This window comes from Python bivittatus, unplaced genomic scaffold (assembly GCF_059951505.1).
Source record: "Python bivittatus isolate LINGU-HERP-01145 unplaced genomic scaffold, Pbiv_v1 ctg000220_np1212, whole genome shotgun sequence".
Taxonomy (NCBI): Eukaryota; Metazoa; Chordata; class Lepidosauria; order Squamata; family Pythonidae; genus Python; species Python bivittatus.
Genome location: NW_028277048.1, coordinates 5,055,053 through 5,127,141, shown reverse-complemented (window position 1 = coordinate 5,127,141; position 72,089 = coordinate 5,055,053). Strand labels below are relative to the sequence as shown.

Sequence of the window (72,089 nt, the reverse complement as noted above, 5' to 3'; positions counted from 1 at the left end):
AGTCTCACATATTCATTGCTAGTGCCAGACCACCTCCATCCCTCATTCTCAGAATCTAGAGAGATCCTTGCAATTTGTATGAATGCCTCCAATACTGCTCAGGTGGTGTAAGATTAAGGAGTAACAGACCTATTGTGGCTGAATCTGCCTGAATAGCAGTCTTTTATTCACTACTTGCAGCAGATAGATAAATAGATCTGTAAGGTCTTCCATTAGCTTAGGATCTTCACAAAGCCATTACATTACAAAGCGGATATTGATTTCATTTGCTGGCTCCTTTGTCTACCAGATGGTGCATTGGATGGGGGTGGAGATGGGGGAGAGGGAGAGAATTTAAACAACTCACAAGGACTGAATACCTGGCTCAGGAGCAAAGGCTGCTCTTAATGAGAAATTGACCCTGGGCAAGGATTGGGGCAGCTTTTGAGGCTTTAGTGAATCTGGTTTCTTCCCTGTTTTTTTTTTTAATTTGCTTTTTGTTTCCTTCTATTTTTTTGGTGGATATACCTGGGAAAAACTGCCCAGTATCTAGGTGGTTTGGGCTGATCTTAGAAGCTAAGCATGGTAGCCCTGGTTAGTACTTAGATAGATCTCCAGGAGATACCAGGACTGTAGGCTAGATGAGGATCTTGAAAGAGCTTTTTTAGAAGAAGGAGATTGGAAACCTCTTCCATATTATTGCCAAAAAACCCCACATGAGTCTGTCCCTGAAGTCCAGGAGCTGGGTTTGTCTCAAGAAGGCTTTGCCTTATACCTAGGGAAATTGAATTTGGGAGGGAAAACTTGGTAGAAGACAGGCAATCATTGCCAGGCTGTAGCACTTGCACCATAAGTAACTTTTCTGCAAATTGTAAGTGATAGCCCAGAGCTGGATCTATGTTCAGCAGATATAAGGCTGTTGTACCTTACTATTTTTTTGCATGAGTTCCATTTTCATGAAGCTTCATGGCACCTAAGCTATATATCTGACTTGAGAAAGAAATTCATAATGCATTTCACTGACTCATGGCATAACACTCTCTTCTACGTGGAGAGCTATCTCCAAGTTAGAAATTGTGATTAACAAAATGACCCTTGTTCTGTCCTGCCCCAACTGCAGCTGAAGTGATAACATGAGAAATGGATTTTTATGTAACTTTGGCAAGGTAGATATTTTTCTTGAAAGAACTATGAATAGGAAATAGATTTTCCTTTTTCTCCTCCCCAGTTCTGTTCAGCTGCATTGCTTCTGATGGCTGATGCTTCTTCCTAAAGTAGTTGTCTTTTTCTTCAACCATCATTCAGATGTCCTCTCTTTGACTATCTCAGGTTCTGGAAAACTGTTTCAAGAATTGTCCATCTGATCCTTTCTGGTTTTCTAAACTGTCTCTAGGATCTAAAGTTTTTCCCCTCCTTCAGAGCACCTCATCTTTACAAAGCAGAAGCAGCGTCTGGTGCTCCCCATTTCCTGCATGGAAGATGTAGAATACAATTATATATGCATAGGACAAAGGTGAAGGTAAAGAATTAATCAAACTTAATTCCTGGTGACTGCAAGAACACCTCCACATAATTTAATTTTCTTGGCAGTGATGGCTTATTTCAGTTTTTTTTTTTTTTTAATTTTCCAGTGTAGCCTACAGCTCTTGGTTTACTGATGATCTCCCATCCAAAAATTAACCAGTAATAACCAGCCTGGCTTAATTATTTTAGGATCAGCTAAGGTCGGCTAGGCACTGTCACCTGTTGTGCCCATAAGAGCAAAGATACTATACCAATCCAGTGATACAGTTGGTAACACTTTTTCTTCAGAAACTTTTCTCTACCAGTCCAATTTTGTGCTAGAAACACTACCCTAGGAACATCTTAAGAAGAGTGCCTGTTAATGTTCTTAGCAGAAAACTTACTTTCTTTGACAAACATTTTCAGCGGTGCTAAAAAACCACCTGCTTTTGATATTCTTTTTGCATCCCTTGCAGAAAATGTTTTTTTGCTTATTTAAATTGCCCTCATAGGCCTTCATTTCTCTTTAATTATTTTAAATTGCTCTCACTGGCCCTCATTTCTGTCTAATTATTTTACCATGTGGCCGAGTCTGATTGGGTTGTGTTCCTGGTGTTTTTACGTATAGATTCACTGGCATTAACGTGAATGTTATGTGATTCTAAATTAGAGAATAGTGGCTAATTCAGGAAGGAATCAGAAATAATGATGCAGAACAGTGTAGAAAAAAAGTAGGTGAGTATTCACACACGCTTACAAGCCAAGTACTTGTCAATCATCTCAGTGTCTTTATAGACATTGTTCACAGCAATGGAAGGCAGCAATAAGTTTAGAACCTGCACATTTCCTTTTGTAACTCAAAGTGGCAAACTGACTTTTAAGAAAAATCTAAAGCTGGTAGATAAAGGATGAGATTTAGAATACCTTTGAAAGTCCTGTTTGTCTTCATCCCTCTTTTCTAACACCTTGGTATTACCGCATGAAGGAAATTGTAGTATTGGAGGCCACACCTGCCTGGAGTCCATTCTCTCCCCCCCCCCACGCCCCCAGAGCTGTGCAGGCTGGCTGCAGTTCTGCTGGACAGTGGAGACAGCACTCTGAACATGCTCAGTGGCAGTCTCATTGTTTACAGATTCTAGAGGTGCCCTGAAAAACAGAGGCAGACGCTGCATCTGACTCTGAACCCTGAACGTTTCATGACTGGAATATGATCAGTCATGAAAAATCCTCGTGTCCCCATTTCAGGCTCTCTGCCCTCTCCCCTGATGGGAACACAATATTATTAAATCCTGTTATTATTTATTTATTCATTCTTAGGCAGGTGATGTCTGAACCACGGCTGCCAGAGTGACTCATTTATAAGGAGAGAAGCTCTATTAAACTGTGCAAATATTAGATGCATTCAGTAGAGATACCTCCCTCCCATGTATTGAAACCAGTGGCATGTAGGCCTAAAGCTTTCTTTCTCCCTTTGGTTTTCTAGGTACCATCCAAGATTGGGCTGCCTTCATCAAATGGCTGCCTGGTTTCTAATATTTTCAATTCAGCCTCCCACATCTGGCTCAGTGGCAGTTTGCAAAGGCCCTGGGGCTATCAGGCTGCCAGAGCTGTATTCAGAGCAATGACCCTTGCTCTTGCAGAAAGCAGTGCTTCTCTGACATGCCTGTTTTAAGGACAAGGCAAGATTAAGGCAAGATAATTTAGAAATGAATGTCACTTCCCACATCACTGGCTTTGCTAGAAGCGGCTGTTAGGAGTACAGTGACATCTAGAGTCCCCCAATTGGTCACACCTGGTTTAAGAGCAAATTAATATAGATTGTCAGTATACAAAGTAGGGCAACCATAATTGGGCCACAGAAATCCAGACACCCACTAGATGGTGACAAATGTGTACAGAAAACACTAAAGAATCTTTCAGGCGTAGTGGAGTGATTTTTTTTCAATGATTCTGGGATCTTCTGTATATGCCGCATCCCTCTGCTACGACCGTTCCTTCCCTGACCTCTGAGGAACCCTCCATCTTTCTAAAATAATGGAACATGTATCACACAATAAACCACAACTATTTATTTATTTATACATACAGGCATACCTGAATGCCCTTGTCCTACAGCCAGGAACTCAGTTAAATCTCTGTGCTAGTGGTTGTGGCAGCATGCAATCACTGCCAATCTTATGGGGGCTGAGTCACCAGATGAGAAACAGAGGCACTTTCTTCATAAGCTCTTGTAGCAGTAGAGTGCTCAGAAGGCTTCCTATCCCATTGGCCAGACAGGTACTGATAGGCATGGCTTGGTTACTGCAGGTAATGAATGGTGTGCTGCTCTGCCTCAGTGATGAATTCAGTAATGGAAAGCCTTGCTTTGTCCACTACTTCTTCTCTCCATCTCTTTTTCTTGGAGGAATAGGTAAGCGAAACAGGCCAATGGACTGCATTAAGATGTTCCTATGGCATGACTGAGTGAAGTTAGTTTAACCCTCAGCATGACTCTGTTTTGGGTTACATCTAACTCCCAGAGGTTAGATGATGAATGGAATAATTAACTTCTTTTGCGGGTTCCCACAACACATTAATACTGCTAGTTAAGAACGTTGTGGGAACAGGCAACTGTGTCATTTAAATCAAGATTATAATTAAGGTTGAGTATGTGGCTAAGGATGAGTATTTATCACTCATCGGCCTAATTAATCAGATTATAGTTGATAGATAATTAGTGTGGCATGTTAAGCAGCCTTTAGTCTTTCAGGAAATGCTGTGTAGCACAGGAGCATCTGCAGAGATGTTGTTGTTGTTGTTTTTTCTCCCCTTTGGGTGTGCAGGGACTTTGTTCTGAAAAGGTTGGGAGAAAGATTAGCCTTTCCCCCAGCTGACACACAGACCACTGCATGCTTCTTGGAATTATGTTTGTCTTATCATTGTCCAGCAGAAAGTGTTCTCCAGTGCAATTTGCTGAGATTCTTACCAAAAAAAAAGAGGCGCCAATAAGCTAAAGTTGGCTGTGGTTTACCCATGTCATTGGGGGTCTTGCTTAAGGCATTTACTTGGTGAGTGCCTTATCCAAGGTTAATGCTAAGCCAAGCTTAGTTTGTCATGCAAATGCAGTTTTATAGTTAACAGTCTCCCCTCATGACAGGAATATATGTGTTGTTCAAGAGCAGAACCTTCTATCACACTAGCCATTGCAGACCTGCTCTATATCTTTCTGAAGCCAAAGCCAGATCCAGTTTCTTGGCTTCTTATGGTTATAGAATAAGATATGTAAATCAGATCAGCATAACAAAAGAAGGAATGCTCAAGATCAATCCATGCAGCAGTTTCTGAAATCTTTGTAGCTGTTGGCAATAGAAGTTCTGTGTTTCATAGATTGAAATGAATTTCCTTAGCACTGGCTCAAATGCTATGTTGCTGCTGAATATATATTCCAACCTCTTCAAAAAGTTTATTAAATAAACTACCCTTATACAAGGCCATAATGTGGTTTGGAATTTTTTTCAGCTTATCATATGAGGAAACCTATGACTGTTGCAAATTTTCAAAGGGTGTAATTCGGGTGAAGTTTGTTCCCCATTGTGGTATTGTCCTTCAAAATTAATAGAATCCATTGTGGAAACCCATTCTATGCCTGCATGATCTTCAGGTACAAAGGCACAGCAAAGTAGAAGATCTTTGCTGTTTAAGAATATCTCAAAATTGGTAAATGTGCATCGTGGTTTTGGAGAGCTGCCTTGATGATTAATCCTTTCAAAAAATGCTGTTTGTCCTGCATTTCCACTCTTACTTGGCTTCTATCCTGGCCAGCTGCAACTTGTTCCATCCTCTGTGATGTATCAAAGAGACCTCCTTTTATTTTTCTCCTGTCCAGGAAATTTTTTTAGTTAAAAATCAGTACCCACCAGCAGCTGTTTTTGTTCAACGCTGCCTGTTTATTAAAATGGATCCATGGAGACCACTTGATGGTCAACATCTTCCAGTCATATAAACCTTGATACAGATTTTGCATTTTACCATGGAAAACTAAAGCTGAGAGGCAAAAACGCTTCTGCGTGAAGCCAAGGAAGCCTTGAGAAATACATGTTTTGAGAGTGAAACTTGCTGGAGTCCTTAGATCCAGTGGAGGTTGCTGTTTGGGGCAAGGGGAGGAGAGGATTGTCCAAGGAACACCTGCAGAAAAAAATGCCCTTTCCCAAAACAAACTCTGTTTTCATTTTTTCATGTCTTGTTTTTATGGACTGTTGGTTTATTGCTGATAGTTCTAGTTAGGAGCTTTATTGTTATTTCTAAATTTCTCTGGGCCCCGATACAACCGTATAGAAACAAAATAAATAACAAGCCATGCTTTACAAACCATAAAACCCAGGTTCATTCTAAGCCATAAACCAACCAACCATGTCATGACTTAATACAATGGATCTGAAAGCATGTGGACAATATCTGCTGGAGTGACCGCTGAGAGAACAAGATCTCCAACATTTGGAGTAGCATTCCAGGTTAGACTGGCCTAAAAGCTTTAGTTGCTTGAGGAAGAGGAGAAGATAGCCCTCCTCTCAGAACCCCACTGGACTGGCAGATGAATTTTACTTCCACGCTGGAAGCACAAAAGGCCAGTTGGCAATGGCTGAAGAAAGGTTGTCTTCTCCAAGACAAGCAGTGGCTGAACAGAACAAGCAGGGGCCATGCAGGGTCTACTAACAGAAGTGGTTGCCTTACTTGAGCAAATCTTTTATGCATGTATGTATTTATTTAAATGTATGCAACCACCCATCTTGCATAAGCAGCTTTGGGTGATGAACAATGAACACCCGAAATGTAAGTATAACAGTAAAAATGTGTATGTATAATAATAAAGATATATGTGGATTTGCTTGCAGCAATTCCTTCATTGCTAACCAAGGGTTATTCCCTACTGCTGAATTGTAAGCGCCATCCATCCTCATGTTGGCAGCATGAAATTTGCCGCCTCTGTTCCCTGTCCAGCCTTTATTTGTCTGTTCCAAGTCACCACCAAACAGAGCTGTTCTGTGCAGTCTGTGTGACAGGCCAAGTGATTGGTTGAGTCCTCTGGCTTTGCTGCTGCTGCTGCTCCTTCTCCCTTCTCCTCATCCTCCCGCAGGACAAACCACCACCAATCTCACTGCTGCAAAAAGAACAGGAAATATTTCTGCCCGTTATCTCCTATCTCCTTCCTGTGCCCCCTTCTCCTTCACTCCATTCTGTCATATCTCAGTTGCACAAAGTTATTTAAAAAAAGAACAAGAAGAAAACAGATGGGGATCATGAAGGGAACTGAGTCACAATCAGTATTTCTGCTTAAGATTTCCCTTCCCCTTCTTTATAGGGGCAACAAATGCCAGTAGTCAGGAGGCTCTGTGAGTGTGTGTGTGAGTGTATGGTGGGGTTGTTGGTTCTGTGATTTCAGTATCACACTATTTCTGCCTGTTACACTATTTCACTTACACCGTTTCATTGTGACTCCATTCCATTTCATCCTTATGCTAAATGGTATTGCAGTTAAAGTGCTTATAGTATTGCCAGCTGAGCAGTCTTAGCATTATTCTGTACTTCTGAAAGTGCACCAGCCCAGCACTGTTGTATCCAGTTTGTTCTGCTCTCCAAAGCAGATTGGAGGCAGATGAGGCTGACCAGGAACCAGACAGGAAGAGTTGTGCCCACACCAGCCGCAATAGCCAATAAGCCGCCTTCTATCCCTATTACTGGTCACCTGACTTTGCCTGTGATGTAATGGGTGGTGAAACATAACACCTTGCAGCTGACACTGGATGCTGTCAGGAGAAAATGCTATTTGAACACCAGTGTCATTAAGACTGGCTTACGCCTGGCTTTCTCATGGGCTGGAGATAAGATGAAGGCAAGATCATGAGGACCAAGCAGAAAAAAGATGTTGCCGGGGCATTTTGTACCATGGTTAGGTGCAAATGGAGAAGGGCCCTAACACAGGCCATTTTCCCAGATGTGATTCATGACATCATCTTGAGTTATTCAACCACTGTTGTGCTGTGCTAACAGTAATGAGGGCAGATTATCATCTCAACAATGGCTGGGTGGTGCTAGAAGATGCTGTACTGTAAATTACTCTTTGGGAAATAGCCACAGTCAAAATAAATTTTGCAAAATAAGAGAAAGTATTTATCTTCTGTGGTTGATAGAATTTTTAAAATTGTTTCTCAAGTAAAAATTTCCTATTGAAACACTGTTTAGGTCCACACAGGCTGTTTTCCCGTGACCTATATTCATGGTTGACTTAACCATGACCTACTGAATAAGCCATGGCTTATTACAGGCTGAATTAGATTAAGCTAAAATGCTGGCTAGTTTGCATTTCAGGGTAATAAGGTTTGTTTATGATTCAGTGTGTGGTGTGAACTCTGTCAGTTGCCTTAATTCAGTAAGCCAACAGCTGTGTGCACACAAGCATTATACTCTGTTACTTAGCGGATGTGTGAATCCAGCTAAGTGTCTGTCAACAAAACCCCAGGCAAGGAGAATCCACCCCACTGATTGTACCTTGATTCAAATTGTTGCCATGCAAATTCTCACAGCTATTATTGCTGCCACCTTTGGCTCCATTTCCCTCCGCAAAGATCTTTGCTGGAAGCTTTTTGGCATCATGAAACCTGGTTAAACATTCAAATAGCATGTCTTCATTTGTGAGGTGTTGAGTTCTGTTATTTATTACTTGCATGTATAAGACGCCTACAAAAACAAATTCTCAAGGTATCAAATAATTAAAAGTAAAGCAACAATTCCATGCAAAAAAGGTAAAACTACAGTGGTGAAGCAATGTGGGAGAAATACAAAGACTAAATCACTCTGATAGAATACAATATAAAACCAATCCAAAAAGAACAAGAGTAAAAGCTACCAACATATGAGAAGCATTTGGATTCCAAAAGTTACATAACTTTATTTAAAGACCTGGGGGACCAAAAAACTGTCTCAACTTGGTGATAGAAAAACATTGATGCTGGCCTAATGAGAGAGTCCCCACTGAAAAGGACCTCTCTAGTAGTCATCTTTTGGCTTCTTTGAAAATGATTTCTGAAGAACACATGATGGGGATGTCCGCTATAAGTAGTCCTTGCTTAATTACCTTAATTGGGACCAGCAACTCCATCAGTAAGTGAAGTGGTCGCTAAGCAAAACACGTGCTGTCGCCCAGTTAGCGATGGCAGTTACAGCAGTCCTGGCTGCAGTCGTCAAGCGAGATATCCCATGATCGTGACTTGCAACCTCCTGCCAGCTTCCCCATTGACTTTGCTTGTCAGAAGCTGGCTGGGAAGGTCGCAAATAACAATCACGTGATCGTGGGGATGCTGCGATGGTTGTAAGTGTGAGCTCACCTCCTATCAGTGGGCCCAGTGAGTGTGATGGTTATAGTTGATTAATGGGGTAGTCCAACTCATCTGCAAGATTCCAGATTAGGAAACGCTGATTTAGGACAATAAAAAGCACGTCACAAACACTACAGGTTCTTGACTAAACAGTAGATTTTCTCTAGTGAGAAAATTTAATGAGATAAATGAAGGCAGACTGCTTCCACTTGAAAGATTTCAGAATAGAGCTCTTCCAGAGGAAGAGTTTTTGGGAGCTTGCAGCCAAGCCATGCAAGAAGCAAATTTAAGTTTTGCATGGGACACTGGCAAGGGAGTGTGCAAGGGAGATTCCAAACAACATAGACCACAAAGGAAGCTTTGAGGTAATCTGGAACACATGTATAATATTTTGTCCTCCTGCCTGAAGAGAGCCTACAAGCTTGTGTCCTTATTGGAAGAGAAGGTAAAAGAATTGAGGAGAGAGTGTCTATACTGCAACACACCAGGGAAGGTAAGAAGTTCCCAAACAAGACAGATGAAGCTCCTCAGGAGGTGCAGAGAAGGGAACATCAGTGAACATGAAAAAAACAAGTAGGAGCACATGACCCTGAGAAGCAAAAGGATCAGGAGGTGCTGATGGAGCTTAGCAAGTGGTATCAGACTGTCATTCTGGAAGACAATTCATGGCCACCTAAACGAGTCTCCCAAACTCCAGCTTCACAAAACAGAGCTGAAGATACTTAGACCCCCATGGACTGAAGGAACCCAAGAACCATTTTGAGGAAGTAGAGACAGGGTGTGATGGATGATTCCCTATTGAGTGAAACTGAGGCTGCAGTATGGAGACTTAATGTGATATTGCAGGTCTTTCAGGTATCCATTTCCAGGATGTGATGGACAGGCTTCTGAGATTCTTCAAACCTAACCAGCCCTTCCTATAGATTCATGTATGCAACACTACCCAAAGACACAATGAGGTTTTGGGCAGAAAAGGAACTGAGAGCATGATTTTTTTTTTTTTCACCAGTTCTTCCAGATGGTGGTCCCAGCATAAGGAAAGAGAATGGGGCCCTAGAAGTGAACAACTGGCTATGTAGACGCTAGCATTGCAGAGTTTGGATTCTCGGACTGCACTGTATCTATATGAAGGACTTCTGGCAAGCGGTGGGCTATATCTCACAAAGACTGGGAAGCATGTGTTTAGCAGGTACCTTGCCAATTTTATCAGTGCAAAAAGGAAAAGGTGGCAAAAGCCCAGAATTGAATTTACTGCCAAAAACTGGGAGCCAACAACACAGGAGATGAAAGGAGCCTGAGGGCTAAGGAGGGATTTGGAGATTGGCAGGAAACCACAACTTCAAATCAGTGCTTGGTACCACTCACAATCTCAGATGTTTCTACACCAATGCAGAGAATATGAGGGAAAACTTGAAATCCTAATTACAAAAATACAAATACAATGTCGTAGGTATCTCTGAAACTTGGTGAAATGATACAGATATTCAAATACAGCTCTGGAAGCTACAGTTTATTCAAAAAGAATGCACTCCCCAGAAAGGAATGGGGTGCTGAAGTGTACATAAAGAAAACATATGCTTGCACAGAAATTAATGAATCAGAGCATGGAAATCTTGTTGAGAGAGACTGGATAAGAATAAAAGGACAAAGAAACAAAAGGAATATTGTTATGGAAGTTTATTATAGGCTGCTTGGATAAGTAAAACATATGGATGATATTTTTCTGGGTCAGATGGCAAGCTTTTAAAGACACACACGATAGTGGGAGATTTCAACTAACCTGACATGTACTGAAAGTCCAAGGTCCAACTAAAGTTGCCCTCTCTTGCCAACAACTTACTTTGTCAGAAGCTGGAAGAAAGAACAAAGCAGTCTGCTACCCTGGACGTAATCTTCACCAACAAGGAAAACTTAATTTAAGTGCAGGTAACTGGAATTTTCCTGGCAAATAGAAGGGGTAGAAATGGAAGCAGCAACAGACTTCATTTATTTGGGCTCCAAGATCACCGCAGACGGAGACTGCAGCCATGAAATTAAAAGACGCTTGCTCCTTGGGAGGAAAGCTATGGCAAACCTAGATAGCATATTAAAAAGCAGAGACGTCACCTTGTCGACAAAGATCCGCATAGTCAAAGCTATGGTTTTTCCGGTAGTAATATATGGCTGTGAGAGCTGGACCATAAAGAAGGCTGAGCACCGAAGAATTGATGCCTTTGAACTGTGGTGCTGGAGAAGACTCTTGAGAGTCCCCTGGACTGCTAGGAGGTCAAACCAGTCAATCTTAAAGGAAATCAACCCTGATTGCTCATTGGAAGGATTGATAATGAAGCTCAAGCTCAGATACTTTGGTCACCTAATGCGAAGAGAGGAGTCTTTGGAAAAGACCCTGATGCTGGGAAAGATTGAAGGCAAAAGGAGAAGAGGACAGCAGAGGATGAGATGGTTAGATAGCATCACTGAAGCAATGAGCATGAAACTGAGCAAACTCAGGGAGGCAGTGAAGGACAGGAAGGCCTGGTGCAATATGGTTCATGGGGTCACGAAGAGTCGGACACGACTTAACAACTGAACAACAACAACTGGAATTTTGGGAGAAAGTGAGAAAATGTTATCCTTCAAGTTCATGATATCAAGATGAGGAGGTATAAAGAAAAGTCAGATTTGTGTACTTTATTTCAGAAGACCAGATTTTGATGAATTCAGATGGAAGATAGGTCAGACCTTTGAAATCACGAGGAAGGAAAGGAAACCCTGTGAAACCAAACAGAAGAAAAATGTGGACATCTAAAGAGAGAAGTGTGGGTACAAATAGAGCCTTTTAAAATGCTGAAAAGAGACGTGAGAAATGTTCAAAACAACAACAAAAGGCTTTTTCAGGTACATCACAAATTGAAGGAAAGCAAAGAGGCTGTGGGTCAATTGCAAAAAAGGAGGAGGTGAACTAGTTGATCAGGGATGGTGAGAAAGCAGAATTCTTGACTCATACTTTATGTCTGTCTTCTCTCTAAAGGAAACAAAGCCCTAGCTGGTTATCATTGTGCCACTAATAGAAGGAGGGAGCTGGAGCTTAGAGAAGGTGAGGATAAAAGATACTTTACTAATTTAAATGATTCAGGTCTCCAGGGCCAGATGAATGACGTCTTAGGGCACTGAAAAAAACTAGCAGAGGTGAATACAGAACTAGCAGAGGTGATCACACAATCTTTGAAAATTCCTGGAGAATTAGACTGGAGGAGAGCAAATGACATCTCCATCCTTAAAAAAGAGGAGGAGGAGAAACTGGGAAATTACAGGCTTGTCAGCTTGACGTCTGTATTGGTCAAGGTCCTTGAGCAGATTATTAAATAGAATGTTTGTTTGCACTTGGATAGCAGTGCAACAATTAATAAGAACTAGCACAAGTTTGTTACAAATAAGTCATGCCAGACTAACCTTATCTCCTTTGGCAGAGTTTCTAGATCAGGGGAATGCTGTGGACATAGTGTTATTTGACATCAACAGAGTGTTTGACAAAGTTTCTCACAATATCAAAGTGCTAAAATATGGGCTATTCAATAAATAGTTAGATGGAACATAACTGTCTGAATGACTGCATCCAGAGAGTATTCATAAATGGCTCCCCATGAGCACGGAGATTAGTATCTAGTACTGTGCCACAGGGCACTGTCTTAGACCCTGAGTTGTTCAACATTTTTATTAATGACCTGGATGAAGATGTTGAGAGGATAATTATCAAGTCTGCAGGTGGTACAAAGCTAGGAGGAGGAGTGGGTAACATTTTAGAAAAGAAATAGAAAAATTTAAAAGATTGACATTGGCTTGAACAGTAGGCCCAAATGAACAGGATGAAATTTAACAGGGGGAAATGTAAAGTCCTGCACAAGTACAGGATGGGGGAACATTTGGCTTGGGAGGGGTACATATGAAGAGGACCTGGGTGTTCTAGTAAATCACAAGTTGATTAGCGTCCTGTAAATGTGATGCAGCTGCTAAAAAGGCAAATATTTTTTTGAAATGTATTAACAGAAAATTTTTTTCTCATTCCACCCTTCCCTGGCCAGGTCCATTTGGAACAGGAGTCCTATTCTGGACACATGAACAAAATAGAGTGAGTTCAAGGAAGGCCACCAAGATATGGTGAGGCAACTGGAAACCAAGTCCTGTGAGGAACAGTTAAAAAAACTGGGCATGTTTAGTTTGCAGAAGAAAAGACCTAAGAGAGGTATAACTGATGGCTGGTGTGGGTCTTCCGGGCTGTGTGGCCGTGTTCTTGAAGTTCTGTTTCCTAATGTTTCGCCAGCACCTGTGACCGGCATCTTCAGAGTGCAGGAGCACAGACAGGAGCAGTCCTGGGCACAGAGAGAACTGCTCCTGTTTGGGCTCCTGCACTCTGAAGATGCCGGTCACAGGTGCTGGCGAAACGTTAGGAAACAGAACTTCAAGAACACGGCCACACAGTCCGGAAGACCCACACCAGCCATCGTATGCCGGCCGTGAAAGCCTTCGACAATACACAGAGGTATAACTATTTTCAGATATCTAAAGGGTTGTCACATTGAAGAAAGGGTGGCCTTATTCTCTGTTGTCCTGCATGGCAGGACCAAAACCAGTGTCTTGAAAGTACAGGGAAGTCAATTCTGTTCAGATATTAGGAAGAATTTCCTGACAAATAAAGCTGTCAACCAGGAAATCATTCAGTGCTGTTGTAACTTCAAACAGTCACTGAACAAGTGGTCACTAAGTGAGGACTACCTGTAATATGTTCCCCTTCACTGAAGATCTTCAAACAGAGATAGCCATGTCTCACCTGGAATGTCCCTCCTAACCCTGGAGTGTGAGAGAAATAGAGTTCACAACGTATGTGGCCTTTCTGGAGATTAAAAGATCAAAAAGTTTAAAAAACAGAAATAATTTCAGTAATGCTACTTCTTGGCTGCATAGTGTCATGGCATGTCATTCCTTCCTTGGAAGACAGACCAATCTCACTAGCCAAAATCAAATGAAGGTGAAGAAGAGGGGATAAAATATAGCTCCCCTTTTAACTTGAAACCTAACAATTTTCACTGGCTAAGAAAATACAAAAGAAATGCTCCAGGCAGGGCACAAGATGGCACCAGTCTGCTACAAGTAAAACATTCTTTGTAAAGAATTAGGAGATTGTAATTATACAGCTCATGAGAAAATTACAAATAATTAATATCTTCTTGTGTATAACCTAAGGTTTGACTGATACAATACTGTATTTTCGAAACCTGTACAATGAAATAAGAACGTTACATTGAGCTCCACCCAGAAAAAAGAAAAAGAAAAAAAGAACTCTAATGCAAATTCCTGCTAGTTTTTTTTTTTTACCTATTTTCTCTTGTGAATGAGGGGTTACATTCACAACAGTCTGATCTGAAATTACAAGAGACTATTGCCAGTTGCACCTATTATTACACTGAGTTTAGCACTTGCAAGTTTCTATTCTTGACTCAGTAGAACGCACATATTTTTGGATAGTCTGGAAGTCTCTCAGCGCCGCCATGTTTTTTCCCTCTCTGAAGCAGGCAGATCAGCATTGTGAGGGACAGCATGTAGGAAATGAAATTTTTTAAAGTGCAATAGGATTTGGCAGTTCTTTACCAAAGCATGTGATCAGAGGGTGGGTATTCTGTTTTTCTTCATTGAGAAAAAAAATCACCCAATTTAAAATTAGCCTTTTTCTAAGCAGTGAGCTGTGTAAGATGCTTCTCTAGGAGTTGGCTTGTGAGACAGCTTAGCAGTTGCAGGCTCTACTTATAGATTTCCTGCCTATAAGTTAAGTTAGGTTGCATCTGGTTTCTAATGTAGGCTGTGTGCAGCGATGCTAAACTGAGCAATTAGTTTCTAGTTCCTCGTCCGCATGAAACTTCAAAACAGAGTTCTAACGTTCATAAAATGGACCTTGAATAAGCATTGGGCTGCCATGGTCCGCAGGTACCCCGGGCATGCAAGAAGCATTGGCTTCCATATCACAAAGGGCCTGTCCTGGACATCTGAATGTGTTAACTGGGATGGCCCAAAGCTGATTTTTTTTGCTGCAGCACTCAATTTCCTTAACTGTCAGTGCTACCGTGATTATTTTCTGAAAAAGAAAAAAGATTTTGTGAGAATGATTGTTTATGATGAAGGGCATCATGTCCTGGAAATATATGATAGAGGAGAAAGATAATTTATACCCCATTCTGAGATGAAATTATACACTAAGGCCAAAACAGTTTTCTGCCTCCTGCCCCAGAAGTCCATTCTAAAATAGTTTACTACATGCTGTTTCAAGTGGACAGGCTGGATGGATTACTGGGAAGGGAGCCTTTCCTCATAACTCTGTCCGTTTTTCACAAGGTTTCTGGTTTGCAGATTTTCAGTGTGATTGGCATGCAGTCGTGCTTTTGGACTGCAGAGTCCCAGGGGCTCCATTTCCCTCTTCCGACTCCCATTTCTGACATCACATTTAAGAAATCCAGGAAGGCAGGATATAATCAGTTTAGTCATTAAGGAATGCAGTATAAGGTTCTGAAGAGACTTTGCTAGAAGCTGTAAGCATTAAAGGAAACAAAGAGAGAGCAGTATTCTGTATATGCTCAGAGATACTTTAATTGCTCCACTTTTACCCTTTTTGCACTACATCTATTTTTGCAAGCCACCTCCTGACTTCTCATTTCCAGTCTCCTTTACCACTTTTCCTCTTTTTAGCCCTTCTAATGAGTTCACTTGTAGCTGGTTTCTTCTCATTCTGGAGAATTTATACTTATTGATTGTCAAGGCTTGTGTAGCATCTTGTGTAACATGCATTGGTTGTCGTGAACTCTGGAGAACAAAATTACATTCTCAACATCTATTTTTATCTGGAAGGATAAAAATAACTTCCATAAAGCACATCCTGGAACAATTTATATTGTCCCCTTACCATGCAAACCAGCTAGCCTGCGTGGGCTCTTCTTGTCTAAAGACAAGCTGAAAGCAAAGCTTTGGGTGCATTAAACTGCCACAGTAATGCTACACCTGTTGGAGTGTTACAATAAACTAGTGGCAATAGGAGGCTGCCTTTTGCTTCCAAGCTCTTAAAGCAGATACCAGTTGCACAATGGAGAGAAACGCTGCCTTTTCTTTAGAAAATGCCTTTAGTCAAGACAGCAGTACAGAGATAGCTTTCTTATGCTGGATAAGGGTTTGAGTACATAGAGATCAGGGTCTGTAGAAATAAAAAGAATATCCTCAGGAGGAGTATATGGATCAGGGTTTCTCAACCGTGGCCATTTTAAGATGTGTGGACTTCAACTCCCAGAATTCCCCAGCCAGCATGCTGGCTGGGGAATTCTGGGAGTTGAAGTCCACACATCTTAAAATGGCCAAGGTTGAGAAACCCTGATATAGATGCTAGAAACAAATAATAGGGATGGTTCCCAGTGGTGGGGAATTTATGCTAATCTGCTGTTATACGATTAGAATTTCCAGCAGCCCCAGCCAGGATTTTGGCAACCGTAAACCAGCAAGATCTGTACATAATAACAGCAGCGGCCCCTTCCTAGTGCTTTTCTGCTCTGTAGCTTCCCGCAGGAGGATCTGAATGGCTAGCCTTGGGAATAACCTGCTGGATGAGTCTGCTGGATCGGATCCATTTTTCCTCTGCCCATGTATGGGTGTGAGAGAGATTAGTTCCACTGATTTCTCTTGGGCAGCACCATTCATTTCAGAGAGGATGGTAAAGAACTTTCCTGCCTGGTGCCACACATTTACCTGTTGGAAAGAGGTGGTCGTTTGTTTGATCTGCTAAAATAGGACTGCAGTCCCGGGAAAGCCGAGTACAACTCACACAAAAGATTCCCTTCTCTTTGTTTTTATCCGGCAGGAGGTTCCGGATTATTGTTACAAATATAAAACATTTACAAAGGGGCACAAAGAGGAGCTGCTGTGCCATTAGCAGCCATTTCATTACTCTGTAGAGATGTTCTTGATAGACTGCACTGCTCTGGTTGCCAAAGTCTGCTATTGGCCTCACGGACAGTCCTAGTACAACCATGACTGGCCACTGATGTCACGGGAGAAAACCGCAGCCCCGAACTATTTCAGATGCATTGCTAGCAAAAGCAGTTCGGAATGTTTAATTTTGAAGGAAAAAGGAGAGAGTGGCTGAGTTCACACACAACGTAGTTTACACATCACAATAGCTGAGTTCTCACAGCCACTAAGCCAGAAATACACACCCACGTTATGCCACAACATCCTGGGTGAATGGCGTTGTAAAGTGGAATGTAAATAGGCAGTTTGCTTTCTGTCGCCCTCTAGTGTTTTTGTCTGGTAGAACACATTTTCTCACGTTGGTGCCTTACAGGTACCAGAACTGCTGTGCTGGGAATGCTGGTAGCGGTAGTCCAGCAGATCTGAAGGGTAGTGGACTGGGAAATGCTGTTTCACACCATGCACCCACGGTGGTGTGTTAGCGCTTGGAGTGAGGAGGCTGCAGTTAAACGCTGCCTGTACACGCTCAGGGGCACTCTTGTTCTTTCAAATATTTCTCTGCGAAAGTATCCTAACTTGCGAGGAGGAAGCGAGCGTGCAAGCATGAGAGGGAAGGGGCGACGATTTGCTTTTGGGGTAGGGGTTGGTGGGGACTCGTCCGCCAAGAGCCACAGTTCTTCCTCAGGGAATCGCGGGCGTCTAATAAAGCGCACGCCCACGCCGCTTTCGCGGCGCCGCTGCTTTTCCAGGCGGGTGGTACTACGCGGGCGGCCTCTCCGGCGACCCCCGGTGCTTCCCCTCCTCCTTCGCTAGTTCCTCCCACTGCTTGCACGCCCCACGGCCCCACCGGCGGCGCGCTCCCCCCTCCCTCCCGGGAGGTTCTCGGTGGTGGCGTAGTCGCGCGCGGGGGGACGCTCCGTCGGCTCTAGGCGCGAGCGTCTTTGCTGCCGCCGCCGCCGAAGCGCCAGCAGAAATCGCTCCGGAAGGGCTGCGAGTTGCTCACCATGAAGCGGGCGTCTGGACAGGACTCAAGAGCGGCTCGGGGCTCCCGTAGGAAGCCCAGCTGGGCATGAAGACGGTGCTTTGGCGGAGTTTGTAACCTGCTGTGCCGCTTGAGGGACAGGCGGCTATTCGCCGTCAGCCCTTGGCCGGGATCCGCAGCCGCGGCTAGACCGCCTCCTGCCTGTCCCAGGCGCGGTTCCTGGCCCCGTCCGAAGCCTGCGAAGAGGATGGAGGCGCCGCCGCCGCCCTGCTCGAAGAAGAGCCTGTCCCTCTCGCTGCCAGTGCCGCGGGAGGGCCAGGCCACCCTCAAGCCGCCCCAGCACCTTTGGAGGCAGCCCCGGACCCCCATCAAAATCAAGCATCGCGGCTACTCGGACACGGAGCGGCACCCCCACCGGCAGATCGAGAGGGCGGACGCCATGGACACGAGCGACCGTCCCGGCCTGAAGAAGTCCCGCATGTCCTGGCCGTCTTCTTTCCACGGGACGACCAGCAGCGGCAGCCACGGCCACGGGAGCAAGCGGTGGGTTCAAAGCGCTTTACCACGTGTGGAGGGCGGGGGAGGAGCCCAGGTACTCGGGAATAGTCAAGGGCGCGCGCCCGAAGAGTGCGCCGCGCTGTGGGATTTGTATCCGGATTGAAATGCCTCGGGCTGCTGTTTATAACTGAAGCATCTCGGTTGTTTTCGCTTGCCAGTGCCATTCCCCCCACTGCTCGCCACTCTCCGGGTATCCGAAGCCAGAGCACAATTTCCTCAGTCCTGCAGCTTGCCTGGGAACCGGAAGGTGCGCCCTTCCCTCTACCTGGAGAGCTCACCCGCCCTCCGTCCTCTCAACACCTACAGTTCCCGCAGCTGCGGGTAGAGCAAACAACGTAATTGCTTATAGAGGCGGAGGAAGCGCTCCGTAGTTGCTTGCAAGGATAGGTGTATTATCGGACAGTTTGCAGAGCCTGAGTCAGCTGAGCCCTCTTTGAAGTTAGCAATCTGTTTTGCCCCGGAGTTTGTGAGAGTGGCCCGGTACTTGAGGTTCCCAAGCAGAGCAAACAAGATGTTCCCCATTTGGCTCTCTTAATATAGACCCTGCTCTGTTCTCACTCTTTCATCCATTCAGGGTCAAGCAGTTCATAAGAACAATAAGGCGCTGTTTGGTAAGGATTTTCAGTAGAATGGAAAACAGCAGCTCAGGTTCACTCTCACAATAAGTCCAATTGCCTGTTTATGTTTGGGTGGAAATTTGTGTTGAGGTTTGGAAGACAAATGATTGCTTTTTTGGGTTGTAATATATCTTACAAGCCCAACTTCATGTTTGGGTGTGAAATGCAAAGCGAGAAAGACAGTGAAGCAACAGTAAACCTGCAGCCCTGATTTTTAGAGAGAACTGTGGGCATCTTTGTGGTACTTCCCAGTTATTAACCAGTGCCTTACTTACTGCCCTTTTTTCTACGTATTGAAATCTCCTGTGATTGTTCATTATAAGTACCTTACAGGGATGTTAAATGCACATCACATTTGGTTTTTCCAATTTTTGTCCTCCAGTGTTCTGAGTTCTAAAAGATAATATGCTAAATCCTGCCTTGTATTAGTAGTTTATGTATGTGTCAGAATTCTTGCTGGTTTGGTTCACTGACTGCCCTCTCCCCCAATGTGCTGTCTCCTTTTAAAATCCAATTAACATTTTGTAACAGAGAACAGAAGAGTGGGGAGGAGAAGAATGCTCTTAAAAAATTGAAATCTGGAGGAACAAGTTGGTACTACTATTATTTATTAGTTGCAGCATTATGTGAGGTTTTCAGCTTTATAGAAGCCTTATACTAAGTTGACTATTAGTTGAATGTAAGGCTGCTGTACAGATAAGTACATATAAACATACTGCATGGCTCACTATTGTGCTGAACTCAGAAGGCAAGCATGTCATTTTCATTTCAACATGCTAACCTTCACAGATCAAACAGCTGTAAAGATCATGGGTGCAGGTGATTAAAAACCTTGTCCTAGTCAGTTTTGTTGTCTAGTCATTTCTGGAGGCTTGGGGATGACTAAGGCACACATATCACATGGGGGGGGGTCCTTAAAACATGCTCCAGACCTCTTTATACATCCTTGGGTTTCTATGGATGATATTCAAGGGTTCTTCAGCAGGTGGATGTATGTAGAAAAGGTAAAAGATAGAAAGTTCAGAAACCTGGGCTAAGCTTACCTTTTTCTGATTAGCTATAAGCTAACAAGCTGACCTAATATTGCCCAACCGTGCTGTAAGCACCAGGTAGCCGAAAGAATAATCCTTTGGTTTAGAGCATGTGTCCTTTTATTTATTTAATGCATTCCTATCCTGTCTGATCTCAAGTTGGTGTACATGAGAGTCCCATTTTTATCCTCACAACAGCAGCCCAGTGAGCAGGTTCAGGCTGAGACAGAGTAACTGGCCAAAATTTACCCACTGAGCTCCATGTTTCAATTAGGATTTGAAGGTTGATCTCACCTAAAACTGCTACATCTAAGCTGCAGAATTCCAGGTACCCTCTAGATGGCAATGAAGTAGAGTATTCTGTATCTCTTTCTTGGCATCTAGTGGCTATCTGAATTTTTACAGCCCAGGTTTGTTAGTCTTAACTTCTCCCAGTCCAATAACAACTCATTAACCACTTACTTTCTTATAAGTACAGTACAAGCATCTGCCAAGCTGAGGGTCAAATTAAGCCTGTACCTACTCATTGGTGTAGTTTGAGGAAGAATTGCCAGGGGTGATATGAGCTACATATGTTCCTCTAGGTTGTGTCTCTTTTCTAAGGCAAGCAGTGTCATAGGGTAAGGTTTGTGTAGACATAGTGGTGATAGCCAATCAGGTAAAAGAATACTGCTTTGAGTTGGCCGCCTTCTCTCTGGGTGCTAGCCATTATGTGACTTCTACCCTCCGTAGTCTCTGAGAAACTTGCTTGCTGTTTTCAGCAACATGAGAGTGGTAATGGGATCTTAGATCTTATCTGTTCCAGACTCCTTCTGCAAGATGCAGACTGAGTGTGTCATTGAGCTTTAAGACTTTAAATCATTATATGCTTTCCTCATGAGCCAAATGATCCAACTATTTGTACAGTTTAGTAACTGTTCCTAAGTCTGATCATTATGGTTGTGGTATGTAGCTCCCCCTTTCAGTTTGGCCTGATACCTGGGTACCCCAGTGGTAAATGATTCTCTTCAGAATAGCATTTATCCTTGCATCAGTTGTGGTTTAATGATGGGTGAATCAATTGCTCACAGCTTTGTTTTATAGTATGACTGATGACCTACTCACTTCTTGCTCTCTAGCTAATCCTTTTTCACTAGTCGTTCGGTGATAGCGTTCACCCATACAGTTGAAGTATCTTGGCTTCCTTTTAAAATGGTTTTTTGCACCATCCCTGATTCTTGTTGTCAGGTACTCTTGCCCTGCATTCTTCGTAATGGGCAGCTAAGGCTGACATATGTCTTACGTGTAGCCAAGAGAAGAGCTGGAAGTAGAAGAAGAGGGAGAGAGGGAGTTAGTAAAGTAAGAGAACTGCCCTATGGCTATAGGGAATTGCATTCAAACGTAAGTCTTGGAGGGAGTTCTCCCAACCTATTCCTCCTCAATATTCTGAGGACAGTTGCCTTCTGCTTATGTGTAAGCAAAACATGTATAATTTGCATCAGTCTGATAGGTTCTCATAGAGGCAGCTGCTTCAAAGAATTCTGGATCTAAGCATGAAAAACTTCTTAAATATGTTCAGGCAATGTGCCCATACCGGAAAATAGAAGCTTCTGGAGTTCCATGGGCTTTAGTTCCAGTGGCACAAAGAAGTCAGCCAGCCAGTGTGGCATGAACCCAAATGCTAACTTCTATATAATCCGAATGCAAAAGTCAAATCAGTGAGCTCTTCTGACTAGCGGTTGGACATAAGGCACAATTTTGTTTCCTGTAAAGAGGCCAAAAAAATTGTTTCATTAGTAGACTTCCATGCTTCTCAGAATTCTCATTGAAAATATTTACTGCATTTTTATTCTGCCTTTAAGTCAATGTTTGTGTTTGTCTGTATGCCTTTGAATTAATGTTACTCCTAGCAACTACCATTCCCTGCAGTTTCCTTGGCAAGATTTTTGGAAGTGGTTTGCCCTTGCCCTCTTCCCAGGGCTGAGAGAGTGACTGGCCCAAGGTCACCCAGCAGGCTTGTGCCTAAAGGCAGGACTAGAACTCAGTCTCACAGCTTCTAGCCTGTTGTCTTAACCACTACACCAAACTGGCTCTCTTTAAATCAGTTACTGTCTCCAAAATTAGTTAACATTAAAAAGGAATAAAATGTCTATGCCAATATATTTACACATGAAAAAGGCAAGACACCACAAGGGTTCTCTTCCTCTATTTTGATATTTCTGCTAAATTTTGTAAGAATATAGAAAGGATAGACTCTAATATTAGGTAGCATTAACTTTTTGAATACTAGCATTCACTTGTTTTAAAAAGCTTCTACAGGTAGTCCTTATGCTTTCAGAGATATGCCTGAACATACATAGACAATGCTAATGTGGCCCAGAGTAGGTGAATAAAATTCACCAGTCATTAATGGGTGGAGTTCAATATTCTGTGTAACTCTTTACCTCCCTCCACAAATTAGCAATACAGTTACATTGTTCAAAATTTAATTCAAATATGTGCAAATTGATTACAAAGTCCAGCTTTTTTGAACGCAGATTGACTAGGTACATAATTTAATTTTTTTTTTAGCATATATACATACAGGTCACATATCACAGTATGATATTAGGCTGCAATTGTTTCGATTATATTTTGGATTGCCTTAGGCATTGTGCTAGACTCTGCAGGCTTGGAAGTACTAAACCTTAAAAACTGTTTTTGGTATGTGGTTCTGTCCTCGCTTTTCGTTGTCCTCGCTCAAGCAGATCTATTCTTTTTTCCTTTCTCCTATATCTTTCCAATGTCCTTTTAAGCTACCCAGCTCTGCTAATGCATCTCTCATCTACCTGTGCGGGGCGGGGGGGCAGAGAAGGGGGGAACAGTATGTTCTTTCTTTTGCTATATGTAAAAAAAATCTTTTGAAGCAGACTGCCTTTGGGGTGGCTGATAACAGTCATCCACTGCCCAGAGACGATCATTAGCTTTAATAGAACAGCATTGGCATTTTAAATGTATGGCTATGAGAGTAAAGGGAAATTAAAAATCCTCTAAGTTTCTTTTCAAATGAAGTTCATTTCAGATTTCAAATGAAGCCTATCAAGGGTGTTCTCATTCCAGTATTATTCTATTATCTCTAATAACTCTTGATTAATATTCTTTCTGGGATTAATATCTTCTTTTCTAGCATGGCTCCTCCATTTTAAAGAATTTGGGGAAAGTACAGCCCTCTGGAATGTTCACTCCTTTTTCTCATGTTAAAGTTTAGCATTTGTAATTCCCAAAATAAGATTTCTTGGATAGCTTTCTGCGTATCTGATCTGTATAAATTTGTAACTGGACACACAGAAATAAATACATATGAAACCAAACATAAAACCTGGAAAAATCAGTGTTGTTTTTATATGGACTTTGTAAATCTTCACTTTTTCTATTTTTTAATGTAGGTAAAGGTGGGGGGAGAGAGGGAGAATTGCTGAACACTAACGCATCTACCCCTCACTTTGGCTGAATCATACAATAAAGCTGCAGTTCATGGAATTGCAGTTTATTTTTAAAGGATTAATTAAAGCTGTCACCAATGCTGATGTATTCCGAACGGGGATTTAACAAAACTTCTTCCAACCCATACAGTCAGGGAAAGAGCTAAACTAGGATACACAGAAACATGAAATGGCTAGATTATCATGGAACAACCACTGTCATTCCCTGTATCCTATGATGTATGGGGAACAGTGGGAACCCAATTAGTCTTTTGCAAGGCTCTGAAGATCTGGTTGTTTCCCCTAGCATTTGGGCCAGGAGGTTAGGTGAGCTGGGCTGCTGATGTGGTTTTTATTATTAGGATTTATTGTTTACCTCAGGTGCCATGAGTCAGTTTTGTAGCTGTTGTTTTAATCCTTGTACACTGGCCAGAGTCACTGTTGTAAGATGGGTGGCCGTATAGTTTATTTCAAGAAGTAAATAAACCCAGAAAGCTGTTGATTTTTATCTTACTAGTATCTGCTAAACTCGTAAGATGCTCTTTGAAGCTTTTCTTGAGATGATACCGCTCACAATAATACGGCAGGAGGTTACTCTGAAAACAGCCTTCGTTGGAGTAGCCTTTTCAGCTGTGAAATGCTGTCTCTAAGAGATCTACTGAGCACGTTCACTAAATGTATTTAGTCTAAGATCTTCCTCCTCCAGCTAATAATTTTGTACGTTATTGGTACAACCTGCTATATTTTTCTCTTTTCTCATCTAAATTCTTGGGGCACTCTCATATATGTTATTGGTATGATTTACTAGATAACAAAGAAAATTTTATTTCCTTAAATAAACTCTGCCCACATATATTACTTACTTGCTCATTTGTTTGTTCAGTTTATATGATGGCCTAATTCTGGGTAGCTAACAAAGGTTAAAAATATGACAATATGGGGGGGGGGAAGAATAAAACAGTAAAGTGTACCACACCAGGATCAAACACAGACCGTATAGCATTACAGTGGGCTCACTTAACATCCTGGCCCAGCATCTAGGGGAAGAACCAGGTCTTCAGGGCTTTCTTAAAGGCTGGCAGGGTTGGGACTATTCAAATCTGGGGCGGCGGGGAGGGGAATGCTGTTCTGTAGGGCAGGCACTGTGACAAAGAAGGGACACTTCCTGGGTCCCATAAGGTGACACTGCTTAATTGATGGGTCAGATCTTACAGGACAGACAGGCAGAGATAACTGGAGAAAGATGGTCCCACAAATAATCCAGGCTCTGTGTTGTATAGGACTTTATCGATGGCCATCAGCACCTTGAATTGCACCTGAAAGTCCACTGGTAATTGTCAATTATTGTAGGTTTTGGGGTGATTTTGTTATGTTATGGTCCATGATTGCAATAAAGTAATACATTTATTCATAGCAGTTAGAACTGTTAGATCAGATGAAGATCTGGTCCACATATTTATATATTGTTACTTTATTTACCTATTTATTTATTTAGCCTCTTGTTTTTTTACTGCTATAGGATTGCCTTTTATAGTAACATTTATAGCACACTATTTAATATTGTACTATATTATATTTGACATCATTTTATGATCACTATTATAATTTTACATCTAGATTTTAGTGATTCTGTGATTTTATAACTAATTAATATTTTTTATATTTTCCATAGCTTTTAGATAGTAACATTTATATTTCAGTATGTTATACTGTAGTTTCTGTAATCTTCATTTTAATATTTTGATAATATAGTGATTTTTATGGCTTTGTGTTAGTCCCAATTTTAAATTACTTTTCCATAGCTTATGGGCTAGACTGTTCATATTGGAAGAGTTCTAAATTTTCATCATTCTGATGTTATTTTATGCTGGTCAATGAACAAAATAAAGATTTCACTTTGCTGCTATATTTTTATCTTCGATTTTATTGTATTCTTGGTTTCTGTGTTTTTTGATTACTCAGGGGACATTTCCCAATTGGCTAGTATATACATTTTTTAAAAATTAGCTTACTTTTCAGGCCACTGAGATGAACACCTGTTCTCCTATTTCCAGGTAGTCTAATTCTACCTAATGGGGGAACAAGTTCACTGGGGCAGCATGTAGAGCACTGCAACAGAGACAATGCCAACAAAATTGATCATCCCTATCTTTCCATTTGTTATCAGCTTTTTAAATGTCTGTTTTATCATGTATTCTACTTTCTGGACCTTATATTCTTGTAGGCTATTGTAAATTGCTGGTCTTTGGCTGTAATAAGGAATGTATCCATTCAAAGTGGATCTCTGAAGGCAGAGATGTTGTATGGAGAGCGTATCTTCTAGCAATGTATGTCGTTTACAAAACATGCTTGAAGTAATAAAGGAATTGCATAGTTAGTTAGAAATATCTAAAACAATACGATAAGGGTTATTTGTATTGCTCCTTTACTTGTAAATGGGGACTGAAAGGGACATCCCTAAAGTTATAGCATTCATGTCTGAGGATAGATTTGAATCAGTTTTCACACTTCAAGACACAACTTCTGATAGGCTTGATTGCAGTAGAAGGTGGAGATCCCTTGGTAAGGCATGTGGATACCTATCAACATTGCACAATATCTTGACAGATTACTCGTTGGTCCTCAGAGGCTGCAGCTTTTCATTGAATTGTTATATAAAGTATGATTCATGCATGGATGAAGACTATTTTAATACCTTTGGCCTGTGGGGAAAGAGAAGATATCAGATATTTTATAGACCTAGCTGGTGATTGCCAATGGCAAAGCATTTTTTTGTGACGCTCTAAGGACTTTGAAGAACCCACAGTTCTGTTTGGAAAAAATGAAGTAGGGTCTAATTACTTGACTAGTCAGTAGTATTCCCACATGCAAATTCAGAAGCCATAACGTGATTCCAATATTTTACAAAATAATAGATGAGCCTGGAATAGTCTGTTGTTTCAATTCTTGAGTTGCAAAATGCATATTTATTTAGTGTTTTATGGAATATAGGAGCAATTAACAGCTCTTGGATTGGGTAGCTGTGTGGATGTTGATGAAAGCAAGCAAACAAGAAGAAAGACATGCTGAAAAAAATTGAGGAAAGTATATGGTGTGAACCTGCTGTTTTTCTATCCTTGTCATCCTGAACCTGGGGAGACTGAAAGAGTGGTGGTTCCCCCATTGTAGTGCCCTGCACACGTATACCTCTACCTCTATGGGCTTGTTTTGCTATTATGCATTGCTCAATAAAAAATTGCTCTGGTGGCTCCTACAATAGAATTTTAAACTATTGTTTAATTGATTATATGCCATCAAGTTGGTGTTGACTCTTAGTGATCACATAGATAGATTTTCTCCATGATGATCTGTCCCTACCCTGGTCCTTCAGGTCTTCCAATGGTGCACAGATCACCACTGTAAATGAGCCCATCCACCTTGCTGCTGGTTGCCCTCTTCTTCTCTTTCCTTCCACCTTTCCCAGCATTAAAGCCTTCTCTAGAGAGTTAGGTCTTTGCATAATGTGTCCTAAGTAGGATAATTTGCACCTCGAGTGAGAACTCTGGATTGATTTGTTTGTTTTCATGGTGGCCCATGGTTCTCTAGCACCAAAGTTCAAAAGCATCAATACTCTTCCTAGTCTGCTTGTTCAAAGTCCAACATTCACTTCTACAGAATGTCACAGGGAATACCATGGCTTGCATTATTAAGTTACAGAACATAGCAATATACTCAAAGGAGTGAGGAGGTACCTTCGCAGTACTGGATGTGAGCCATTTATTAGTGTGGTACAGTAAAAGAAAGATGGTTCCCCAGCAGGTTACCTAGCATGGGACTGATTGGAATGACCAGTACATGAATCAAAGTCTGGGAGTATTCTTCCCAGCTCTGGTGTGCTTCACTGGTGTTTTTTGTTTGAAGGATTTTAGATGAATGTTGCATGTGATGATTAGAAGGAAATCTTTTTGATTTCTTGGACCCTCTTAGGCCAACCTGAGAGATGCTGCTTTATATGATGTAGCTTGAACTACAGCTGGCCCTTCTAGTTCAGTTACCATTTCTTCCTGGATATTCCCTGTGTTGAATCTAGAATCTTTGATATGGAATGATAATTTTTTACCCACTGACATACACTCTCTTTCTCTCCAGCCATGGATATTTGACACTCACTGAGACATAGGCAATCAGTGTGGAAAGAGGTGACAAAGCTGTATGGTTGAAGGAAAATGACAACACGTGAACTGAAACTAGAAGGAAGACAAGAAACTTTGGTTCTGTGTAGAGACTTTATTTGGTATTTAGGACTCAGGGTTCAGGCTTGTGTGACATCTGCAGACTTAGAAATTCTGCAGATTTATTCATTATTATTATTCAAATTTCACAGAAGTCAAATCCAGCTGGTAAGGTCATTTCTAGATTCCAAGGCACTGTGCCCCTCATGATCACAAAGGCCATTGCTTTCAAAGCTGCTGACCTAGGTTAGCTATTCACATGGCTTCAGATTTCAGTATTCTTCTAGTGAGAAGTATTGCAGTGTTGTGTGTCTTACTCCAACTCCCTTACATAAAAGCTGTTAGCCAAGACTAACCTAACTGTTAAGCCCTCTAGTTAGTGGAAAACCATACAGGGCCACAAACTGAAAAATGAATTCAGGTTACCAAACCTGTTCTTCCAAAAGTAGCCAGGGACCTGAGCAGACCTCATATCTTTCCATTCATATCACAAATTAATTGTTTTTTTAAGTATATCTTAATACCATATACACAATCCTGATGTCATTAAAATCCATCTCAATTTAAGTCCATGAGTAAAAGTCAAAATAATTCATGTAACTTCCTGTTTGCTATAGTAAATAGATATGGTTGGTAAATTGATAAGGCTGCATCTAATAACTTTGTCATGATGTATTTTGACATTTTAACCAGACGCTATAGACTAACAACTGATAGGTTTTATCAGTGAATAGTGGATAAAATAATATTGGAATTATATTTCCAATGTAATTGTATCCAATGTCATACTGGTTTCCTTGCTGTATCAATACAGAGATGGCATGATTTGTTTTGTCTTTGATTTTAATAAACCACTGAAAGAAAGGTTGTGTAGTCTTTCTGGTAATCACAGTTAAGAATTTGGATTCATAGAGACTAAGATGTGACAGAGTTCAAATCCTATCATACTTTTAGGTAGGATATGCTAATTCAACAAGTTAATTTTAATATCTCTTTCCCAAGTTCTTACTCCTAGTTGCTCCAGCCAATAATTTAACACTAGTATTTTCTGTTTTGTTTCATATGAATCCATATCTTAGTAACTGAAGTCACCTCTGTCACTCTAACAAAGTAGCCTCTTAATTGCTGCCATTCACCAATAAGCCCCATCCTGCAGGTAATGAATTTTCTGAGACTGAATCAATGAACTCTAATTAAACACTTTATTGATAATTGTATATGTAAAAGAGGGTTTGGGGTATTTCTCTCTTTCTCTCTTCAGGTTAATATTCAAATGTTGTAAGACAAGTATGGTAATGATGGGGAGGAGGAACTAGAAGCTTGAGTGCCTATCAACTCTTATGATATCTCTTTGGATATGAAGAAAGCTATAATCAAAATCTTTGTGGGCATCACGTTATACATTCCTTCCCAGCCCTCAGAACAAAGCAAAGCAAGTCACTGCTCTCTAAGGGTATATGCTTTTCTAGATGGAGTAATTCTTGACAGAAGCATTTTTAGTCAAGTTACATTTAAGATTAAATTGGCAAAACAAAATAGAAGGATTAAATGTGGAAACCCTTGGTAGCCTTGAGCTGTCAAGGTAATTAAGAATCAGAGGCAGTTATTTCTGAAGAAAGTTTAAGTTTTGAATGTCCAAGAATTAATTAGGAGTTAATTTTCCTCTCTATTGGAATGTTCATCAGCCAGATTCCAGGCTGATTTCTGAACCTCCAGGAGGAGATTTGATGGAGTAATCTGAAATTAAAAGAACTTTATTGCATAGAAGGGCTTTTTGTATCCGAATAACATTATTAAAAATAGAGTTAATATGATTTTATTTGATAGAAATTTGATAGAAATATGATAATTTCTAATTAAAAGTATCCTGAAACATATAATCAGGCAATCCTCCTCTGATTTCAGAACCTCTGAAGCTGATAGTGTTTCCCCCCACCTCCCATTTCCTTATCTTGAGAGAGGAAATACAGTACTTAGAACCAGCTCCAGGTCTGAATTAAAGCCCTCTCTACTGTGGGGTTTGTTCAGGAATGGGGAAAGCTGTGAATCCACTATCAAATCTTGGGCAAACCATTCTTGAAGGTTGCTGAAAGGAAGATGTGCAACGTCGACTTTCCTCTCTGGAAGCTGGAGCTCTTTCTCCAACCTCAAAGTAGGGTATCAGAAATGTAGATGGTTCCTAGGCCTTTTCCAAAATGACCACTAGAATTGCAATCTGACACAATATGAAAGAACAATGCTGGAAAATGCAGAATATGTTTTCTGAAGTATAGAATGACTTCTAAAATATGACAGAAGCAGAACAAAGAGCATATTGTTTAAATAGATACAACATGGACCATGAAGCATTTCAGCACAAATATTGAAGATTCCATAGAATCAGGAATACAACTTTTACTACCTCAGTTGACAAACCTGTTTTAAATTTATGGCTAAATGGTATATAAGTTTGAGTAAAATGAATAAGAATTAGTGATACTTGATGGAGATGTCCCCCCAAAATGGAGGGTAATTGTTGCATCTTGCAGAATTGCCCTTTCACAATTGATTAGAAATTAATAAACAACCAAATATTTTTTCTCTCAGATTTTTTTATAGTTACAGTTGCTTAGCAAAAACACAAGGAATGAGTTGTATAAGTTCACTACAGTCAGAATTTGATAATAACATTGGTCATTAAAAATTATACCTATCACTTTACCATAAAAAGAACAAATAAGATGTACAATTTTTGCAACAATATATATGTTTTTAAAAATGAGGTAGTGTAAAATGGAACAAATTAAGAGAAAACGGAATACATTTTATTGATTCCTGTAGAAGAAATATAATTTATGGAAAAATGCATCAGTATTTTTCAACAAATTAAAGCCTTAAGAGGGGGAAAAATATAATTAGGTTTGAAAATGCTACAGTATTCATCTTTTTACTATTTTATAGAAGACGTTGTTGTTAATGTGCAATTTCTTAACTTCTGTTTCTGTTTTGTGTACGCATCTATATTTATAGATTTGTGCTTTTAGTACGTGCTTAGCAGTGATACTCGGCATGTAATGATCAGTCACGGTGTAAAGTAAAGCTGAGTAGGACACCTCTCCTGTCCTTTGCATCTTTTCCATATAAGCATTACAGATCTGAGCTGGTGTTTGCCAATTAGGAAAGGTCTTAATGCTTTGGAGTTTAACAAATGTTTCTTTTATGGAACTCTTTCCATATGAATTTATCTTCTGAGAAGCCTTCGCTTCTCCCACAAATCTTGTTCATTGCAGAGCGGGTCTCTAACAAATGACCTGGTCTTGCAGTTATTGCAGAATGCTACATGAAAAATTCCTACAGACTGACCATTTCCCTATGAATAAATATGTTGCAGAGAGGTAAACAGGGTGGCTAGCTAACTGTCTTTGATTTTCTCAGTAAGTGACCCTAAAAAGCTTCTGAAGATTGCAAGAGTTCTGCAGACCATAATCCCACTTAAAAACAAAGCCGTAAACTGCATTACAGCAAGACGTTTGCCTCATTACTTCTGCAGGAGTAGATGTTGGCCTAGGCCTTTTTGTTCTGCCCATTCCACTATACTTTTGGCATGATAGTAAACTAATATTTTAAGTTGAGGTCATTCACAGTTCTTGGATCTTTATTGATTTTGTGAACAATGGACTGCAGAACAAGAATAATAAGGTTATTTTAAAAACCTCTTGACTCTTAGAACAAATTCACCCTTGCTTCCTGGATACAGGAAAAGAATTTGGTAATTGTTTCAAGTTCTGACTGTTTTGCATTCCCTAATTATTATTGTTGGCTGCACAGTCAGCCAGATTTTTAGACTGGATTTGGCATTTTATCCAACTATCGAGTCCTTCCCAGTGACCTGGAATAGGCAGATGTTGTTGTTTGATGGTGTTAAAGGTATCGTCATCGTCGCAGGATCTAAGCTGTTCCAAGTAAATCTGCCTTTTGTAATTGACTGATGGTGATTTTATCAATGCCGATGGTGTTCAAGTGGTGCTCCAGATGTTTTGGGATTGCACCCAAGGCTCCTATTACTATTGGTACTATCTTTGCTGTCTTTTGCCACAGTCATTATACTTCTATTTTCAGTCTTTATATTTTGTGATTTCCTCCAGTTCTTTCTCTTCCATTCTGTTGTCTCCAGGTATTGCAGTGTCCACTATCCAGACTTCTTTGTCTTTCTTATCAACAGTTAAGTCTGGGGTATTATGTGGCAGGTGCTTGTCTCTTTGAATTCTAAAGTCCCAGAGCACTTTAGCTTCTTCATTTTCTATTACTTTGTCTGTTTTGTGGTTCCACCAGTTCTTGCTTACAGGCAAGTGGTATTTCTTGCAGATATTCCAATGCAGTATTGTTGCTACTTTGTCATGCCATTGTTTGTAGTCAGTCTGTGCAATCTTCCTGCAGCAGCTAACTAGGTGGTCTACTATTTCTTCAGCTTCTTTGCAAAGGTGGCATTTTCTGTCTGTTGCTGTCTTCTCAATTCTGGCTTTGTATGCATTTGTTCTTAAGACTTGGTCTTGTGCAGCCAGAATTAGCCCCTCTGTCTCTTTCTTCAACTTTCCTGCTCTTAGCCGTTGCCGGGTCTTGTTATCTGCTTTGCCTGCTAGGTTTTTTTTTTTTGGTCATACTTTGCCTTGCCATGTCTCTTTTCTATTCTTCATTTGGTCTTTCTTGTAGGCCAGTTTGGTCTTTTCAGTAAGCCTTCATGGTGTACCAGCTTCAGTGCATCTTCTTAACTGCCCTTCAGATATTCTTCCAATGCCCTTTTTTCTTTTTCAACTGCCTGGTGTACTTGCAACACTCCATGCCCATCTATGCTCCTTGGTAAGTAGAGTCTGTCAACATCACTTGGTGGATGAAGGGCATGTTCATTGTCATTATTTTTCTGGTCTTCCTATCCAGAGCTTTTAGTTCAGCTTGAGTCCAGTCCATTAATTCCAGCTGTATATCCAATGACTGGAATTGCCCCAGTGTTTATTGCCTTGATGGTATTTCCTCCACTGAGTTTGGACTTTAAGATCCTCTTCACCCTCATGATGTATTCACTACTAACCTTCTTCTTGACTTCAATGTGCTTGATGTTGTCAGCCTGAAGGATGTCCAGGTATTTGTAGTGATCTTCATCCAAACTCTTGGTGGTGTTGTTATCATTATTATTTGCTTCTCTAGGTGCTTTTCTTGCAAAGGTTGCAAAATATTGGAAATTAGGTTTCCTGCCCCTGATGTGTGACATGAACATTTTTTTTTCATGTGGGAGGGGTAGGGTTGCTGAGAAGAACATAAATTGATTTGTAGCTCTTATATGCTTTATTTTAGCTTAGTTCTGCCCTTAAAACCAAGCAGTTTAAGGCAGTATAAATTTCTGATCAGTAAAACCAAGCTTGGTTTTACTGATCAGAAATTTATACTGCCTTAAACTGCTTGGTTTTAAGGGTGGAACTAAGCTACAAATACAGCTTAAAATCATTAGTGGTCTAATCATGCTTTTCCACCTTGGCACCTTCAGCTCTGGGCAGGACTGATCTGGGAAGTTAGGAATTGCAGCTTGAGACCTCTAGCAGGCACCAGTTGGGGAAGATTGTCAGTTTCTAATGCCTTGGGGCCTCTGTCAGTTCCCCATGAGGAAGAGATCACTGCACTAGTTAGGCCTTTGTTCCAGTTCACAGGGCTACTCCTCCAGTCTTGATCTGTGGATATATGGGAAAAAACCAGTGCAACCCCAGAGAATGGAAAGAAGCTAAAAAGAGAAAGAATTCTATGGAGTGCCTCATAATGAGGTCAGTTCTTAGAGCAGCATTGATTGCAGATGCCAGAAAGGACATGATGCAAACAAGAACAAAATAGATGGGGTCTTTTTCCCAGAAACCTGCATTTTATACTGGACTAGTTCAGATTTTTACTAATATATATTTCATGCATGCAAAGTTCTGTTTGAAAAGAAAAATGACCTTGAAAAACATAATCCTTTGAGGACCTTTGTTATTTGATTTAGTTTGGTTACAATAGTGGAGAATATATGGAGCTCAGGATTGAACTGTAGGGTTCTCGGTGTCCTCTGAGCTTGCTTTTCTTCTTGCAAAGGTTTTATTACTAAGCTAGGTAGCATGATTAGTGCATGGGGGAGTGCAGTTTGCTGACAGTCATCCTACCAGCCTGGATTAGGGTATTGTTTCCTCTTTAATTGCTCTTTGAAGGGGTATTGTTTTTCTTTCATTGTTCCTGCTTATGTGGTGCTGGTTCCTGTTTATCTGACTGTTGATGTGTAGTGAGTTTGCTTAATTGGATAAACATGAAATATGACCATCTCTGACTTGCGTACTTCCGGAATGGTCTCTGGTCTGGTTGAAAAAGGAAATATGGCCTGGATTGACTCATGGTAAGCCATGATTTATTTTGTTAATTTATTAAATTAACTCCAGATGGCTATGTTCACATAGTGTGCTAAGTCATAAACCATGATTGATAAACCACGAATGGTTGGCTCCATGTGATACACTACAACAGATGAATAGTATTGTGGTTTAATGTGGTGTGTGGACTCAGCAAACATATTAACATCCATTAACTCTTAATTAGGTTTGGAAGTGGTGTGTTAAGAACTTCTTGATAGCTGGAGTGGGAACTGGATGATGATAATTAACCCCTCTGTCTTTATCTAAAAGCCCCAAAGCAAATGTCTAATTGCCAGGTTACTTGGCTTCCCTTTAGAGCAGCATAAACTTTGAGGGTCTGTACTTTCCAATAGAGCATTTGGCCTCTACAGCACATATTATGAAATAGAGTGATTTGTATGAAGGATGCAACTAATCAACTATATCGGAAGTAGGTGATGGCAAGATGGTGTTGGGTTTTAGGTGTCATCATTCTTTCTCATTGTCGTTACATGACATTGCAGGTTGATTCAGTTCCTGGATGTCTTCATACCTTTGACAGCTGCAATAGCAGAAATAGCTTTTTCAAGAGAGTATTGGCACCATTGGTGTAGCAGATAGTAGAATGTTTAAGGAAGCAAAATGGGAGAGAACTAAGTCTAAACAATGGAGCTGACTCAATCAAAAAATAATTCTATGTCCTGTAGGACAACCTAAAAGAACATACAGTTTGGGTTGTGTTCTTTGTTACTGGGGACGAGTCCAGCCTATCAAACAGGATGTAGCTGTAGGAAAATTGGAGGAGGGAGTGCAGTCTGTGCTGCCCTGAATTACTGAAAGAAAGGCAGAATAGGAATTTTAACAAGCAAATAAGCAAAACACAGGTAGAAGTTAATAGATCAGCAGGATTTACTATTTGAGGATTTTGCCTTGGACATCAAACTATTTTGGGCCAACCCTGAGCCATGTCCAAATTAAGATTTTAGCAAGGTTTTGTGGCTTAGCTGGGTTTACACATGCTAAGCCAAAACTAAATTACATTCTGACTTAGAGCGATGCATGAACCCAGTCATTGCATATGTAAACCTTATTTTATGATTTAGTGTTACATGTGAACCAGGACACTGTGGTTTGTTCAGCAAGCAGTGGCCAAGATAATCTGTTGTTGAATATGATTCATGAATCAATCCATAAGTTAACACTGATTTGAATGTTTTCAGCACAGGGTTGTTTGTAGACAAGGCTTTAACTAATGCTTAAATTTTGCTGGGCCTCTCCACAGCTGGATGTTGTTTGCCAAATACCCCTCAGGGTCCATAGCTTTTTTTTTAAAAAAGGCAGTGTGTGGGGAATACTAACAACGATCAGGTGCCTACACACCTCTCCCAACACAGCCTCCTGCTCTCCTAAATGCCAAGGCAATTAGCTACCTATTACTGTCTAGCCATGACAAATGAATGCCAAGTTGTGTGTGTGCATGGGTTTCAAGAACCAGATGGAAACACTATAAGAATACTGTACTTCCAAACCATGAAGAATGCCCAGCAGAGACCATCTGTCTCTGACCATCTTTCACCCTGATGTTCACTCCTCTATTTTTGACAAAAACAATGTGAAAGCAAATAAACGTTGTTTTCCACTCAGTCAGCCAAATGTGAAATGGGGCACATTGGATATGTTGAGCTCCACCACACTACCATCCACTCCATCTGCAAATCATTCCCAACACTCTTAAATCCAGCCCAGATTTGCTTAATGTTGTCCTTATGCAGATCAAAGACATATTCAGCATATGTGATTTACATAATACATAATACATACATATATACATATGTAAATCCCCTCTCACCCCTATGGGTGGTATGTGTCTTCCTCAAGTTGTGGGTCCTCTACCAGCGGCCCGGGAGTTTGAGGGTTCTGCGCAGCATCTAAGCCTTTCTTAGCACTGCATTCTTCTGCACAGAGAGCTCTGATGTTGTTCCTGGGATCTGTTGGAGCCATTCTCCCAGCTTAGGAGTCACAGCCCCTAGTGTTCCTACCACTACTGGGACCACTTTGGCCTTTACTTTCCACATCCTCTCTGGTTCCTCCTTCAGGCCCTGGTACTTCTGCAGCTTCTCAGTTGTTGCTGTCACTTGGCACCACTACATCTATCACCACCACTGTCTTCTGGTTCTTGTCTACTACCATGATATCTGATTGATTGGCTAGTACCTGCCTGTCCATCTGGGTCTGGAAGTCCCACAGGATCTTAGCCCTGTTGTTCTCCACAATCTTCTGTGGAATGTCCCATCTGGACTTGGAAGGATTTAGCCCATACACTGTGCAGATGTTCCTGTACACAGTGCCGGCTACTTGGTCGTGCCATTCAGTGCATGCTGTTCCTGCCTGCATCTTACACCCTGCCAATATGTGTTGGACTGTCTCTGAGGCTTCTCTGCACAGTCTGCATCTTGGGTCATATCTAGTGTGGTAGACCCCTGCTTCTATGGATCTGGTGCTTAGTGCCTGTTCTTGTGCTGCTATGATCAGTTCCTCAGTGCTGTCTTTTAATCCAACCTTTTCCAACCACTGGTAGGATTTCCCAGTGTCAGCCACCTCAGCTATCTATCGATGGTACCTCCCATACAGGGTCTTGTCTTGCCTGGTCTATATCCGTATATATAGACACACACATACAACAAACCAGCAGGTGTCAGGAAAAATTATGTGTTATCCTCTTCTGGATTTTTGTTAGTTGGTTTAGGGATTTTTCTTTCCATTGTGAGCCCAATAATTGGGGTTGGGGATGCATGAGAGGGACTCTTAGGGCTTGATATTGTAGAGATCCAAAGCTGCTTTCATAGCAACTCTGCATTTCCCACTGTGTCTCCTTTGGGAGTTCTCCTAGTTTGTTGAATAGCCAGCTGTGGAAGCTGTCAGGAGGATGACATTGCAAATCTGATTTTTTTTCCCTCTGAGATGAGAGGGAAATGTCCATCCAGTCCGATATTCACACACGATATTATGTCATAATGTGATTTATTTGGTTTGGCGGAAGTACCATATGCTATTGCAATATTATGATTCATCACAATGTATAGGTTCAGATAAGAGTCAGGAGCTCGAAGATATTGTGCAATTTTACACAGTGGTATGAACACTTCCCCAAAAAAGGTTTTTGGGGGTTTTTGCCTAAAATCTCATTAGATTATTAAGGGGGGGGGAAACATTGTTGGGGTTTTCATAAAACGCCATCTGGGGATGTCATGCATGCAGGGGTAATGAACACTATGTTGTCAGCCCTTAGCTTAGCACAATGTGTGGCCCAAACAGTCTGGGTTATTCAACAAACCAGGGCGTAGCATGATATTTGAATCCCACCAATATCTCAGTGGCCATAGAATTGCATCCTTTGTTACTTGTTTTTAACAAAGAATGATGAGCATGCAACTCTCCTGATATTTCTGAAGTGGAACTTGCAGCATCTCCCCACTTTGACTGTGCTAGCTAGGGATACTGAGAGCTAAGGCATTTTGCAACTCTTTTTGTAATGTTATCTCAGGAATATAACTGAGCTGGTATCTGCACATTTTTCCAATAGGTGGCTCAATGGGTACAAGAGTTAATTGGCTCCCCTCAAAGACATCTTTAGTGTATCTGCTATTATTCTCACTGAAGAATCTCCTGAACAGGTTTTAAGGATCTTGAAAGGACCTTGTCTTGAAACACCATTTGGAAACTATGAATTCAACAATTTGCCTTTGAATTAAGGGAAGAATTATGGTTGCCTTCTTCAGTCCTAGTACCCTTCAGATGTACAGTGGGGCAAAAAAGTATTTAGTCAGCCACCAATTGTGCACGTTCTCCCACTTAAAAAGATGAGAGAGGCCTGTAATTTTCATCATAGGTATACCTCAACTATGAGAGACAAAATGGGGAAAATCATGGTGGAAAATAATTATTTGGTCACCTACAAACAAGCAAGATGTCTGGCTCTCACAGACCTGTAACTACTTCTTTAAGAGGCTCCCCTGTCCTCCACTCATTACCTGTAGTAATGGCACCTGTTTGACCTTGTTATCAGTATAAAAGACACCTGTCCACAACCTCAAACAGTCACACTCCAAACTCCACTATGGCCAAGACCAAAGAGCTGTTGAAGGACACCAGAAACAAAATTGTAGACCTGCACCAGGCTGGGAAGACTGAATCTGCAATAGGCTGTATTTTCCACCATGATTTGCAAATAAATTCTTTAAAAATCAGACAATGTGATTTTCTGGATTTTTTCCCCCATTTTGTGTCTCATAGTTGAGGTATACCTATGATGAAAATTACAGGCCTCTCTCATCTTTTTAAGTGGGAGAACTTGCACAATTGGTGGCTGACTAGATACTTTTTTGCCCCACTGTATTAGTCAAAGGTGAACTTTGTGCTGGCTGGGGGTTATAGCAGTGTTTCCTGGCTTGGGTAACTTTGAGATGTGTGGACCAACTCATAGAATTTTTAACAATCACCATGCTGGCTGAGGGATTCTGGGAATTGAAGTCCATACAACTTAAAGTTGTCCGGGTTGGGAAACACTGGGTGGTAGGAACTGAAGCCCAGTATATCTGAGAGTGTCAGGTTGGGGAAAAATTCAGGTAAAGAGCTTTATCTCATCATAAGACAAGGTGGCAGTGGAATCTAGTAGTCACATTTTATTAATAATTTTTGTTTTTCTCTTGGTAGTGATAATTGTATTCATGAACAGGTATAGTAATGGAGTTATGTATGTGGCCATTGTCCTTGGGAAAAAAAAGCTGCCTTTTACTGGGAACAAAATATTTATAGCTAAATTCCAGCAGGGAGACCTCTCTGGTTGCATGCAGAGATTTGTGATCTTGGAAGAGATTAGAAATCGGTTTGGGTTCTTTTTAAAAATTCCCTCCCTGAATTTAAAATAATTATGAGGCCAATTATAAGATCGATTATAAATAAAACTAATTATAAGACAGCACCATCTTGTGGTGTCTGCCATAGCACCAGACATGTGCCATTTTTGCTAAAAGTACAGAAAACTTGTTCTTGCATAGGTGAGAAGCACTGCTGATTGTTCAGTGTGATCTACTCACTAAGAGATGCAATAGATCAAACAAAATGTTTCCTAGTTCCATTTACCTTTTCCTTTTCTTGGCCTTAGGCTAGGCTTCTTGGCTGAAAATGCCAAGCAGATTTATTTTACTTTGATATACTGAAGCACTTTTCATTAAAGTAGCAATGGAATTAAAAATCAGAGCAACACATCCCTTTATATAAGATGTGGATGGGATGCTTCTGAACAGGGTTTTGATTGTGCTGTTCCTCCGCCTCACACCCAGAATTTTATTGGAGATGAAGGATTGATAGTGTGTTTTCCACTTTTTGGGGGAAGGAGTTATGCTCTCTCCCCTCTAAAAATCTTTTCAGAGGGAAAAGAAGAGCTGCACAATAGTTTGTGATTGGTAGTTCTCGTTCTGAAACATCTGAATACTCTGTGAAGACTCAGGGCTGGGCTAAGTAAAAGCATTCAGAAATACAAGCTGCTATCAGGTCATTTCTCCCTATTGTTTAAGTTCTTTTATCTGTTTCAGCATTTATTATAGGAAATTCACAGCCTGACTAATTTAATCTTCAGTGTCAGTATGCAATCACTTGCATGTCATGAAATTCTGAGTATGCTATAACTATACTTTTAAAAAATAAGGAGATTGGCTTTTTCTTTTTTGCTCCCATGGAAGGTCCTAAGCAGATCAGTCCCCTAGATCCTGTGATTTGGCTGTAGGATTTCTGTTTCACTGCCTGACAGGTTGGGACAGAGATTTGCTTCAATCACAGACTTAGGGCCTGAAAGAACGTTTATATCAGGCCTCAGTTTCTGGTATCTTAAGTAGTTGGCATACAGTCAGCATAGATTGTTCACTTTTCCTTGTCTTCCAGCCAGTAATTTTAGTGTTTGATTTTTAAAAGATTTATATGCAGCTATTTTTGCTGGATAAATAAACAGCTAGAAAGGAATGCTGCCTCTTGCTTTGGGGAAATGAGAAATAATATGTATATTTTGTAATCTGTATATCCATAATATAAATTAGCAGTGTATCAGTAGAGTAATACATACTTTTCTTCTTGTGGGTGGTCTTTACAGTGCAAGAGTTGTAGAAATTAGCAAGAACTGCAGAAGCAAAATAGCACAAGTTATGAAAGTTAACTGAATTCTAGGCCTAAAACACACAGTGCTTTAAAAAAGAAAGAAGATAAATCTTAGCCTTCATATAAAATCCCATGCAAATTGAAACAGTGGATATGGAGATGGGATTAGAGTGGGAAGGTAGCAGGTTCTGTGAATCTTATGAAGAATGAAGTTCTTTGCATGTGCAAGAATCATTTGGCCTTCAGAATTCCCCTTATCTGAACCCTTGTGATGTTTCTGTCACTCTTTTGCCTCCTGAGGGAGGGGATATGCTGTTTCAAATTGATGGCTGAGTGCATTTGGCCAATTTGACCTGTGATTGCTTGTATTGATGAAATGTTTAGCACCAACAAAGCTGGCAAACCATAGCACAGTGCTGGTTGACAGTGTTTTCACCCTTTGCTAACAAATAAACTTCAACATGCACTATAAAACAGTTTTAGATCCTTCCATTTTTTTTGTGCCCTCCCACCTGAAAGTTCATCATTAATGTTTCAGGATTGCATCAACACTTGCAAAAAGCCAACAAAACTATTACCAACTACCATGTTATGTGTGTCCTCTTGGCACTGGGTGGATTACATATATAATAGAGTGAATTGGCATGGAATAAACTCAGCCCCAGAAAAGGGGGTGGGATTTTTCTACATTTGGAAGAAACCTTTGAGGTAGTTGGTGGATGTGAGTGGCCTTCGTTAGGTGGAGGGGGAAAGGGAGAGGTTACTCTTGCTGCAGATACATCCCTTGCCTATAGATTCACTTATGTGGAGATTTGTGTCCTAGGATTTTTGTAGATGTTGGGGATGCTTGGCTATGGATTTCTGAGGACATAGTATCTGATAGAAAGGAGCCTCACAACTTGCCCAGGAAGGAAGGCAAGAGAGAAGATCCTGCTCTAACCTCTGCTATACCCTGCATGCTCAGAGGGTACAGAAGGCAGGAATAGCAAGGCCAGGAGTTTCTTGAGGCTTAACAGAGTCCTGTAATGTCAATCCTTTATGTTGGCTCACTATAAAATCCTAGGGCCTTACTGATTCACTTAGTCCTCCTCTTCTTCAGGCATGCTAATATGTAGATTGACATACTGTATGTAGATGTAAGTTGAGACAAGAATGAAAGGCCTCTTTTGTCCAAATTCTTCCAAGGTTTATAGCAAGAACAGCTTCAACAGTAATGGTCAGCAAAAAGAGCTCTAGGCACCATCCTACTTGCTCTCTCAAAATGGTTGGATGGATGGATGGAAATAAATAAATTTGGATTTATCAGTAAAAAGATAATTCAAGAAAATACACTCCTGCTGATATAAAAATGAATTGTGGGCCGCCATGCAGTCTTCAAAATGAAGGAGATTAGGGCTTTTTAGTGTTTTTGGAGAGGAGTTTGTGTAAAATAATTAGAAAATGCAAGAAAGTGAAAACATTTGCTGTTTAAGAATACTGAAGTGAAAGAGCCACCATAGAAGAAGTTGGTTTAAAGTTGATTTTTTAAAAAAACATGCAGAATACTAGTGAAATCTTAGTAGCTGTACTAGAAGTTTCTGGTAGAGTTGGTGGATTGGAAATCAGTAATGTTCTAGACTAGAGACCTGACCACCCAGCAGCTGGTATGCTAGTTCTGTGATTCTAATGCTTGAGGGGCTGCAATGAAGAAGGGCCAAGACTTCAGGTCAAGAGTTTAGGACCACCTGGAGATGCCTGACTATCTTGGGATGAAGTTTAAATATAGATAAAGAAGTTACTGTGGGGTTTCATCTACTTTGGAAGCCTGGCTCTCTCCTACTTTCCCAATTGACAGATATGCATAGCAGTACCAAATGTTGGCTCAGCCTCTTCCCTTCCCCAGTGCCTGGGGTATATAACTTATGCTGCTTCCAGCAGCTCCACCAGCTGGAACAGATTGCTGGGTATTACAGCTCAGTGACTTCTGGAGGGCCATAGCTTTCCTATCCCTGCTATAAGCTCCTAAATTGCCTACCTTTTTTGAAAATGCTGATGTATACACCATGATTCGTCCTCAAATTTAATGTTACTTAAAGGAGGCAGATTTTAAGAAGTTGCAAAGATATTTTGACTATGGACACTATTCAGAGTTTGTTTTTGATGAGATTTTATGGACCTGTGCTTCCTACATTGCTGGCCCTGAGTTTTGTCCTTGGGATGAACAAAAGCTCTTTGTACTGAACATGGGAAAAGTACTCACAAGTCAATTCAATTTAATTACCATGCTTCAGGAACCATGAACATTTGCATGTGTGGTAGCTAAATGGTGAACCAGGAAGTCCTAGGAACAGTGCCAGTTCTTACATAGTCCATACTTCTCTCCTTCTGAAGTACCAAAAGCAGTAGAAAAAGTCAGAAATCACAGTTCATTTTTCCTCTATGCACTAAGCCACTACATTTGGATGTAGGATTGAAGAGGCTAATTTCTTAGATCCCTGGTCGCTAATCTGTGATGACAAATGGGAATAAACAACTTGGAATCATCTGGTATGGAGAGTGAGCAGAATGAAACAATGAAATATTCTTGCATGTGGCATTTTAGACTGCTGGCTTTCCTCCAGAAGTTTTTTGCTTGAGGAGTCACAGAGTTTCTAAAGCTTGTAATAACCATAGGATTAGTTGCTGTTTTTACCCAAAATGAAGATGAACCTAATGGAAGAATAAATTTAAAGATATTTAAACATAGACACACACACCCCTCCTAAAAAAATACAATATCTAACTTTTTACTTGTAGGGCTTCCAAACTCCAGCTTGAGTAACCAAATCTACAGATTTCCCTTCCCCCAAAATGTGTGCATGTTACACACTTATATATGTGTGTACATTTATGTATGCATGTATCCATGTATGTATATATACAGCTGTTAGAAGCCACATTTCAAAAAGGACTAGTTGGTGGGGGAGAGAGAGAAGGAAACAGGAAGTATATTAAGCACTAATTAAAACACCACAAAAGTCAATTTTCTGTAAAATAAGGCACTGTTTAAAAAAAATAACTTGATCCCTCAACTCCATATACCAGCTTTTCTTTCCCATCACACAAGCCACTCTCAGATGCAGAAGCAGAGCAACACACAATATACCCTCCTGCCTCTTTCTAGCAGAAACTGCAGGAAATAACAAGAAAAAAACAAGATGGAGATGGATCAAGGAGTATCTGCTCTGGGAAGACAAGAGAAAGTGGGAACAAAACTGGATGGGGATAAGATGTAGGAAGAAAAAAGAGGGATCAGAAAAAATTACAAAAAAAGATTAAAGTTCACTAGGCAAGCAAGATCTAGCAAGCTTTGATTAATCTCCAGTTTCATCCATAGTTTCTAGCAGTTTGTATCTACAGCTATTTGCACTGTCACCCTTTTTCTTCTTTTCAAAATGTTGAATTTATTCTTGTTCAGGAATGTAAGAGGACAACCTTACCTGCCCTCCCCCCAATTCATAAGTAATTATTGGGGGGAAAAACATACATTCTTTAGGCATGACAAATCCCATAGTACTGTAACATGCTTCTTCTTTGTTGGAAGTCTAAATTGATAGAACAAGCAGTTTTAATTAAATATTCCAAAAGGTTGAAAATTCGTTGCACTTTTGGTAAGCTCCAGTCATTTTGTTTTTGTTTTTAAGAATATTCCATTTAGTTATATAATTTTTAGTTGTGATATTTAAAAAGTAATATATTGCTTTTGTCACAAAAATCTTTGTTCAGATTGTATTCCAGCATTGTGTTGTTTTTGGGTTGCCTGTTGTATACCTCACAGGTCTTCCAAGATAAGATATTCTTCACACTTCCAGTGATTCTACCTGACTCTGGTTGCCTAATTCAGTCATTAGGAGCTGCACCATCAAAGCCATTCTTCTGGTCTGTGCATCTGGCAGCTGTATCTTTTGGGTAGAAATTGTATATTTTGATACTTGGTACATCCTGTTGTTAAAATGCTCCACCTCATAAAAAATTAGTTCTATGGGACACATTGAAATGATTCAGGAAAAAGTTTGATTAGAACCTAATGAACTACAAATTATTCATTAGCCCTTCAAACAATTCATCATGAATGTGATTATAACTCTTAGAATAGAAGTGTGCAATATTTTGGAGGCCCAGAGTCATAATTGACCTTTGAATTGAGATGGAGGCAGGGAGAACCTATTTAAAAAAAACTAGATGATAACAGGAGAAAAACTAAATTTGAATATTATAATTATAATTTAATATTATATTAATTAAAACTTAATAATTAAGTTTAGTATGATTCCATCCTATGTGTTACTCCCTTCCAGGCATTTTAAAATTTACAATTTAGTTGCAAGCTTCGGAGCGGCTGAGTGAGCTGTACCCAAGGTGCATTACTCATGGAATCCAGGGCTGGAGGCTAAGCCCATTTGCTCTGATGGTTTCTTTATTGCTTCAATTGAGCCTTTCCAACTAGGTGTTTTTCTAGTACATTGCAATTATTTCTATCAGCATGCTTTAGAAATACCTACTTAATCCAAAATATAATCTCCACTAACATACCTTTTCAGTAATTTTTTGGATTCTGTATTTAATTTAGTGCTACAGGTTTAATTTAGTCAATACATTTGTTTTGGCGTATCTGATATGGCTCTCGTCAGCCTGGCACTCTCCAAATATGTTGTAATTGCTGACTGAAAATTCTGGTGCCACCTAATGTAGAGGATGCCAAGTTGGAGAAGACCATTTTAGTGTTAGACTCCCTTTGGCTGGCTGCAATGCCAGTGAGGCTTCCCAGAAACCCAACAGTGTGCAACTAGCATCAGAACTGGAGACAGAGTTGATTGCTGTCTGACACTTGAGGCTGCTGTCCCTATTTTATAGCCTCTTGGGTTTAATTTCAGTGTCTTTCCCTCTCTCTCTCTCTCTCATGCCCTTTGCTAGGTGGCAGCAGTTGTTTATTGACCTTTTCAGCATTTCTACTCTAGGAAGTTCTATCTCCCAATGGATCTCTTGCACCTAATGCTCTTATCTATATGGCTTTAATCTAAGTATTCCCAGTGCCACCTTTAAGCCTTGCAATATTGCTGCCTTCCCTACCATAAGTTTGTATGAAACATGATGATGATCAGAGGGAAACTAGATTTTCTCTAGTAGGTTCAAACTAGGTAATTACCTTTGGATTTTACATCGCTCCCTGGATTCCTTTCAGCAATCAATGAAATACAGATTGAGATTTATTACTGTTCCTTAGATAAAAACATGTAATCCACAGATCTGAATTAGAAGAATTGGAGAACTCAAATGTTAGTCTTCTAGTCATACAACAAAATTGGGGAAGATTATGGTATGCCTATAATACCAGCTGTGAATGACCTAGCCAGCAATGCTGGGCATATATAATAAAGCACATCAATAGTTAAGTCTAACTTTAAGCCATAGGACGTTAATTCGCTAATGCGATATTGGTATTCTATATGTAGCCATCAGGCTTCAGAATAGCTGTTTGGGGTTTTTTGTTTGTTTGCTTTTGTGCTTTTTTGGACAACCAATTTGCAGCAGAGTTTACTAGGTGAAATAAAGTAGCATCAGCTTCAGAATATAAATGGAGCTACCTAAATTCTACCTAATTCTGTTTCCCCATAATAGCACTTCTCTCTTGTGGATTCTCAAAGCATGAATCAAAGGGGCACTTGAGAAGAACAATGGAAAACAGGAATGCTTTCACAACTTCTCTGTCCCCCTCTCCCAGGATATTCTCCAGGAGAGCTGCAGGTTGGGTTCACACGTGGTACTTAGACATAATTCTTGAACTAACTACAGTTCAATTCTTGAACTAGCTACAGCTTCACAATGCTAGGCATCGAAGGCTAGTTTATAACCCGCATTTGCTGGATTCATAAGTCATGCTAAACTAAAACCAATCAATCACATGATGGTTTAGTATGATGGTTCATCTTTGGAATGGCTAATTATTGATTTATTTGTTTATAAAATTTATCAACCCCCTCATGCTAGAGGCTCAAGGCAATGTACAAAATCAAACACAGTGTGAAATACAGTAAAAACAATAAAACTGTAAGCAAAAACAGATAATGATGGCACAGATTTTCTTCTAGAAGCTTAATCACCAAAGCCCTTCTGGAAAATCCAGGCTTATAAATCTAGAAGGCTGTAAGAGTGGGGGATATTTTTTCTCAGGGGGTAGCTGTCTCAAAGGAGGGAAGCAAAGCACTGAGAACACATGCTTCTGTGTCCCTTCACATTTTACCTCCTGACAGGAGGAGACCTTCAGCAGGCACTCCTATTTGCCTGGGGCAAGTGGGCAGAATAGACTACATTCACTTCCCTCCCTGTACACCGAGTGCACAATTATTAGGCAAGTTGTATTTTTGAGGATAAATTTCATTATTGAACAACTACAGTGCTCTTGGTCAATCCAAAATGTTAATAAACCTCAAACCTGAATATTTAAGAGAGTAAAAGTGAGGTTTTGGCTTTCTTAGGAGCGTATCTATGTGTGCACAATTATTGGGCAACTATTAGCGTGCAGAATTATTATGCAACTAAATGAAAAACCAAAATTCCCCCATCTCTCATTTATTTTCATCTGTTAAAGTGAGAATAATAAACAACTCAAAATTTACAAATAAAGATTTCTGACATTTCAAACAAAAAATCAGTGACCAATATAGCCACCCTTCTTTGCAATAACAGTCATAAGCCTTCCATTAATGGAGTCTGTCAGTTTCTTGATCTGTTGACGATCAACTTTTTGTGCAGCAGCAACCACAGCCTCCCAGACACTGTTCAGAGAGGTGTACTGTTTTCCTCCACCGTAAATCTCCCATTTGAGAAGGGCCCACAAGTTCTCAGTAGGGTTTAGGTCAGGTGAGGAAGGGGGCCATGTTGTTATTCTTTCATCTTTGAGGCCTTTACTAGCTAGCCACACAGTGGAGTACTTCGATGCATGTGATGGAGCATTGTCCTGCATAAACATCATGGTCATCTTGAAAGGTGCAGACTTTTTCCTGTACCACTGCTTGAAGAAAGTGTTTTCTAAAAACTGGCAGTAGGTTTGGGAGTTGATTTTGAGTCCATCTTCAACCCAAAAAGATCCAACTAGCTCATCTAATAATACCAGCCCATACCAGTACACCACCTCCACCTTGCTGGCATCTGAATCGAAGTGGAGCTCTGAGCCCGTTACTGATCCAGCCACGGGCCCATCCATCTGGTCCATCAAGAGTCACTCACATCTCATCAGTCCATAAAACCTTTGAAAAATCTGTCTTCAGATATTTCTTGGCCCAGTTTTGCCGTTTCAACTTATGTGTCTTGTTCAGTGGTGGTCGAGTTTCAGCCTTCCTTACCTTGGCCATGTCTCTGAGCATTGAACACCTTGTACTTCTGGGCACTCCAGGTAGGTTGCAGTTCTGGAATATGACAGCACTGGAGGATAATGGGTTCCTGGTACCTTCACGTTTGATTCTTCTCAAATCTTTGGCAGTTAATTTGCGTCTTTTTTTTCTCAACACGTTTCTTGCGACCCTGTTGACTATTTGCAACAAAACGTTTGATGATTCTGTGGTCACGCCCCAATATCTTAGCAATATCAAGAGTGCTGCATCCCTCTGAAAGACTTTTTACAATTTTTGACTTTTCAGAGTCCGTTAAATCTCTTTTTTGGCCCATTTTGCCTGAGGAAAAGAAGCTGCCTAATAATTATGCACGCCTTGATATAGGGTGTTGATCTCCTTAGGCCACATCCTCCCTCATTACACAAATACACATCACCTGATAAGCTTATATCCAATAAGCATTCAGGTTTATATAGCTTGGAGGTGGAAAATATACATAAAAATGATGATATGGTCAAAATACTCACTTGCCTAATAATTGTGAACACAGTGTATGTGTAAAAAGTGAAGATTGCAGTAAGCTATACTGTTGGCCTAAAGGATTAGAAAAGGCACCATAGAAATATATTACTGTATCTGCTTGTGTCTTGAGCAACACGAGGGAAGCAGGCGGGGGGGGAGAAGGGTGTAGGGGCTGCAAAAAGAGTAATGTGACAGCAGATGCCATGTGGGAAACCATTCAAGATTACTGGAGAAACTTTCAAGATTGGATTTGGCACAAGCTTGAGGAAGCTGGCGTTGGGAATGTAAGGCATAGTTGTAAGGCATAGTTGAAATTCAGTTCCCTCAGAATTTCCTTTCAAACCAGAGACCCTTTGGTGTTTTCACATCTTCTGAGTAACAAAGCTAGATATAAGTAGCATTGTTTTGGACATTACTTTGACACAGGCTGTTTGGAGGCTATGTGGAGCTCTTGGTTTGGAGCAAGGGAGCATGTATAGCTCCATGGGGTTCTTAGATTCTGTTCCTTTGGTTCAATTAGCTCTAGTGGTGAGTGCTTGATAAGAGCAGTAACATTAAATTAAGCATCTAAGGCAGCCTGTGGGCTCTTCCTATCCCTAATTGGTGCAGGGGCACAGTCATCATCATCTAAGGACATGCTTAATGATATCTTCAGACTTTCTACCAAGCAATAATCAATTTTTTAGATTTTGATGAAAAATAAATTCATGCTGTTGATGTAAATGAGTAAAGCACATGAGTGAATGAACAGGGAGATCAAAAAAAGTTTGGCAGGGGAAACTTTTTGTTGGTAAAACAGAGAACACAGAGATGGAGGGAACTGCTGTCATAATCTACAATGGATGTACCATGCTTATTTTCCTCCCAGAAGAAAGCAAGTGTAAGCTGATTGTCTTCCAGGAAAAGAAGGTGAAAGGACTAGAATCAAAAGGGTTCAAGGAGAGTGATTCTACACTGTAAAACACCAGGGAAGGGAAGGTGTTCCTGAACAGGATAGGTGAAGCTCCTCAGGAGGGACAGAGAAGTGAAGGCCAGATAAACCACAGAGAAAGATAAGTGGAAGCAAGTGGATCAGGCAGTGCACGTGGAACTCAAAGCTCTCATTCTAGAAGATAATTCTAAGCCATCTGAGCAAGCCTCATCAACCCCAGCTTCATGGAACAGGGTAGAAGATACTGAGGTATCCATGAATCAAAAAAACCCAAGAACCATTTTGAGGAAGAAGAAGCTGGTTGTGGTGGGTGATTCCCTGCTGGAGGAACAGAGCTTCCAATGTATAGACCCAATATGACATCATGGGAAGTGGGTTATCTTCCAAGCGCCTATATTCAGGATAGGCTGCCAAGATTCTTCAAACCTACCAATAACTATCCCTTCCTCCTGATTCAGGTGGGGACAAATGATAATCCTAGAAGAGACTACGAGGAATTGGGAAGGAAGGTGAAGGAACTGTGAGTACAAGTAGTGTTTTCATCAGTCCTTCCAGTTGAGGTCATGGTGCAAGAAGAGAGAACGGGATCCTGAAAATGAACAAAGGGGTACGTAGAAGATGCCACTGGGAAATAAAAAGATAAAGGCTAAAGTACAGAATAAGCCGAGGCTTCCAAGAAATGCCCAGAACAAGAAGAAAGGCTTTTTAGGTGTGTCAGAAGCAAAAAGAAAGCAAGAGGATATAAGTCTGTTGCAAAGAGAAAGGGTGAATTGGTCAATGGGTGATAAGGAGGAGGCAGAATATGTTGACGCATATTTTATGTTTCTCTTCTCTCAGAAAAGAAACTAAAGTCCTAACTGGCCATCACTGTGCCACCATTAGAAGGAGGGAGCTGGAGTTCAAGATAGTTAAGGTAAGGGCAACTTTGCTAATTTAAATGAGTTCAGAGCTCCAGGGCCAGATGAATTACACCTTAGGGTACTGAAGTAACTAGCAGAGTTAAAACATCTTTAAGAGCTCTTAGAGAACTGGCAAGGAGAGAAAATGTCATCCCCATTTTCAAAAAAGGAAAGGGGGAGAAACTGGGAAATTACAGCATGTTTGTGAGCACTTGAATAGTAACACAAAGTTAACCAGCACAAGTTTGCTACAAACAAGTCATGACAGACTAACCTTATCTCCCTCAATAGAATTACTAGCTTATAGATTGGGGGAATATCATGGACATAGTGTATTTTTGATATCAGCAAAGAGTTCCATAGAGTCTCTCATATTAATAAAATGGTAAACTACTGGCTAGATTATACAACTGTGAGATGGATTCATAACTGACTGTACGAGTGTTCCCAGAGAGAAATGAGTGGCTCATCTGAGCTTGAAGAATAGTATCAAGTGCCACAGGGCTCCATCCCAGGCTCTGAGTTGTTCAGTGGGGAAGTAGATTCAAGTTAGGTATTAGGAGGAATTCCTTGATGGTAAAAACTGTCTGAGAGCCAGTCTGATGTAGTGTTTAAGGCACCAGGTTAGAAACCGGGAGACTGTAAGTACTAGTCCCACCTTAGGCATGAAGCCAGCTGGATGACCTTGGGCCAGCCCCTCTCTCCCAGCCCTAGGAAGGAGGCAAGGCAAACCACTTCCAAAAAACCTTGCCAGGGACTAGGGACTAGACTCCAGGCAGTCACCAGGAGTCAAAAACTGACTTGAAGGTACAAAAACTGTCAACCACTGGAAAAGGTTGCCCCTTAAGCAGTATGTTCTCCTTCAGTGGAGGTTTTCAAACAGCATCAAGACTTGGAGGAGACTTCAAAGCACTGATTAAATATGGGAGCGCATAGTTGCTGGGTTGACTTTGAAAAGGATTCTCTTTTGCTCTGAAATTCTTTAGACACCTTTCTTTCAAGTATAAAGTTTGATCAAGATGTAGTTAGTTTAATGCCTAGTTGTAACAGTAATTCCAGAACCTTGTGCTTAACCTTCCAGAATAAGAGGTGTGTGGAAATTGAAACACCAGAAGAAAAGAGAGCGTTTCTGGACTCTGATGATGCGGTGCCATTTCCACACCACCAACATTTCTGCTCTACAATTCCTCACAAAATAGTTTGAAATCAAGCTGCGATCGTCTTAACTTATGTTGATCTTAAAACACAGAGAGCCCACAAAGAACACTATCAGCCACCAGTGCGCACTTGCTTTCCATTCAGATGACCTATAAAAGAATGCAACCATTAAAAGAAAACAACATCAGCCAGCCAGTGTCCTCTCTCCCACTTCCTCTTGTAGAATAACAACAATCCCTTCATCTCCATCTGCGCTCAAAAGAAATAAAGTAAACTTTTAATCTGTCTTTCCTCCATATTTTTCAGTACATAGATTTGTATGGTGGTTTGCAAGAAAATCTGAGGGGCTGTTATAATATGAAGCTACACGAGAGAAAATTGATTATAAAAAATATAAACAAAAGCATTGAAATCCTCCAAAGGCTTTTCAGCTGTCTTGCTGCCATTCTCAGTTGCTTTTAAGTGTTCATGTAAGTTGGAAAGAGGAATTGCTAGCATGCCAGCAATTTTGCAGTGGGGTGCTTTTCTCAGTAATTGTGAAAATGATTGCATGTTGCTAAGATGGTTAGATGGTGGAATGGGAAGAGGTAAGCTCCTGATGATAAATGTAGAACTAGATAAGTTACAGGAACAGGATGCTGAACATATTTGGGAGGGTGGGGGAGTAATGGCTGGCTTGAGTCCAAGAGGTGGGCAGAAGCAAGACTTTCTGCCATTGTGTAAACACATTCTGCAGAACTGATGTAAAAGAAAAGACCAGCTTTGCTGTGGTTTCAAATAAACTGCGGTAGAGTCAGAAATAAATTGATTCCATTCCCCAAGACAGACAGTGAGATGAGATTAGGTCTGGAACCAATCCCAGTGTGATATGGAGCTGTCCTGTGTATGAGAATGAGAGGGAACACATGAGGATTGACAAGGTTGACTCTGCAACACTGACTGATAGACTTGACTTTTCATTGCCACTTCTCGCTAGACCTAGAAACTCTTATCCCCATCTACCCCAAACATGAGGATTAGCCAGGCCTGTAAAATACAAGAATGCTTCATAACAGGATACCATTCCTCAGACTGTACTCCCTTACAGGGTTACTTGTAAGAATTGATGGCAGAGTTGGCATAAAGTATTTTTGTTATGTACTTTCATGAAGGGATTAGTTAAATAATACTATTATAAAGGCTAAATACAGCAGCCAGCCATTTAGTGAAGCTTTCCAGATTCTTGCTTGTAGATGTAGCAGACCCTAAGGATAACTAGCATACCACTTACAGCCTGAGGCCACAGGTGGTGCAGCTCATTAAGTGGAGTTTAATTTTGCCCTTCCTTTGAAGAAGAACTCTAGTAGTTGGGAACTTTTTTCTGTACCACAATAGATATGATGAATTAACTTCCCCTTCACTTATTCTGCTTGTCTCTCCTGTACGCACCCTCTACAGTCCTTATTCTGGTCATATCTCTGAATCACTTCTGTAGCTTCGCAGCTTTGCAATAACTGTATTTGATCCTTAAGATGGTGACAAAATTATCTGACTTCTGAGAGCGCCAACCAGAGTTGAATTAATTCGAAAAGTGTGGTAGGGAGACGATGGGAAACACAGGGGAATGAAAGTGTGTGTGCCAGTCATGCATTTCTTAATTAGCTGCTCCTGCTGCACTTCACAGACATCAGAGATTCAGTTCTAACCAGAAATGTTTTTCCCCTAATAAGAAGCTGGAAGTGGGAGAACTGTTCAGGATGTCTGGTTTACATTGTAGGTGTTTACATTCATGCCCAGTCTATCACACTGGCAATATCACACATTATACACATGGAGTACAAACATACCCCTGCCTCAACATGATCATGTAAACTCTGATAGATGTGTGTGTTGCCTGCTGTATTTACAGAATGATAAATGCACTTCCATGGCACGCTCAGGTACGGTTTTTCCCACCCACAGAAGCCTTGAAAAATCTATTTGGCAACCACATCCTCTAAAACAGACAAGCTAGCTGTTAAAAAGAAAAGCAGACAAGAAATCTCAGTCTTTGCCACAGGCAAACAAAAGTTATGTGAGAGCCAAGGAAGTGTTTTCTTTTTCCTCCCCCTGCCCACTCTCAGCAGTACTATTTCTCCCATGAATAAACAGCCTTTTTTCCTTTGGCGTTGAGCTCTTGTTGGCAACAGAAGCCAAATGGTAGTTGTCGCAAGAGTAGTCACTGATAATAACTCTTTTGTACTGCTAAGCGTTGAACCCCTGAACCAAGGTTGCCGAAGGGTATGCACAACTGCTAAAACATACCTTCAGAACCTGTTGGGTCAGGTGGATTGAAGGAAACCTTATTTATTTAGGATGGTGGTTGGCATCTTTTGTCAATTTTCTTAAAAATATCTGCACTCAGTTTTCCACGTGACCCATCTTTCCTGATTAGCAGACTTGATCTGAGAAACCTCTTGAATTAGCTCCTACCAGACTCAAGGCACGATGGAGCAGGCTTAATGGGCTTTAGGCGACCAAACAAAGAGCCAAACCTTTTCCTCTTCCAGCTCTGCAGAATGACATCAGTTAGGAGCAATGCTTCTGAGTTTGATTGTCACTAGAACCAAATACCCAAGGAGTAAAGCTCTGGGAATTATGTTTCTGGAACTGGGACCGAGTTTAACAAATCTCCATTCTCCCAGGGTTTAGGCCCTCCTTTGCCTTGTTATCTCCTCTTCTTACTAGCACTGTTTTTTCTCTAAGCTTCACCTTGAAATCTTCACTTGTTTACCATCAAACCTGTTTCTTTTTCTGATTTGGAAGTTCTCCATTAAACCCCTCATTTATTTTATTTTACTTTCCCTCTGTATCTACAGAACCACTAGAAAGAGAGTCTTGTACGCACCCAGTGCACCACTGGTGCTAAAAACTTGTTTGCTGCTTTTCTTATTAGGAGGAAAGAACCTTACATGTTGATAGATTGAAGGTGGTTGAATAATGTGAATGGACAGCTTTTGATGTCATCTTTATTTATTGCTGTAAGGGAACTTCCTGAGGAGGAGAAAGAAGCAGAACATTTTAAAGCCTCACTGACAAAAAGTAGATATTTCTGTTTCAGACCTATCTGGAAAAGGTGCCCCAAAAGAGGTTCAAACAACTCACAGACCCAGCCTTACTGAATTCACCACATTTACAAAATTAATCACCTAAATGGCAGCACTTGTCTGATTTTCAAAAGCTAAGGAAGTGTCAATCTCCTTACAGCAAAACACAGGGAAGCAAGAATCACAGTTTCTTTAATTAGGTTTAATATCAAGAAATAAGGTAATAGGAACCGGAAACTGACTAAGCAAACCTCCTGCCTTCATTTATGAGTGAATTCAGTAAGGTTGGGTCTGTGAGTTGTTTGAACCTCTTTTGGGCACCTTTTCCAGATAGGTCTGAAACAGAAATATCTACTTTTTGTCAGTGAGGTTTTAAAATGCTCTGCTTCTTTCTCCTCCTCAGGAAGTTCCCTTACAGCAAGTTTGCTGGGGTTAGTACTTGGATGGGAAACCTCTAGGAATTCCCAGAGCTGTAGACTAGACTGAAAAGTTTAAAAAAATTCCAGAAGAACAAATGGCAAACCAATTTTGTATTATTGCTGAGAAAACCAGGGGTCTGTGCATGAAATCACTGAGAGTCAAGCACAATTCAAAGGAGTCTACCTTTTTAATTTATTGATAATGGAAATTGGAGAACAGTTGGGAACCGCAGTTGGGCAGAAATCAGAGTGATTTGGAAAGAGAGGCACAATACTAAGAGGTAAGAGTAGTATCAGATATATTTTTGCCTTTTTTTTTTTTTTTTTGCATTTTGCAGAAAAGTTAATGAACTTCAACCCATTGGAAGCATGATGATGTCATATTTTTCACTTACAGTTTTATTACTGCATAATGGGTTCCTTTAAGCCTCTAGGATATATTTGTTTGAAATGATTGAGTATGTCCATGACACCCATTAAGAGGTGAACACATTACTAGTTTGTATGTGAAGGAAATGAGTTTTGTTTTGTTATATTTAATGGAAAAAACATAATTCCCTTCATTTGTCAGTTGAGCGTGTCAGGGACGACAGTTCCAGCTCAGTCTCTTTTTTGATACGAGAATTTTCCATTATATGAAATAATCCAGCCCAATCTGCAATTCAAATAATGTACTGCAGAAAAAAAGTTTACCCCCAGAGTGCTTTGAGGACCCTGATAGTACTATGAAACTTCAAGCTGACTAGCTGTTAATCAGACTTAGGTGCAAGTATAGCTGGATCATGCCCAGATCCCAGCGCATTGTTGGGTAGAGCTGTGCTGGATTCTGGAAACAATGACATTGCTCTCCCACTGTTCCTACCTTATATACCAATGATTCTCAACCTTAGCAACTTTAAGATGTCTGGATTTCAACTCCCAGAATTCTCTAGCCAACATGCTGGCTGGGGAATTCTGGGAGTTGAAGTCCAGGCATCTTAAAGTTGCCAAGGTTGAGAAGCACTGCTGTATACCAATGAGTGCCACCACACAGAGGCATATGCATGCACAGTCCAGTAGGGTTCTTGCCCAAGTCTCAGATGATAACCAACAGTTTTCACAAATATTTCAAATACACCTTCCTGATAAATCAGTCTCTGAGGTTCTTTCCAAAGAGGACTCTCTATGCCTGCCCCTTTACATATGGTTCTAAAAGCTCAGTGTGAAATTCAGCAAAGTGACTTAGTTGGTATTTTTGGTGTTTCACATTGTGGGCAGACAAACTCAGGTAAATTCAGTTATTTCTTAGTCAGCTACTACTCGTCTCAGAGAACTATCACTGATGGCAAAGGAGAATTGAGATTTCACAAACATCCCTTTTTTAGATACTGATTAAACTAGACAGCACTGGCCATTGTGTCGTTGAGAGAGGCTTGAAAGCTAAGTAGTGAGAAAAAGGAGATACATTTTTTTAAAGTGTAGAAATAATGTCCCCATTCCAGAAGGTCACACTATAATCCAAAATGCATATTTAAGGCACTAGGGTAGCCTTTCCCAGCCCTTCAGATGACTTGGACAATGTGTGAAATGTGAATATTGGGACTTAACAGCCCAAAACCGCATTCAGGTAGCAGGTTGGAGAAAAATGGTGCCAGACAAGACTGGAAAATAATCATATATTGCCTGATAAATAAAATAGTTCTCCCCTACACCCTGATATGCATCTCTCTCACATAGTTAATAGTTAATTAATGTTGATCTTATTTGTGAAAGATATTTTTTCTGTATTTAATTGGATCTCCATAATTCTTTCTTGCTGAATCCCAGCAATTCTCTTGCCTAGAGAGTGGCCAAAACAATAAGAAAAAGATCAAAAGGAAAAAATGCATAACTTGTAAAAGGCAAAATCAAATCCTGTCACAGAGTAGTATGCAGCCCTGCTTCTCTCTATTAGACATTATCTGTTACATGTGAATGAGTAATGCAGATCAAGCTAGCAAAGAAACAATGTAATCTGGGCTGCTTTATGTCTGGGTAAATAAAGGTTTGAAATGAGTGAAACAGCCACTCTGAAGCTGATTATTAAATTTCCTTACAAACTCAAGGACCCTGATCACAGAACTGGGAGAAAGGGCCTAAAGGAAGGAAGTAAAGTGAGGTCCCTGAACTTTTAATGGGGTATGAAAACCTGAAAACTCTGTGTGCTTACCCTTCCTCCTTCATCTGCCCCCAACTGCATCAGCGATTGGCTGAGCTGCTTTGATGTCACAAAATGCCAGTAAGGATTTTATCCTATCCATGGAACGCTCCAGTTGGATTTACGAATGCAAATCTATTTTGGGTTGCAGGAAAAACTCACACGTGGTAGCATGCTATTGCTTGGCAGAAAGTGAAGGGTGAGAAATGAAAGAGCGGAGGAAGGCCCACCAAGCTAGTTTAGATATCTGATTTTCTTATTAGAAATTGCTTGGTATAATGGCTGGTACCCTAATTTAGGCCTTTTCCAACTTGGTACGTGTATTTTTTTTTTCAGTTGACTAAAGTCAGGGATGCTTCAAGTTGAACTTAAAAAAAGAAACGTATATACACTTTTTCAAGATTGAAGAATTACTCCCATGCTGTTTCCCAATCTTGTGCCCATTCCCAGTCAGTCAAAGCTCTAGAGTGGGATGGTCCTGAGATTTTCCTTTTTCTCTGAGCCATAGCAATGGTTGCATTCCAGACTCATAACTTGTGGCTCTTCTAACCTTTGAGATGATGGTGCTACACGTAAATCACCAGGGAAGGCATCAATGCTTTTTGGCCCCTCCCTGCTTCAATGAGTAGTTGATGTATCCAAGGTAGCAGTTGTATTTTTCCTAACAACTGTGTTATCAATCTCTCTTCACAGCTGGGAATCAGCAAGGTGATAAAATTCTGTCCCTCAAAGTTGTTAGTGTCCTTTGCTTCTGCAATAATTTAGTTAGGTTTTGCTGTAGTCAGATCTATCAGAATTATCCTGATAGTGCAATTGAGCCTTTTTATTCTGTCTCATGGATTGGCATAAGTAGTGTGTTGGGTTGGCAGACTGTCAAAAGCAGCTGTATACCGTTGATTTCCTGATGTGCTCTGAAGATGTTCAGTGAACATTTCAGCAATTTCTTCTGTCCTGGGAGGCATGACATCTGTTTTTTCTTTAACTTTGGGGATTACATTTGGGAAGATGAATATATCTCCTGAAGACTCCAGGTGGTTATCAGTTACCTAAAAAAAATTATGATGGTTCTGTGACCTCTGCTTTCAGTTTGCTGACTTGTGTCTCAAGTGGTATTATTTCTTCTCTTAGCTGGAACTGGCATGTCACTGGGAGCCAATATCTTCTTGCTTCCAGCTTGGAACTTTTAAAAAATAGGAACTATGTGGCCACCTTTGATGAGGAAGGAATGACAACATAAACCATGCTTGAGATGAGTTTGGGGCTCTTCTTGTGATGCAGTGATGAAGGGTGCCATGTTATTTCTGCTTTAATTGAATATCCCTGTTGCAGGATATGTCTTGCTTAGCAGCCAGATACATATTAAATACCTGATTACATGGTAATTAGTGGGTTTGATGAAAGACACACATTAAGAAGCTCTAAGATTAGTTTGCTGTTAGCAGCAGAATAAAAGCTCTTCCTTCTAGCTTCCTCATTTGTAATACTGGTAGGGAAACAAACATGACAGAGATTGTAGCTTTTGATTAACTGATAGTGTCAAAGCTTAGCAGTGTTTTGCTATATTTATCTCTCTAGATAAAGATGTATCAAACTAATTAACAAAAAGTATACATACATACAATAGTATTAATGCAGCAATGTAACATCAGAATTAATAATTATAGTAATAAAACTGACAGAAAAAAGAAGCCTGGAAAATCTGTCATAAGCAGAACAACCTATAAGACTATATTTTTTGAAAGATTTGTTTCTTGACCTTTGTCAAACTCCACCCCTGCCTCAACCCTAATTCAAAAACTGACAAACAATAGATATTGACAGTGCCTTGCTGTACACCAAGTATAAGTGTCTCTGTCTTGTATTATATGTAATTTTTTTACCTGAAAATTCCTACCTGAAAATTCCACAGATCTTGATTTCTTGATAAATTCCAGTTAGAGATATAGCCAAGAAGAATCCATGCACCTTTCAATCAGATTTATCTAGATTCATGTTAACATGTTGATCTTGTGCTACTGTTGCCTCATTTTGGATTAAGTCTGAACCATATGATTCCATGTTCCAGCTCCTGAACTATATCTCCAGCGATTGCAGCCAACCCTCATTAAACATTTTCTGAGGTGTCCAATATACACAAAACATTGTTTTTGTATTAATCTAATTTTAAGATCAAAGAAAACTAATTTTGCATTATTTAAATCAACTGTTCACTGGTCCACTAGGATCAGATATTCAAGCTCATTAATCCAGTAGTCTTATAAACAACTAATTCCAATTTCATCAACTTCCTCTAAGAATATATTATTGGCTTAGGATCTACAATTGATGTCTCCAGAATCTCCGACACTATGAAACTTCACAAACAGCAATTGCATCTGGAAAATATTTATTTTCTTACCATATTTATATACCACTATATAACTCCCAACACCTGTCAAATTTCAAATGCTTGAATTGAATAAATTACTAAGAAGCACTCTGAGACAAAATCAAATTTGTTTTTTTAATTCTACAAAAGTTTTAAAAATAACTTCCTCATTGAATTGTTCCAAAACAGTAATATTAGGAGATGCTCAGTTTCCTCAGAAAACAAACTGACCCATTATTTTAAACTGCAGTTATCCACTAATGTAAGCTTTTTATTACAGTAAAAGATTCAAATTTAGAAGATTTACTAATCTTGCAGTATTATGTGCAGGTATTGAATCTGATCTCCACGCAAGGAGCGATTGGGGCTTCTTGGTTGATTCCTAGGACATTGGATAGATCAAAGCATGTATCTTTCCTTCTGCTTGTTGGATATAAGCCTCGTCGTCAGCTGGATATTTAGTTGAGGAGCACCTCCACAGTAGTTGCTGGTGTCAGATAAATAAGCAATAGCCTAGTAAACCCTAAAGAAGATTAGCTTCCATTTTTAATGACAGCCATTAGCATGTAGAAAAAATAGAGAGGACACCAGTCTGTTACTTATTCTTTTAACTCTTTGGCTTATCAGTGGGGCAGACTGTTGCAATGGGACAACTACTGTGCAAAGAGAAATACAGGTTTCTCCTGTTCTGTTTGCTGTACTCAAGTTAGAAATACTACTTCCTCATTTCTAGCAGCTTATTTTACTCTCGTAAGCATTTGTACTTAATTTGGTAAGTAAACTGTATACATCTCCCTAGTATTCTCCATCGCTGGAGTGCTGTTGCCACTCAGTCTTGGGTCTGATATTTTTAATAGCACTTCTGGAAATGCCAGGACTCTACTGCATGCAAAGCATATATTGCAGCACTGAACAAGAATCATCCCTGTTTGAACTATGATATTTGTGATATTTTTGTAGTATCTGCAAAGAATGTCTGGCTGAAATGGTTTCTGAAGATTATCAAAGAAGCTGTTGGTCAGCTCTGGCGCCTTGCGTATTTTATATGTATGTATGTGAGAAATAGCAGGTGCTTGCATAGGGAAGGGTTATGAATTGAAGGGTAAGGTTTGCCACATGTGTTGTGAATACTTTTTTTTTTTTAAGATTTTTACCCTGCCTTTTTTTTTTCATACACAGTTCAAGGCGGCAAACATGCCAATACTCCTTCCTCCTCCTATTTTCCCCACAACAACAACCCTGTGAGGTAAGTTGGGCTGAGAGAGAGGGACTGACCCAAAGTCACCCAGCCGATTTTTCATGCCTAAGGCGGGACTAGAACTCACCATCTCCTGGTTTCTAGGCCAGCGACTTCACCACCAGACCAAATTGGCTATCGTTAATTACATTAATTCTTTTCTCCATGATGAGAGTGTTTAAAAGCAGCGCTGGAAATTTTCCACAGCCCCTCCTTTTGCACCCAGTTGTGAGAATATAGATGTTGTTCATTTATCTATTTAATCAGCAATATAAAGGCTCAAGTTATTACAGTAATGGAAGGCAGGGTCCCATAGTCCCTTTACAACACAGAACTGAATCCTCACAAATATCTTCAAAGAGATTTTCAAAGCATCAGTCAATTCGGGGAGAAGTAGTCTGTGTGTCTCACACTAGTACCTGGACTAAACATGATGAAGTTCGCTTAAACTAAACATGGAAAGGACAACAAGATTGATAATTTTTTCTCACCATTATGAATTTTGCTACATAGCCAGGGTCATTAGACAAATGGTCTGACTGAAGATATATCCTTATATGTTTACATTTTTAATATAGTCAAATGTGGTGTATTGGTCTCTGGGATTGTGTAAACTGCCCTTTTCTCCCCCAAATCCAACTAAGTATTTCTGACTCTGTACATTCACTCTCACTGAATTGGTAAAGATGTCTTGAAACAAAAATAGGGTTAATTGATGCAATTGATGTATTCTTTCTCTGCTTACTCATTCCTCTATTACCCTACCTCTGTCCCCTGATTTTAGGTTGTAAGCCTCTTGGGGAAAGGATCTGTTACACTTACTGTTTATGAGGTGTCAGTCTCATAGATGGTGTTCCATAAACAAATAATCAAAACAATGTCTTGAATAACTTAATCAGAAGTATTCAGTGTATCAAGAGTCTGCTTGCATTCTTTCCTTTCACTCATTTATTTTTTATTATTTGGAAAGTAAATACAAATAGTGACAAAGAAAAAGAAAAAATGTATTGATATACAAGAAAAAAGGATAAAAATAAAAATCAATAAAAACAATACAATATTAAGAAACTACTTGGTTGCAAATTACACTCTTCCCACCCATTGTGCCCCAGTTGATGATTGCTGCCAATATATTTATAAGCAATAGGAATTGCTTCTCATTTCTGTTTAAGTCAGAATAAATATGTACAAAGAAGAAAAATGCTTCAGGATATCCTAGTCAGATTTTTGCACAAAAGTACAAGAGATGCTGTTTTAAAACAGCAGATTGAGACCCCTCTGATTATAGAAGGGAAGCACATCCAAATATTATAAAATGTATCGCCAAGATCGTTTAAAAAAAAATTAAAAGAATTTGCATCCCTGACAGCCCTATTAAGAACTAAACAAATGGAGAATTTGTTTCCATAACCAATGGAGAATTCCACTTGCCTTGGAAACAAAAAAGGGTAATTATAAAGACAATCTCAGAAGCTTTCTCTTCGTATAAAGAACTACGTGCTCAGGACTCTTTGGACAAGGAACAAAAAGACAATGCAGACAAAGAAGAAGAGAAATTATACATAGCCGCAGCATTGAACTGAATTCCAAATGGAGACACCATTGATGTCACAAAATTTAAATGGACTAAATTCACCAAATAAAAGGAAAAAAAAAAACCTTCAACAAACCCAGAAAACAAAATGCTGATATAGTTTGCTCACAAGAAACACATATAAAAACAGACCCTCTCAATTTGTTAGAGCAGAAAAAATTAGGACAAAAGTACTTAGCTGCAGGAAAGACTTAAGGAAAATGCAATAGCAATTTATCTGAAGTCCGAGGAAGTATCGGTGGCAGGGCAACGGCAGCTGCGACAGAAGTTTTTTCTGTCCTGCTCTGTTTTTGAGTTTTTTCGAAAACTCCTAGGCATTTTAACCAGGAATCAAGCTAAAAAAGCGTGGCTAGAGGGGGCTAGGAGCTCTAGGCTGTTTTTCCACATCCAGCACCAGTGCAGAAGCGACAATTTAAAGATAAGGCAGGAAGATTTCTAATTCTGAAATTAAGAGGACAAAATTATAATGTTGGCCTCCATCTATACCCCAAACAAAAATAACAATTTTATAAAGTATTTTTTCAAATAATTACATAAGTTGGAGAGGGTGAAATACTTGTTCTTGGAATATAAATGGAATATTAGATCCAAATTCTGATATATTACAATGCAGCAATGGGAGTCATGGAAAAAAAGCAAAATTTACTTTAATTTAGGGGGAAATTGATACATATGTTTTACAGATGGTATATACTCCATCAATAATCACAAAAATAGATAAATCATACAATAAAAAATGTTGGAAATATCATGATAAATGTTCTATCTATGGGGTGGTTATGTAAAAAAACTGGAAAGAAATTTACAATATTATACCTCAAAAAATAAATAAAAGTAAAATGTGAACTGAAACCTCAAATATTTCTACTAGGAATTGTTCCAGGGCACATAAACAAAAATATCATAATTTATTAAGATACATGTTGATGGCCGGAAGGATAAATCTGGCACGACACTGGAAAAGAGAGAATTTGCCAGTGATATCAGACTGAGAAATTGAACTTGGAGATTACTCAGTGATGAAAAATTAGCAGCATATATTCTCATAGATCATTAATATAAACATTTGTGTGTATGTGTGTGTGTATGTATGTATAGATATAGATACAGATACAGATATATATAACTAAATTTAAGCAAGAATGGCTCCCTTATATATATCACACACAGCAAAGCAGACTTAGATAATTAGAATACATTTTCTAAGGAAAAAAAATAGATGAAAAACATCTTTCTTTCCTTTTTAAGGGTCACTGGCTTTTTGGAAACTGAACTGTTTGGGTTCCTAAAGGCAGTTGGCTGCCTGGCACCACAGACGTTGGACCATCTTGATTTGCTCTGGGATAGATGGAATGGCATTCTTCTTCTGCTCTGATTTAAGCTCTACCACTCTTTGGGCTGTTTAGTCAGTTATGAAAAGGAATGCATCCAACTTTAAGTTGGACAAGAGAAGAAAATGGGTGAAACGTTAGATTTTTTGGCCTGCCAACAGATTTGCCAGCTACTAGCCTCACCTCCCACAGATATTATCAGCAGCAGCCTATGGAATAAAAACCTAAAAATAGCAGGAATGAAATCCAAGTGGAGACAGGAGACCTTCTGTTTGTTTTGCATGGTGAATGAATATCCCAGTGCTGGAAATTGCCTCTAGGCCCCTCTGCCTTGTTCTTCATCTTCAGGAGATGTAATCCCACTCTGAGCCCAGGCTGAGGCATCTGCCAAATGATGGAGGCTGTAACAGGAGGGGAAGTGCAGAGAGCTGGAACTGTAGCGCGCGCACACGCTCTCTCTCTCTCTCTCTCTCTCACTCACTCACTCACTCACTCACTCTTTCTTTCCCCACATTTTGCTGGTCATTGACCGAATAAACAGTGTTTCATTTCATGGAGTAGCTTTTCTGCTCTGAGCTGTTTTGCAATGGATTTGGGGAACTACGTGTACTACTAACCTGCAAAGCAGGACAGATTACCAAAAGGCTCACTTTGTCATACATTGCAAAAGTGGATATGCTGTCACCATTCCTATGTTTTATAATAATTAATAAACCTCAGCCAAAACATATGAGAATCCAGGCCTAAAGCCTGAGCCTATAGAGAAGGCAGAGCCTTTCTTTAATCTTCTTAAGAATGAGGTAAGTCTGTTGACCTTGCAATCTGGCACCTAAGTAAGAAGGGTAGCCAAAGGATTAAATTAATTCCAGCTTTCAGTTCACTGAATTTATTAAAGAATCAAGCAGAGAAGAGTCAGAAATGGGAGTTGTTAGAAATAAAACAAACCTAAACTTAGCTACCTAAGTTATCAAGACCTTTAATCTTTGAGGATACTTTCAGGAGGCTTCCAGGAATTGAACAACATTGTTAGGCCTGTATCCATAGCATCTGATTGAAAACAAGGCAGGTTTCATAAATGGAGTTTTCTGCAAGGAAAAGATTGAAATTCAATTGACCAATCAATGCACAGAATAACTGACAAGGTATCTTCAAGCTAATTCCTATAGTATTTGTTCAGTATAAAGTTGGGTCTTAGGGAAGCCAGTCTGGTTATGTGAATTTATGTAAATATTGGTGTAATCATACCTGCTCATGACTTTTGTTTTAAAAAGTGGTACAGCAAGAAGGAATGCAATATTGCTTTCTGCAAACTGATTCTTCCAGGTGTATTGGATTATGACAGTCACCCTCCAGTCATTAGTGAAGGCTATCCTAATTAACCTCTTTGTGGATTGTTAATATATGGTGGTGAAAGGGCTTGCCATCCCAGTTACTTTCTGAGCCATTGGGGGTATATATTGAGTGTCCACCATGATAGGCAGATCATAGACAACATGTCAGACTCAGTCTGATCCACTGGAGAAGGAAATGACAACTGACTTGAGTATTCCATCAAGAAAACCAAATGGAATTTTGCAAGTGGGACAATGTTGACTTGTTCTGGAAGATGAGCTCTTGGGCTGAAAGATCTCCAGCAAGCTACTGGGAAAGAGCAGAGGGCAAGTTCAAGTGGCCTTGGTGTTTATGGTGTGATTGGATTAATATCAAAACAATAACCAGCTGCTGATGTGGCCAGAAACAAAAGGAAAGTTTGATGCTGCAAATACACACACACACACACACACACACACACACTATTCATAGATGGAATGTCAGAACCATGCGCCAAAGCAAACTTGATGTTGCCTGAGCAGAAATGTCAAGATTGAACACTGACATTCTAGGAATCAATGAACTGAAATGGACTAGAATGGGTCGCATCACATCAAAGAAGCATGTAATCTATTGTAGACAACAAAATTACAGAAGAAATGTAGTAGCCACCATTATTACTAAAAAGTTGTCAAAGATATTGCTTGTATACAACCCATAAAATAATAGAATTATCTCAATCTCAGTCCAAGGCAAACCAATCAATGATGGTGATCCAGTATATGCTCCAACCACAAAAGCAAGAAGAAATTGGACAGTTCTATGGTGAATTGTTGACACAATACCAAAACAAGACCATCACATTAATTATAGGAGACTGGAATGTTAAAGTTGGAAATAAATTAGCGTCTGGAAAAATGGGAAAATTTGCAAGATGAATCAAGAGAGAGACTAATAGAATTCTACCAAGAAAATTCAATATTTATAGCAAAGGCTTTCTTCCAACAATCTAAGACACAACTGTACACATAGAGATCACCAAAATCAAATAAACTTTGGAAGCAAAGGTGGAGAAACTCTAGTTAGCAAAAACAAGAGCTGGTGCTAACCATGGACTCCCTGAAAAATGACAAGAAGAAGAAAAAACAATCAGACCAACAACATATAACTACAGCAGTATTCCACATGATTATACAGTGAAAGTAAACAATAAATTTAATAGATCAAATCTGTTAGTGAAATGTTTGAAGAACTCAGTTGAATTTTGTGACATTGTCAAAGATGAAACAAAATAATCTCAAAACACAGCAAGAAAAGAATATCAGACTGTTTGCTGATTCATTGAAAATTATTGAAGAAAGCCAGAAAGCAAAAAGCAGCAGAGGCAAAGGAAAATTTCCCCAATTTAAATGTTGTGTCCTAGAGAAGAGCAAGAAGAGACAAGGAGTTATATCTAAATTAGCAAAGCAGAATAATGGAAGATAAGGGTAAGAGATTTATTTAAGAAAATTGTAGAAATCAAGAAAAGCTTTTATGCACTGTAAAAGACAAAGAAGGCAAAGATCTACTGGAGAAAAATGGTATAAAGGAGAGATGATGCAAATACAAAGACACATTTATCAGAAGAATACAAGGAATGCAAGGAAGAAGTTTTTCTGAGCTGAGATTAGTAAGGTTTGCAATATTAGGAAAAAAGGTTAAAGTAACAACACAAAATAGATCCTTGTTCTCTTCCTTGTGCTCTCACAATATAAGTGGGAAGAAGCCTGTCTCTTTTGAGAAGGTGGGACAGCCTGCTGCCCCACCTTCCTACTTGCAAAATGGGTACTAGTCTCCTTATCGATGTGTGAACCAGCTCATACATCATCTCCTCTTCCCCAGAGGAGCCTGAAGGCTCTTTTCTCCCTTTCTCCTTGCGTAGAATCAGGAAAGAAAGAATTTCCCATCCTGTTTGAGAAGAAGCGCTAGGCAGGGGGATCTCCAGCAGTCCAACATCCCAACCAGGCTGTTTATCCAAATCCAGATCCCTTCTCCCAGGGTCTGGTGGTGTTCCTTGTTCCTTCCCAATGTGCATCTTCAAACGGGGGAGCGGGCTGACTTGGAATCTGACTTGGATCCTCTTTCCCTGCCTTCACTTAATTATGTAGCCAACGTGGATATTCTTTTAAAAAAAAATCTCAAAATTGATTATGTACAAAGGTTTCTGGAGATTCTGGAAAGTGAAGTGGGGCCAGAAAATACTGGCAACATTAACATTGCTAGAGTGGATCAGATGCCAGCAGAACTGTTTAAAACGTTGCAAGATGATGCAGTTGAATTGCTCCTTGCATTCTGTAACAGGGTTGGAAAACAGAGTGGCCAAAGGACCGGAAAGGAACAATTTATATTCCAGTGCCAAAAAAATTAGTACTAAAGAATGCTCAGACTATTGATCAATTGCACTTTTTTCACATGCTAGTAAGAAAATGCTCAAAATTCTGCAATCTAGTTTTCAACAGCACATAGAACAAGAACTGTCATATATACAAGGTGGATTCAGAAGAGGCAAGATCACATTGCTAACATCCAATGAATTATGGAACACAAGGGAGTTCCAAAAAAGTCTTTTTTTGTTTTATTGATTACACTAAGGCTTTTATTTGGATAAATCATAATAAATTATGCATAGCTCTTAAAAACACGGGTGTACTTTGCAGTCTCCTTTGCTCATTGAAGAATTTGTACGATGACCAGGAAGCAGCAGTTGGAATGGAATGTTGTGCAATTAAATGCATTTTTGTATTACCACATGAGATAGGTTAGCAATGAGATCTCAGGTGCCCTTGTGACTTCTGAATCCACCTTGTATGTCTGGCAGTTCTGCAGAACCCTGGGCGTTTTCTTACTAGCACATGAGATAAATGCAGTTATTTATTAGTCTGAATGTTCTTTAGCACTGCCTTTTTTGGTATTGGAATATAAATTGATCTCATCTATTCCCTTGAACTTCCACTGCTGTGTTTTCGAAACTGATAGTAGCACTTAACTGCATCATGATATTACAGTGTGGGGATGAGGCTATTGCAAGGAATCCTGGGAAATAAAGTGTATCAGATTTGGGGGGGGGGGTCTGTATAAATGTCAGTTTTTACTTGTTCCTTTCTGCTACACAGTATTTGGAAAGCTGTTTTTTGTCATGTAGGGTTACGGTAGCTGCAGACCTCTAATTCTATATAATTCTAACATTATGAGCTTCAAGGTGGCTTCATGGAACTATTGTTTACATGGTATCTTTCAGAGTATTAGTCATGGTTTATTCCACTCTAATATATAATTTTTCTCCAAACAATAATTGCCATTAAAAAGAACAACAAAAAACCTTTTCAAGGCTGATGCTATATGAAGATGGTGTAGAAACTTAATTTCAGAATCACAAATGAATGAAGAATATGATTTTTTTTTCAGGTTATGTTGGGAAAAAAAGATCCTAACCATGACTGCTGCTTGATGTGCCAACCCCATTCCTGTGCCAGAATTAAGTGGGGAGATGAAATCCCTAAAACTCCATGCCTTTCAGACCCAAGTGAAGATGGAAGTAATTCAATAGTACTGTACTGTTGCCACCCATGAAGCAGATTATAATCCTGACTCTCCCCTTTTCTAGGAAGCGCTTTGAATAAAAGCATATGCAGGTCTGAGGTGAACCAAAGGAAAAGCAGTCTCTCTTCTGAAAGGGAAGCACACTCCTGCTGAGACATGTTCCAGGAATTAGCCAGAAAGTACATCATTGTCATGCACCTACCTGGACATAATCCCAGGGCAACTGACAGCTACAAAATGAATTTGGGATGTTGTCTTGCAAGGTAGAACAGGGTTCCTCAACCTTGGCAACTTTAAGACGGGTGGACTTCAACTTGAAGTTGAAGTCCACCTGTCTTAAAGTTGCCAAGGTTGAGGAACCCTGAGGTAGAAGATAAATGTGTCTCAATGATTAATTAGTTGTGCCACTTAAATGAGTTCAAAAGAAAAAGAGAAAGTCCTCTCATACACAGCATTGCCCCAATATTTATAGATCACATATTTCAAGTCATACCTGCTGTGTTGCTAATCTGGAGCACTGGAGTAGACATCTGATTAAACATGCTTAAAATCTTTTGCTTAAAAGCTCTTTTTGCAACAGAGAAAAGTAGCAGCCTTTAATCAGGCCACTCGGTTGGGATTACAGTAGCCATTTGGAAGAAATGTTCTAAAAAAGTATTCCAGTATTCCCACATCAGAGGGGATAGCTGTGACCCAGAGAGGCCACTTTGTGGAATGGGAAGAGTTGCATTTTATCTGATGAAGTTCAGAGGGTTCTTTACTACACCAGACAAATAGGGTTGCATTTGGAGCTTAATAAATGAAATTACATTGCATCTTGAGAACAATCAGGGTGCTGACACAGCATCCTTTGCTTCAGCTCCTTTTTGCTTTACCACTTCACAGTCCTTTAAGGCTAATGAATGCACACTTGGCTCAGGCATACACCTTTGCATCTTGTAAGTGCTATCCAAACAGTAGGTAATTCGTTTTGTGTCTTGTAAGGTGCTAGAAGAAATGAAACACGCTATTGATGTATAATACCTAGGCTTATCATGTCTTCCAGCAAACTCCTGCTCCCATACAGGTGCACAGCTTTGTTAAGGTTTGTTTCCCAAAACACTGGAGTGCTGAGTTCAGTGCTGAGTGTTAATGAGAAATGATGTATACTCCTAGCAATGTCTTGATGTATTTCCCTGCATCACAGGTGACCACTGCATCGATTTAAACTGTTCAAGATAGCTGTTCCAGCATAGCCACTAGCTACCATGATTACCGGGGCATTTAAGGGTGGTTCTTTGCTCACAGTCCTTGTATTGTGTATCAACCACACACAGAACACTGGTTCAATTTTGGTCAGTTGTGCTCAGTTCCAAGAGATTGTAGCATCTCCTGGAAAGCATCCAGGAAGTAAAGTAGCAGTAAACAGTATGTATGTGTTGTATTTCAAGTGTTTCATATAAGTCACATCCATAACTTTTCAACAAAAAGTTGAAAGTGAGTCGATATTATTCCCAAACTGTAAATGGAAGTAGGGGCAGGGAGGCAGCTGAAACTGAGAGATGGTTTACCCATATGTCCCTTTTATATTTGAACTGAAATATAATGAGCAGGGAATTCTGTTCTCGCACACTTAGTGAATACATTATACAGCTCAAATGTATGCCTTTAGTTAGTATTGATTTCATTTTGTATCCACATCAGCCAGACTTACTGGTTCTTGAAGTTCTGGAAACTGCATTTGGTTTCAGCTATCCTTGTATAGGATAGTGTAAAATTCCATAAAATAATAGCCAAATGCATAAATCTACTTATCTAGGAGGAATTCCAAAATTCTTCCATCCCTGCTTCCAAAATGGTAATCTAGAGCCTGTACCTTTTGAAAACTTCTGCTGCATAAAGTTCTTTCTAAAGAGGAAGGGACTGAATTCTGACTTGAGCATAGGGAAGGTCACTGGGTTCAGTCCCTGGTCTTTCCCATTTTAAAAGGGGATTGGGAAGGAAGAAGATGTGAAAGACTTCTGCTTAAACCTAAGGAGCTGCTGTCAGAGGAAGACAATCAAAAAGCCAGATGTGGCATAAAACATCTTTTTGCAAGAGAATGTGTCTCACTAGTGGTATACATGCTCTACATAGAGGAAACATGCATGCTGGCAGGGAATTATGGGAAGACATCACGTCTGGAGAATACCGAGTTGTAGAAGATGATTCTGTAGCATATTGGCAGCAGAGAACTCAGAGGCAGCTGCTCTTTATATATCAGTCGTAATAAAAAGCTGTTCATTTATCTCATATAAATGAAATTGTCTTTCTGAGAAACATGGAAAAAAATGAAGCTACTGATAACAGATCACAGTTTTTGATTTCCTACCAGCACCAAATAGCTTTGCGTTGCTGCTGATGTCACTCACTGAGACGTAAGCTGGCTTCTAGGATTTTATGAAGCTTTGCCTGCATATTTTCCCTAGATTGTGCTGGCAAGTAGTTAGAAATAAAGCCTATGCATGTGAGGAGTTAATTTTCCTGAGTGTGTATTGTTGAGGAAATAGTACTTCACTCTTTGTTTGTTTAGGCAGATTTTCTTTTAACAATTACTTTATTCAACTACAGCAATTGTTTATTATTTAATAATGGCGTAAAAGAAAAGGGTAGGATCATTTATATTTGCCATTGTTCTTAGTAAGATGCATCTGACTAACTTATTCATAAATACAGTAGCATTTTTAATGGAGGAGTCATAAGAAGCTGGTTGTTATCTTTTTTCTTTCTACTTTAAGTAACTTTTATGAAGCAGTTGCTTGGGGGAATATTTTTTTCCTAATCTTCCTAAAAGAGTCCTCTCAGTATTTTGATTAAGCTGTGCTTGCTTCTTATCATCTTACAACAGGAACAGGAATTACAAATGAAACTCACTTTTTAGCAATTCTGACTGGAAAAATAACTTCTCACGGGGCTAACCTGATATCTCATCAACTTTTTTTGAGGAAAGAAGAATTTGAGAAAGCCTCTGTTAACTCGGAATGAGAAAATAATTTGTAGACCAAATATATCATTTCTTGAATCATCCTTCATGAGTGATGAGCATCCTCAGACTTGAGAAAGATTTATATGCTGATGATCCGTAATCAATTTTGCTTAATGTTGTTGCAAAGATCTGGGTCCATGTAAACAAAACTGTAGTATAAACTGGAAAAAAGGAAGAGCTTAATATGGCATCATACATAAAGATTGGTGGATGCCATTAGTTGCAGTGATGGAATTATAATACATTTGCAAACATGTTGACTATTTCAGTTTTGATTGACAGGGAATATTCCTTAAAAGTCCAATTTTAATTTGTTACAATCTCAGAGGAATAGATGTGGAATTTAAATAATGTGCTGCATATACTGCCTACTTAATGGGATGCATAGAACAGAACAGAACAGTTTGAGCATACTTGGGTTAACGTGGCTTTCAGTCCCATTTGTGGCATATTGGTGCAAATGCGTCAAACCTGTTACTGTCCTTATCGTTAGCAGGGCTGCATGTGGCATGGCTGCAATGTAGTCTCTAACTTGAAAATGTTATATAAATGCCCTCAATTGACCAAAGCTAGGATGGGGGGCAGAGGTCAATATCTGTGGACCCATTTTGTGACAACAATGGCATACAAAATATTGCAACTTGGAATATAATAGGAGTAAATGGTAGTTTAAACTAAAAAGTTAAAAGAAATGAAAAAGATCCATTCAATGTGTTTCTGAAACTAAAGTGGCAAGATATATATATGTGATGGACTGATCTCGTAGAGTGAAGTAGATGTCACTTGTCTGCGTGTATTTAAGGTGCAGGTTTGATTATGAATAAAATTATTAAAATGAATTAGAATCAGAAATTATGAATTAGTGTCATCTAAACTGTAGGAGCATATGAAAATAGGAAGCTAGTTGGTGATAGTTGTATGTTATATCTAGTGAATGGTGATAATGGAAGAACCAGGAGA

At 39.9% G+C, this 72,089-nt stretch overlaps 1 protein-coding gene and 1 long non-coding RNA gene across 2 annotated transcripts; both read left to right on the top strand.

Moving 5' to 3' along the window:
* The first annotated feature begins 17,611 nt into the window (after positions 1–17,611).
* Positions 17,612–68,349, top strand: LOC148216246 (3',5'-cyclic-AMP phosphodiesterase 4A-like). Its single transcript, XM_088137699.1, has 3 exons — positions 17,612–18,339; positions 60,253–60,319; positions 67,991–68,349. Exons 1-3 carry the CDS (start codon positions 18,044–18,046, stop codon positions 68,153–68,155), a joined length of 528 nt encoding a protein of 175 aa, XP_087993825.1. The 5' UTR covers positions 17,612–18,043; the 3' UTR covers positions 68,156–68,349.
* Positions 48,238–51,305, top strand: LOC148216247 (uncharacterized). Its single transcript, XR_015795615.1, has 3 exons — positions 48,238–49,508; positions 49,826–49,901; positions 50,969–51,305. It is a non-coding gene; the product is annotated as an uncharacterized LOC148216247 (long non-coding RNA).
* Positions 68,350–72,089: the final 3,740 nt, after the last annotated feature.

Coding starts and splice junctions, on each gene's coding strand:
- LOC148216246 (XM_088137699.1), top strand. CDS start 18,044: ATGGAGGCGCCGCCGCCGCCCTGCTCGAAGAAGAGCCTGTCCCTCTCG. Junction 18,340..60,252: donor CACGGCCACGGGAGCAAGCG/GTGGGTTCAAAG, acceptor TTTCATACACAG/TTCAAGGCGGCAAACATGCC. Junction 60,320..67,990: donor CACAACAACAACCCTGTGAG/GTAAGTTGGGCT, acceptor TTTTTTTTTCAG/GTTATGTTGGGAAAAAAAGA.